Genomic DNA, 72,089 nt, shown 5'->3' on the forward strand with positions numbered 1-72,089 from the left:
ATACACAAAACAAGCTATCAAATCAGCTCCATGTTTTAATTATATGGGAGAAATTCTTGATGGAGAGAATTTCCAATATCCAACTAGGATTCAACAAACTCTAAGATAATAATATATTCATATTTATGTAGGTAATTTGAAAAACCCATCTAACGCTCTAATAACAAGCCATTGAAAGTAGTAAATCCTCTAGATGGCACGAAAATCATACTTTCTAACACTTCCTCTTAAGGATAGTGTTAAGGACATTAAAGCCAAAACTAGCCATACATCATTTAAATTTTTACTTACATAAGGCTCTCATGAGTATGTTGACATCATTATATTTAGTAGGGAAATGTCCTATGCAATTCCCCTTCTTATTAATGAAGTCTCTAATGAAATTGTGTGTAGTCTCAATGTGTTTTGACATGTCATGAAATACAATATTATTTGATGGCTTGACACATGATTGATTATCACAACAAATACTACTAGGAGTCCTCTCCATTATTCCAATCTCAAGAAGAAATTTATTAACCCATATTTCTTTACAAATCCTATCCCACTAACTATAATGTTAATAACTAGTCTGAGCATGATAGAACCTCCAATAATCATATCTTTCAAACAATAATAATGGTTTTGTTCTGTAATCTCATACAAAAGGAGATACAATAAATTTGTTTGTAATAGCTCTCTCATTCTTACAAAAACTTTAGGATCTAGCATTTTTCACTTATTGATGGGCATGAAATTGCTTCCTTACTGTCAAAAGACAAAATTAGAATTTATATTCCATGGAATCATAATCTCACATAGATTTCAAACAATTCTTCTATATGATTAGATGAAAAGATTTTATCTTTCCTCCAATCCAATATGGTATTTTTTTATTGGGGTGCAAGGGGGCAGGGAAGGGGCATGGGGGGTTTCAATCTTCTAGATGGCATATGCATAGCCTATTCATCGTCAAAGTAGAAAACTAGCCAGTTCTTCTATGACAACTTGTGTGTTGTCTTCTGTAGACTTATTTCAAGTATTTGAACACCTACATCTCAAGCAAATTCAATTACAATAAGAAATGACAACTAGGAACCACTAGTACATACACATTACACAAAAGTTATATACAACAAATAATCCACTTTCTTTCCCTAATCCTAGATCTACATAGGATTTACAATGTGGAATTTTCATGATCACAACCCCTTCTCATGAGAATATACATGGTTTCTACACAGATTAAAATTATATTGAGTAATTCATTAACATCAAATATTGTTACATATTTATCAATCAATCCCTACATTACGATAGGAACTTTATTGGGGTGAGTGGTGATGTACAACCCAATATAAGGGAACGTTGTAGGGGCGTAAACTTGTGTAAACAGTTACATGCCATTTCAGTTAAAAACAATAAATGGTTAAAAGTAATATAGAGTGCAATATGGGGGAGATGTTGTAGTCTCCATAAATGAGTGTGAACATTTTAATGTTGACTCAATTAATAATATTGATAGGCCTCTAAATTAGACAAAAATTAAGGCCCATGTAACCATTCTTAGGCACTTGAAGGCTATATTAAACCTCTCCTTCTACACTTAAGAATGTTCTTCTTACTTTAATATGTTCTTAGGAAGGTTTAGAGATCATTCCATATTATGCGACTAATATTATTTATTTTTGAAGAATATTGTGAGAATATTGGGAAGATTATGAAGATTTAGAGGAGGAGATAATCTAGGCACTTAATCCCTACAAAACGAGGATCAAGATTGGATAGTAAATTAATAGGATATTATGAAATTATTGCACAAATTCTATAGCTCCAGTGATTGAGAAAATCTAAGAATGTGTTATGTGCTATTTAATGCAGATACCTAGTGTTGGGAACCATATCCACAATTTGAGGGATTTTGGATAAGTACCAATTTAAATTTTCCTCTAGAAGCATGTATTTTCTTAGTCTTCTTGTGGAGAAAACTTGTTGTTTACCAGCTCCACTTTCATTTCTAACAAGGCTTGTTGGGTTGTGTTATATTCTTTCCACGACTAGCCCACATAGTTAACCGGGGGTTTAGAAAGGGGGTAGAGCCCCCCCTTCATTGTGCCAATTACGTAGCGGGGGGAGTCACAGAGGGTTTCACGGGTGCAGGTAACCCCACTCTATGGGGTCTGGGGCAGCGCCCCAAAAAATTTTGGTTTTGGACCCTATGTTAGGTTGGGTGGACCTACCTATGGTTTTGTGCATGATTTTCACACATGGTTTTGGATGCGATGGTTTTTAGTCCATGGTTTTGGACACGATGGTTTTTCGGTCCATGGTATTGGATGCTTCGGCATGTATAAATATGTATTGTAACATTGAAAAGAACATAATGAAAAATCAAGTTGGTAGTCCTGGTCTTGGGATCTTGGCGAAAATCTCTATGTATATGTGTTTTATCTCTTATGCTCTCGCATTGTTTATTTTCTGTGTTTTAGAATTTGTATGCAGGTAATTTCTGTACGGGGTTAAAACCTACAAGGATGTACTTAGATTGATTAAAATAATGAAGTTTGGTTCCATTTTTAGATTTTAAATTTTGGTCTCCTTCATAGGACTCTAAGTATCGTTGGGATTTCCCATCCCTAGAGCCTCAGATCCCTTTTGTAAAATTTGATTTGATTTTTTTCACCCCTTATTCACATGCATCTCTTATTTTCATTTTTCCCATCTTCTTCATTTATTATTGATGCTCCTTTTGTTGTAGAATTGGGTTAAATGATTGAAGCAAGTTATTTTCCAAGTTATTTATAGATTCAAAATCATGATTCATCCTTAGATCAACTTCCAAGGGTCGTAACTTTGGCTTACGATCCTTGTTTGATGCCCACGATACCTTGTTAGAAATATATATCTGAGGACTATAAATTTTGACTCTACAGGAAATTTAAAGTCTCTCATTTTCCCGTTTTCTTAAAAAACTTTGTTTAAGGCCTCAAAACTACTCCACAAGCTTACGACCCAAAAAACTGCCGAAAATATTAAATTGTGCTACAATTAAGGAAACTCGAAAACTGAAAGAAACAATGGTGGGGGTCCAAGTGGAATAGGCGGGTAGCCACCGATATCCACATGCATCAAGGGGGAACCCAAAAATCTAAAAGGAAGGGAAGCTTGTTAAAAACCTAGGATACAAGTGACATTCCTTTCAAAGACTACATGAACATTAAAAGATAAAATATAGGATTTAGATTTATTGAAAATCACTCCACATGCTAAAATAAAGGTATTTAGTGTTTCTTTGAAGGATTTAGCTTTTCCATAGATGGCATCCTCAATAGGAGGTTTTCATCGACAAATCAAAGGCGGGAGAGAGGGTCCATGATAGGAGTAAGAGAGAGACATTGAATGGAGATAGTAGAAATTTCTCATTTGATAAAATGACCCAACCCTTTAGCAATAATGACATACATAAAGGGAGATGCAAGGTCCCCTTTTATGAATTCCTTGAGAAGGATTGAAGGGCTTAGATGGATATCCATTAACCAAGATGTAATAGAAGGGAGAAGAAATCAAAGAATCCATGATATCCATTCCTTATGGAAAGGCTTGAATAATTTCAGAAAGAAAATTCTAGGTCAAATAATCATAATACTTACAAATATTTAACTTCATTAGCATCCTAGTTCATTTATACATTTTTAAAGAGTGAATAAAATCATGGGAAAGGATACATCCATCGAGGATTTGTGAATTTTCCTCAAATCCTCCCTAATCTAATGATATAATGGAATTGAGACATGGTTTGAGATGTTTATCTCTGACCTTAGTAATGATCTTATAGAAAAAAATACATAGAGGTATGGGGTAGAACTTATCTAGGATTGGCCTCTTTATTTCTTGAAATTTGAGCAAGGAATGTTGAGTCAAATATTTCAAGAATTGATCTTGACTCCTTAGACTCCTCCATTATTTCCCATATATCCTTTACAGATATGTACTAGAAAGCTCATAAGAAATTTATGATGGAGACATTAGGGCCTGGAACATTTTCTACAACCATATATTTTATTACCTTCTCAACCTCTTCAAAACATATTGGATACATTGGATTACTAGTATATTCTATTGTGACCATAGGGGAATATATTTTATAATATTTTAAGTGGTGAGGGGGTGATCGACATCAGGTTCATGAAGTAGAGAATAAAAGTGTTTTGAGTAAGTCTCTTTCTATCTCCTTATCCTTCTCAAATGTGATCCCTTGATATATTCTTCGAGAAGAAATGTGGTTGGAACTTCTTCTTTGAAGGAGAGAATTATGGAAGAAGCTCATATTCTAGTTTCCTTCTTTAACTAGCTAATTCTTGATTTCTACCTCCATAGGGATTCTTCTTTAAGTTTACATTTATGTAGTTCTTGTGTGAAATATTATTATTATTTGAGAATGGCATCATTTGTTCCTTTCTGGGTTGGAACGAATTGAATAACATCCATCTCTTGTTTCAACTACATTTTTTCTTCAAAAGTATTTTCAAAGCATTCTTTATTCCATTTTTTATGCTCCCCTTAAAATACATTAAGCACTACCAAATTTGATATAGTTTAGTATCGAAAGTCCTTTTATTTCTTTCCACCATTAGTCTACACTTGGAATGCAGTATAGGTGCTCTAACCAAACCTTCTAAGTTTTTTGAAAGCGTGGGGCCTTTATTGGACTCCATATTCCCACATTTACATGACAATGGTATGATCTAGAGAAGAGGAGGATCTCATCTACCTTCACTTGGCTTGATTGAAACTAGGATTTAGAGACTAAGAATTTATCCAACCTAATAAAAATTTGATGTGCCCCTCCTATATAGTGGTTCTAGGTGAATAAACCATTATTGGTTGGAAAATTTATCATATGTAGTTTATTAATACTAGATTTAATGAATTGGTTGTCCATATCTAATTTTTGAATGCCACCACATTTTACTTGTAGGGTGGAAATAATATTAAAGTCCCTTACAACTATCCATGCGTTATATGATAGATCTATGATAATGTATTGAATTGATTCAAGAAACTATGCCCCTCCAAACTGGTCAAGGGGCCATAGATATTGGCAAGATAGGCTTTTTTTGCAAAATTTGTAACTTTGTGCTTAATAGTTATCATGTATTGTGAGAAGGCTAAGGTTTAGACACAAATATGATGAGGGTTCCACATGAATGATAGTCCTTCTATTCCTGGAGTCCTTCTAATTGCTAATAACTTTGACCCTTTCCAAACTTTAGCCACTATTCTAGCCATGGAAGAGGAGTCAGATTTCATTTCTTGAAAAAAATCAACACATTTTCCTTTTCAACACCCTTTGTTTCAACGGAAATTAAGACATTTTATATTTTATCTTATGATATTTTTTGATCAATCTGTGGTTGAGGGGAGGATAAATTTTCTTGAAGTCCAAGTATCTATCTCAAATCAATGAGGAAAGAAATTTCTTGAGTTCAATTTCTATTTATTTGATTGGCATCACTTCTTCTTTTCTTTACCCTCCTTTCTTAACTAGTATAAGAGGTTTGGTTCTAATACCAAGTCTACCCATGGATGATTGAGAGGCCACTTTTATGAGGAATTTTATTTTTCCTTTAACTATCTCTTGTTCAAGTTGATGGAGATGATCTTGTATGAGATGTTGGGGTTGGATCTCTCTTTTCTCCTCTATCAAAGCTTGGATGTCTAATTCAGTGTTATCCAAGGTGAACATCTCGTCTTCTCTTTTCATTGTGAGGTTAATAAGAACTGACACATCTGCAATTCTCATCTCTCCCTCATCTTGAAAATGCAATTACCTTAATTTGGATCATTTTTTCATTTCTTCTGATTTTTAGCTTCCTTGTGAGTTTGTTGTAGAATCTTAAACTAGTTGTCTTAAGAATATTCACTTGGCATCACTTCCCCTCTTACTTTAGAAAGGGCTGCAAAGTTATTGTTAGATATCATTGTGTCCTGGTTGTGTTACTTGTTTTTATTTCGATTGGTCATGGCATTTTTACTAGAGGAATTAGATATTTTCATAGTAAGTGGTTTGAACCTAGTCCATTCTCCCTATCCCTTGCATAGTGAAAAATGACTATAAATAAATATTTTGAGCCTAATTTTAGGTCCATTTGACCTTTAACCTTCCACCTAGATGTTATCCATTGGAAAAGAGACTTCCTAGAAGGATGAAGACCTAGAAACTTGTCTATAAGGGAATGGTGTCTGATGTATTGGATATTCTCTCCCACTTTAATCAAGGTTACTTCATACTTGGGGTTTTGGTGAGTCTTAGCTAGGCATCCATTTGTTAGGCTCCTCAGGTTGGATGATTTGGTTGGGGCCTCAATTTCAATGATTACCATGCTAGTGCTGGGAACGAGAGCCCCCAAAGGATATTTTTGGGGCCAAAAGCCCATGTTTTGGTCAAACTTTATAATAAACTTGTAAAGACTCTGCATTTTGTGGTCGCAAAGAGTGAAAGTGTCATAAGTCATAAAGGGTTGTCTACACTTAGTTTTGTAAAGTAAAGTCAGCTATAAGAGATCTACCCATGGTCCGCGGTCCATGGGATTTTATAAAAAGAGCTAAGCTCTAAGTAGTTTGAAGGGACATCAATAGAAAGATCATGTAAGAGATTCATAGCTCTAAAGTAGGAAGTCTATGTTTTGGGTTGTAGCGTAGGTAGAGGCTCTGCAGCTGAGTGCGTAGAGGCCTAGGGTAGAAGTTCACAGCTAAGTGCGCAAACCTCCACAACTGTGTGTGCAGGGTGGATAGAGTTTGCAATCACTTGGAAGATATCAGTAAAGAGAAGTATTCTTCAATTTCCATGTCTTTGTTTGGATTGATGCATATTGTCATTTATGTATGAATATCCTTTATAATACTTATGTTATGCACGAATCTGTACAATTATGCTGGATAACTGAATGCCCCCTCAAGCCAATAAATGGTTCTATTGCCAGGACCAGAATCTGCATAAGATATGTGTGATGTCCTATCATCGAAATCCAACTAATAAAGAGATCAGAGACTAGTTGGATAGGAAGATCGACAAATTCGCGGCGCAGGAGAACAAAAGTCCGCAACTAACAAAGGAATAGTGGCTAGACAAGTACCTATATACAAAAATACACGAAACCTTTTTCTGCTCCTTTCTGATTGAGCTATATGAGTGGATACTGAAGCTAGCATATAACCAGTGAAGGTGGAAGCTTAATGGTACTATTGTGTGAACCCCGGAGCTAGTACAAAGGTTGGAAGCATCTGAGGATAAGATCACCCGTGCTATCGATGATTGGCACGATCACGTCATAGGATGATTTGTAACTGAATTTGCGGTCGAAAACTTAGTGAGCTAGAGCGAGGCGAAGCGACGCTTTATCAAAGGACCACGAGGTAAGTACATGAAATCTTTGAATACCTAGATTAAAATGTTATTGTGCAAACAAAAGGTTATATAGCTACCTTGATGTTTGGGGCTACACGAAGTGGAAAAATTTACAAGAACGAAGGAAAAAAGGGTCCTGAATAAAGTCTGTTGATTTCACCTCCGCGAGGTGACGAAGAGAGAATAACGCAGGTTTCTCCGTGAAGTGCTATTCAGTTAATAAGACAAGGATTCCCGCAGATACCACCTCCACCCACACCACCTCCACCTCCACAGTAGCTCAGTATGGCAAATTGAGTGAAGCTGCCTCTGTTCAAAGGCTTGGGGAATGAGGACCCAAACCAATTCTGGTTCATTTTAAAAGCTGAATGGGAAGCTCAGGGCCTTATAGATGATAACATGAAGAAGGCGACCTTGGTTAGTACTTTGCAGGATCGTGCATTAACTTGGTACATGAAGTACTCTAATGATAACCCGGATGTTAGAGTGGCATACATCCAAAGCGCACTGAACAAGGAATTCAGAAGGCCTAAATCTCAAGGACAACCATTGTGGGGTGCAAGGAAATCATGATGCAACCAGGTGAGACACCTTAGGAATTAGATCAAAGATTGAAGTGTAAAATCCGCAAAACTAATATAAAATTGACGAACATGTAGCATTGCGAGTGGTTTGTGGCTTCGCTCCCGCCACACTTAAAGGTTGCGTTGTCACAGCAAAAGATAACAACTTAGGCGAAGGCCTTGGATATCGAAATGAGACTGCATGAAACCCCAATGCAAGATCCAAATCTAGGGGTTCAACAGATCCATGCGCAGTTGAAAAATATTTGCCTTGAGATGCAAAGTTTGAAGCAGGATAGAATAGTTTGACTAGAGGTGCGCAAAGAGGTATGGTGTCTGAAATGCGAGAGTCAGGGGCATGAAAAAGACCATTTTCTGGTCTTTTCAAACTATACTGAGGGACGAGGATTAATGCCTTTGAGGCCGAAATCTCAAGCAGGACCGAGCGCGGAACCTGCATTGTGGTGCGCCATTTGTCAGGTAGCAGGAAAGCATGCCACTGATAATTGTCACTTGTTGCAAAAGTTTGTATAGACAATGCAACAGTTGTTCTACAACTTCTATAGGTTGGTAAGGCATGATGAGCATAATTGTAGAAGTTACAAATTGATGATGGATATAACTCCCGCCTATAGGGTTCACGAAGAAACGCGGCCCCCTGACCAGATCGCGGGGATGTCAAAGATCGGATTTTATGGCCACAGATGAGGCTGAGGTGGAGGAGGACCTAGTAGAGGTTGGGTGTTGTTGGGAAAAGTATCCAATACGGAATGACCCTATCCCACTCTAAGGGTGATAGTACCTCAGCAACAAGCGAATGCAAAGCTATTCAAGATTACTTCTTTATGAGATGTAAGAGAGAGGAGAAAGAGATCCACTAACCGTTATCTTCCGCTAATGATTGATCCAATCTTCCCTCTTTGCTGCTTGCTCCCAGCTCCTTGCTCTTTCACTAGCCCAGCTACACAAAGATCCTGCAAAAGCACAAGAAAGGGAAACTACAAGAAGCATACATCCATAATTGATTCAAGGATTAGAATAAATCAAATATACAAGCATCAATACTCCATTGAGACAAATGCATATAGAAGAACCTCAAATACTTTATTAATGGAAGAAGTAAAGTTCTGAGAGTGTTACAACCATAAGAGGCCCAATCCAGCAACACCTCGCAGCAGAAAGAAATCTCCTCTTCACCTCCTTCAAGCAAATCACCCAATAGTTCTTTACTCAAACCAAGAGCACTTCCTTACATTCACAAGATTCCAGCCTCCATAGACCTCATGAGAGAGCTCTATATATAGGAGTTTTGGAGAAAGGATTAGTCAGCTTGTAGCTGGCATGCAGATGACTAGTGTCCTCTCCCACTTCAGTTATTCTTCAGTTCTTGAGTCCACTTGGAGGTTCTTGCTTCCACTTGGAGATCTAGACCCTCTTACTCATCACCAGTCGAATTCCCTTGATCCAAGTGTCATTTTGGAAGCTTCCTGGGCTCTGACACCTTGAGGAATGAGTCTGCCACATGTACAAACTCGTTCAGCGCAGGTAGCTAGTGTTGGAGTTGACATTCAGCGCAGGTAGCGAGTGTAGCAGTTGACATTCAGTGCACGTAGCGAGTGTAGCAGTTGACATGATCCAGAATTAACTTGTTTTTGAGTGTTTTCAAGTGGAGAACTGATATTTAGTGCTGTGGTTTGTTGACCTTGTTCCTCTAGGGGCAGGAACAACATGTTTAGGGACTTTGGATCCCTTAGATTATTGACATTTCATGCTTCATGTTGTAAGGAACAAAAATGTCTATAACAGTTGCCCCCTAAAGTATGAGGTCGTTTATCGGGTGAAATGCTTTATCAGGAGGATCTGAAGTTCGTTCAATCGCGGAGAGGTGACATGTAATAAATGCAATACAATACATTATTTTTCATTCTGCTTTCATGATCTGGCTCAGGCGGGCATTCCCATGCTCAGCTTTATAAATTCATTTTGGTACATAGAACAGACGATCGTCTGATGGTAGACTGATAATTCTCTGCTGAAATTATCATCCTTTGAGCAGGATGATCATCTGCTGTAATAATGTACATATCAAATGTCTTTATATTTCCTGAATATATATCGTAGCACGGATGGATGAAACTTGATCCAGGGTCTTCAAACTCGTTCGATCTTCACTCTAAGTACAAGTCGATCCATGTGAGAATTGCGCTGAAGTCGAACATGGAAAGACATTGCTTGATTACCGGTCAATAATGTAAACCGTTAACAAGCGCAAGAGGAATCACCGATAATGATAATGACCTTCAAGGTACTGCAGTACAATTCACGTGGTGTGAATAAAGGACTTGGCGTCGAACACCACGCAAAATCTTCTGGTCGAAGGTCATTGATGTATACCTGTCGCCGGAAGTGAGAAACTTGCCATTGAGGCATGCAAGCTTCAAAGTACTGAGGGGGGTGTTCCTAGATCAACTTCATGGATAATGAGCTGAAGTTGACAAGAAGCGATCCATCAAAGGAGGGCCTTAATGAATCCCACATCAGTGACACGGAACAGAGCTAATGATTTTAGTGGAGGTGAAAACAATCTGTGAGATATGATTCAGGGTGGCGGTCATGAAAGGATGAAAGATGATGTATGGTAGTGGATGGGACACAGTTGACTCTTTCTGAACAACATCTCTTGAACATATAACGACACTGATGCGATGGATCAATAGCATTACCCCAAATGTGGATGGTTTGGTGAGACCATGGTGATGAGACCGGTGAATGAAACAACCCAACCCGATGTTGTACGGAGGAAAAGTGTCATGTTCAAGAGCGACTTGCTACCATTAAAGCTTTGAGGTTCTCCCAATTTTTCCCCAGTCATTTCTGAACAGTACCTCTTTATTTTTTTTCAAGCTTGAGGAGGATAACATATGCTTGTTCTATAACCTGCCCTTCGGGCAAGCCCATCGCTATTCTTTAACGAGCCTAGCGATAGGGAAACTCGTTCTCGTCTAAAGACAAGTTTGTCGCTATTTAATCATTTTATCGAGTCTAACGACAAGGAAAACTCGTTCCTTTTCATTTTTAGAGAGTCTGAAAAGGTACAGAAAGTTAACTCCAAAATTCCTTTTTCGTCATCTAATCCCTTAAGTCCGAAAAAGTATAAAACAATACAAAAGGGATGAATTTTCGATAACTTTAACGAGCCGAATAAAACAAGCGCTCGACCTTTTTGTGCAATAATCCCTTAGGTCCAAAAAGATTAAAATCTAGTGGAGGGATAGCTCTTCCGGTCACTTTAACGAGCTGGAAGGCCAAAACTCGGCAAACTTTCATATTTTACGAGTCAGGTGAAAAGAGCTCAAAGAAGACTCGTCTTTTGAGGAACGAGTGATAAACAGGGATAGCAGCAGATTCCAGGTACAGGTTGGAATTTTCCAATCACGGCAGTGTCACAAGGATGGCTAGGTGAAATCACTCTTCGCAGTTGTTCCTCAAAATAGGTAAACAATCATATGGAGGTGAACGATCGGCCAAATGGAATGGAGGTGGCAGGTGCAAACACGACCAAGGCTTTTATGGCTGATAAATTTACGATCACAGAGGTTATTTACCGGAATAGGTTCATTTTTTATTTTAAAATGAGCTTAAATTCTAGGGGAAACATTGCTCACTACTTTTATTTATTTTTTAACGAGCATGAAGACTGCGTTAAAACTGCTCGGATCTTGCGTTTATTTTTTAACGAGCATGAACTTTATGCTAAAACTGCTCGATAATACCAGTCATAAGATAAGAATGTCTCCTGTGAGATCTCTATTTTTTATAGAGCTTCATCTTCACTAAGCTTTGCTCCCTCTCATCCTTTCTTTATGCAAGTTTGGAAATGGCTAATCCTACGAGTTTAAAGGGTTAGACCTACAAGTTTAAAGGGAGGACCTGAAAATTTAAAAAATAAATAGTCGCCCCTTGCTTACACTCCGAAAGTTTGCATGCCCCCAGGTATAAAGTACAATTTCAAGGCTGCCCCTACTTATCCGATAAAACATTTGTTTTAAAGGGTGAGGCTTACCTCTTTCAGGTTACCCAAAGATTGTTCTGTTAATCTTTCAAATTGAACACTTCCTCAGCAATGTCTACCGAAATAGACAAGGGTGAATGACTGTTGTCAAACACGTAACTTTGACAAAAGAATCCTATTCTAGAACAACCCCTCTTCCAACCACGGACGGGGTACGGACTAGTCATATTATCCCGCGGAAATTCTATCTTATACCCAAGTTTTCCTCTGCCTGAAGCAGACCAGGATGCATACCCCCTGGGTTCCAGTCCCATCTTTCCGAATCACTCGCACTCATCGGGAAGGAGGACTAGGGGTGGAGACATTTCTTGATTGAATAGACCATTCAGGGTTGGTATGTGACTATTTGCGATGCGTGATCCCGGAAATGAAAGTTGGTCTATGAGCTTGACCATCCTTCCTTCGTGTGGAAAACACATTACTCTAAAGAGTGAGGAGACTATAGCTCCCATGCAATATATATAGTCTCGTCCAAGGAGTAGGTTATAATACAAGGGTACTTGAATGACCATCACATTCATTTGAACGGTCTTCCCTTTCAATGTAACAAGCACATTGGGGAGGATCCCTAATGGTCGACTGGTTCCTTTATCAAAACCTGAGAGATTTCTTATGTCAGGCAAAAGCGTCGGGGAACCCAGTGCTTTCCAAGCAATAGAGGAAAGGATACTCACAGATGCCCCTTCATCAACGATAGTGCCGGTCATTACCATTCTATAAATTTGGACTATGATTCTGAATGGTATACTGGCTGGTAACCGGGGTCTGCCTAGTTGGTTCCAATCAAAGGACACAACCAGGTTGCTTGGTGGTGGGACCGAATATACGGCCGGATATGACCTTGACGATGTTCCTTCCTGCGATAAAGGAATGGGCGCATTGCCCTGATGCTCATCAGAGTCGGTGTTGATGAAAATAATCTGGATGGTGTCCTCCTTATTCCCTTCAGTGAGGGTGTCATTTGAAGATGAATCTTCAGTGACGGTGTCATTTGAGGATGAAACCTCTGAAGGAAGAACCGGGTCAACTGCCGTATCGACCTTTAGGCTTTCGTCTGGTCTGGATTCAGTAGGTTCATTTTCAATGACTGACGCTTCAGCCGACCACTTGAGCGGGCCAGCTGTATTTTCAACCAACGAAGGACTTGGCACGAGTTTCTTGTATCCAGGAGGAAGTCTCAACGGGGAAACCGGGCGATCTTCCAAAACTCTCTTCGCTTCGTCTAAGAAGGGACAATGGTGGATGGCGTGATCGCCTTTACACAGTTTGCAGGGGGATCTTGCTCCCCCTCTTTGTCTTGAACCTTCACTTTCGTTGGTTGACGGTAAGCAATCAACATGGCTATCAGAGGTTGATGCTCCCGAATTGTGCAACCGAGGGGACCAGTCCCTTAGTATCCGGGGAATACAGGGACAATCTCTATGGAAGTGGTCTCCTTTACATATGACACATGGCGATTTAGGCCCGGTCTGTGCTGTGTGTGGATTTCTGTCAGATGTCTTTTGCTTGCCCCCAGTCGCCTTAGGCTCCTTCTTCTTCTTCTCTCTCTCCTTCTTCTCCTTCTTCTTCATGGGAGCTTGGCTTTTGCCGGCTCTACCTTGCGAAGACGAAGGATTGGAGGAAGAGTTATAGGAAGTAGAAGGCTGGTGGGCAGCTCTAGACTAATCTAACTGTTGACTCGACTGTTCAAGAACCATGGTGGTCTGAACTACATTGGTTGAGAATAGCCAAATTGGCAGGCCAATTGTCTATCCTGGAAGCGGCAATGTGGCCATGTGGGGCGCACCAACTTCTCCCCAAGAGGAGAAAGGACTAGGATTTCCATCATGTGGAATTCCTTGGTTGGGGCGTTCCATGTTCTCAACCTAAAGATCAACGTAGGAATAGTCAGTGATTATGTTTCGTTTAAAATAAATTTTATAACGACGCTTTAGACACAACTTGCTTTTTCACTTTTTAAGAGTCGAGAAAAAGCTAAAGATGACTCTAGTCTCCTTCGATGTTTTAACGAGCCTGAAGTGACAAATGCTCGGATGGACTTTTTCAGTTATAGAGTTTGAAAAAGGCCAAAAGAAACTGCTCTGGAGTTCTAGGCAGAGGGTGTGCCAAACTTTTCGCAAAACCACAGAATACGTTTTACGGTACGAGTGGTCGATCTTCGCGAATGTTGTGTTCACTGCATTGCGATCAGTAGGGCGGCCGACACGGTTTCCTATGGATAAAGGCTTTATTCCTATAGGGGACTCCCAATATATACGCGACGGTACGTGGGAGCACAAGTCCGTATTGATACTTATCGCTTCACCGTGCAGGAATCACCCAACCACTCAACGCTAAGATATCACGTTTAACGACGCCGGAACACGTCTATAGCTTAGACCTCTATGTGTTTGCGTTATGTTTCAATGCGTTGTTATGTAAATTCAATTTATTTTAAGTTTGATCTTGTTTAGCAGTTTGCCTTTATGGATCACCACGAGATGTATAGTAACACTCCTAAATGCAGTCTAAGATGATAAGCAAGGTTTTCAATCTTTCAACTTTGAAAATCTTAACTACTGAGGGAAAAGAAAGATAACATCTTTTCACACAGATCGTAGAGCACACACTAATGCATTTTCCCTAAATCAACATGCAAACTGTCGTAATGCACATGCACAATGCAAGTATTTCTTTTGTCTTTCTTAATGTTTGTGCGACACAAAAAAGAAAGTTGTTGTATAATTTCGAATTCAATTTCAAGTGAAAGAAAACAAGCTTGTCCAAAATCAAAAGACACCTTAAGATTTACTTGTTTTGACACTAGAAATATATAAACTCAAACCATATGACGAAAGCAAAAGCTCAATCAGCTATGAACAACAAACAAACTAACTCTTAAGATCAAAACGACACTTTATCACAGGTCTAGATCTCAGAGGCCACAGCAAGACTAGTTCACTTTCGTTATGGGAAACTGTAAATGGCATAAGAAATACACAAAGAAAAAATACAGTTTCTTTATACAACCAAGGCGGAATAGTGGCAAGGAAAGTTGGTTTCAGATAGGTACATTGACTGGTAACAGGCTGCAAAAACAAGAGTGAAAACAGGGCAAGAAACAGCAGGAAACCCCAGTAGCACAAGGCAAGACTGGTCCAGCGCAGGTGGTACACTGGCAGTTTGACCTTCAACGCAGGTAGCCCCTTCGGGAACTGCGCTGAAATGCAGACTGCCTTCACAACACCTGCACTGAAGAACGAAACTTTCGTTTCTCTTCGTTTCCGGGTCACAGATTGCTCAAAAATTCACAGTTTTTGGCCAAATCAGAAGCTATCAGTCAAGTACACACTAAGGGATGAAAAGGAGGATGAAAAGCTATCACTAAGAGCTTATTAGAGCCCTTGTGGATCAGCTCTTCAAATCATAAACTTGCCCAGAAACTGAGCTAGAGTAGCTGCCCTCTACTTTGCATTTGAAAGATCCAAATGCAGTTCGATTCGGTACTCTCTGTGTTTATGAAATGAATAGAAAAAACACAAACAACCAACAAGATACGATCCCCAGTGGAGTCGCCATTTTGTTGTTGGGAAAAGTATCCAATACGGAATGACCCTATCCCACTCTAAGGGTGATAGTACCTCAGCAACAACCGAATGCAAAGCTATTCAAGATTACTTCCTTATGAGATGTAAGAGAGAGAAGAAAGAGATCCACTAACCGTTATCTTCCGCTAATGATTGATCCAATCTTCCCTCTTTGCTGCTTGCTCCCAGCTCCTTGCTCTTTCACTGGCCCAGCTACACAAAGATCCTGCAAAATCACAAGAAAGGGAAACTACAAGAAGCATACATCCATAATTGATTCAAGGATTAGAATAAATCCAATATACGAGCATCAATACGCCATTGAGACACATGCATATAGGAGAACCTCAAATGCTTTATTAATGGAAGAAATAAAGTTCTGAGAGTGTTACAACCATAAGAGGCCCAATCCAGCAACACCTCCCAGCAGAAAGAAATCTCCTCTTCACCTCCTTCAAGCAAATCACCCAATAGTTCTATACTCAAACCAATAGCACTTCCTTACATTCACAAGATTCCAGCCTCCATAGACCTCATGAGAGAGCTCTATATATAGGAGTTTTGGAGAAAGGATGAGTCAGCTTGTAGCTGGCATGAAGCTGACTAGTGTCCTCTCCCACTTCAGTTATTCTTCAGTTCTTGAGTCCACTTGGATGTTCTTGCTTCCACTTGGAGATCTAGACTCTCTTACTCATCACCAGTCGAATTCCCTTGATCCAAGTGTCATTTTGGAAGCTTCGTGGGCTCTGACACCTTGAGGAATGAGTCTGCCACATGTCCAAACTCGTTCAGCGCAGGTAGCTAGTGTTGGAGTTGACATTCAGCACAGGTAGCCAGTGTAGCAGTTGACATTCAGTGCAGGTAGCCAATGTAGCAGTTGACATGATCCAGAATTAGCTTGTTTTTGAGACTTTTCAAGTGGAGAATTGATATTTAGTGCTGTGGTTTGCTGACCTTGTTCCTCTAGGGGCAGGAACAACATGTTTAGGGACTTTGGATCCCTTAGATTATTGACATTTCATGGTTCATGTTGTAAGACACAAAAATGTCTATAACATTGGGGACAGTTTATATCCTACAATTGCGGAGGACCAGGACACTACGCCCACAATTGCACTAACTATATGCGTCTATCATGCACGTATTGCACTCTGTTTGATCATGAAATGGAAGACTATACTAGCTGATAGCTAGGATACGTGACAAAGGGGCGCTACCACCTCCACCAACTCAAAACCTACAGATGATGAGGTCTGAGCCGCACGAAGAGGATCTAAACGTGAATATAGTGCTCCAAAGTGGAATCACAACTAGAGATGACAAGGGGAAATAACAAGAAGATAGTACATGGGTTCGAAAAGCTCCAGAGAAGGAGGTTGACTTTGATTTGGAGCACACACGTGAAACCTTCATGGAAGCAAAGAAGAGCTTCGCTGAGGCCTCCACCTTAGCGAGCAATGATAAGCCTGATTTGGAGATGGATCCCTCTATGCTCACAACCTTCTTGGAGACTTGCATGAAGCTATTACACGATATTAAGGCTATGAAGGGGTTGTAGGAGCTCATAAATAGATGCACTAGAAACACTCTAGTTGAGCCATGCATAGTACGAAAGATTGGTAAACACAAAACGAGAACATGACGGGAGATGAGACTGACCACACAGATAGGAGTGTATGAGATGGATCAGGTTGTCTTGTATCTGGGGTCCGATGCAAACGTCCTACTGATATAGACTTGGGAATGGATGGGGAGACTCGCACTACAATGGTCTCTGATTCAGCTAAGGATGGTGAATTAGCAAAAGATTATCCCCATGGGGTGGCTGCAGGGGGTGACTCTAGATATTGAAAGTGCCAGTGCGCTGGCTGACTTTGAAGTAATAGAGATTGTGGATGACAGAAACCCCTATCCTGTGCTCCTTGGAATTGATTGGGCTACTGATATGAACAAGGTGAAACTGAAAGAAGCGAAAGATGATATTTGAGAAGAAATTGCTACGTGTAATTGTACCCCTAGATCCTGTCCACGATTATGAGAGCAATGACGATCTAGACTATATCCATAAGATAATAGCTTGGGACCAAGATTGGGAGAATCCAACCATGGATGGACGAATTACATGGGATTGTGAAAGTTCTTGCACCTCGGTCTCCAATGAAGAGTTACAATGCTGGCATAATCGGTTACATGAAGTGACTACACTGAACTGAAACATGATGACCCGGTCGTTGCGCTGTGTGTCATCAAAGGTAAGAAATATTACTACTTATGATGGCCTGAATGATGTAGATAGTATTCTGGACACATTTGAGAGGGAGGTACCAGAAAAGTAGTGCTTCTAGGCGTTAGACTAGGCACTCTGCGCTACACCCATAAGGTTGCGGGGTACACATAAGGGAAGCTTTAATGATTGGCGCGAATGTAGGAGAATGATGAGAGATTGCTTTGGGAAGCTAAAGGTACAAATGACAGATATGGATGATGGGTAGGATGATCTACGCACGCACTTGTCTTAATGGGCTCAGGCTTATGGAGAAAAACCCCAACCTGAATAGGTGCACTTGTTCTGTCAAGCACTCAATATCGTCCCAATTAACTGGTATGTAGAAATAGAGCTCTGCCATGGGATAGGTGAATGAGATATTTTGTGTGAAGGATTCATAATGGCATTCAGTTTTGAAGATGGGTTTGACAGTATTGATGAGGTGCTACAAGAGGTGAAAGCAACAATCTTTAGATTACGCAGGATCGTTTAGACCTAATTCAGCGTGAGTGGGATACTTAGCTGAGTCACGTGCTAGAATGTTATAATTTAACCAATGAAGAAGAGGATGAGAACCCACAAAAGATTAACATCCCGAAAATAGAGGGTCACGACAGGGTTGAAGGGCCACAGGTTGAGAATCCTGATATAACTGCGCTATTGAAAACAAAGCAAGTAAACATTGGTATGCAGGCAGAGCCCAAATTCATGAAGATTGCATATTACTGGGATGATGTGACAGTGGATAAGGTCGCTAAATTTCTCCGTGAATACTAAGATTTATTTCCAGCCAAGTTTATGGATCTAAAAGGGATAATTGGGGACCTAGGTGTTATGAAGATCACATAAAATCCAAACGCAAAGCCAGTTAATCAAAGACCTTACCATCTTAATCTGAAGTATAAGGAAAAGTTCTGCTTAGAGCTAGACAAGATGCTCACATAAGACATTATTGATCATGTGGAAGAATCTGTCTGGGTAAGCCCAATGGTGGTATAGGAGAAGAAGCAAAAGGTTAAAATAAGGATATGCATGGATCTCAAAAAGTTGAGTGATGCTTGTGTACATGATCCTTCCTGGACTCCATTCACTAATGAAGTGTTGGAAAATGTCTATGGCCAGGAAGCATATTCCTTCAATGATGGGTTCTCGGCATACACTTAGATCAAAATCACGCCGGAGGATAGGAGTAAGAGAACCTTCACGATTGAGTGGAGTTGTTTCTAGTACACTGTAATGCTGTTTGGGTTGAAGAATGTGCCTACAATTTTCTCATGTGTAGTCATTGGTGTAGTTAAGGAGTTTATTCATAAGTTCTTGGAAGTATACTTTGATGATTGGACAATGTTTGGGCTGTTGAAACACCATGTAGAAAGCTTGCGCCTAATGCTAGATACCTGTCGAAGATACCAGATCGTGCTCAATCTAAAGAAGTGTTTGTTTTGTGTTCCTTTTGGGATCATGCTGGGTCATGTGGTTTGAAAACAGGGACTGATGGTAGATCCCGCAAAGATAAAGGTGATACTAAACTTGCAAGCGCCAAAGAGTGTGAAACAACTGCGTGCTCCCTTGGAACACATGAGATATTACATAAAGTTTATCAAAGGCTATGCCCAGATCATCGCACTGATGGAATTTTTTTTGAAGAAGGATGTCACATTCTACTGGAATGAGGATTGTAAAAAGAGCTTGGATGTATTGAAAGAAAATATGGTCACTGTGCTAATCTTAGTCTTCCTAGATTGGAAGAATGGGTTTCATGTACATGTCAATGTGTCATGTATAGCGCTGGGAGCAGTACTGACACAAGCTGGTGGAGAAGAATTGCACTATCCTATCACATTTGCAAGTAGAATTTTATCCAAGGCAGAGAAGAATTATTCTACTATCGAGCGCGAGGGGTTAGCTATGGTATATGTGCTCCAGAAGTTTAAACACTGCTTGTTGGGAGGCCATTTTAAGATGTATACAAATCACTCTGCACTGAAGTATCTAGTCAATAAGCCTGTGTTGGGGGGGAGAATCTGCATGTGGCTCTTATTGTTCTAGGAGTATGACTTTGAAGTTATTGTGAAGCATGGACGACTGAGCACGGAACCAAACCATATATCACTCATCGAAACAGGGGAAGAACCCACTAATTTGGAGAAGGGATTGCGTGATGTGTAGCTATTTGTAGTGCATGTCATGGATGGTAATTTCGAGGATAGAATACACTTCCTAATGACAAGAACTGCCTTGGAAGGATACATTGTCCAGTAGAAGAAGGAATTAGTGGTGTGCACAGTAGATTTCTCTGTCATTGCTGGCCATGTATACAAAATGGGGTATGATGAGATATTGCGACGATATGTACCTGAGTTTGAAAGAAGAAGAATCCTTGCGGATGCTCATGGGGACACTGCAGGAGGAAATTATGTGGGGAGGGTGACCACGTAGAAGATTCTACGCACAGGGTTGTGGTGTGCAACCCTTCATCAAGACTCAAAAGCATATTGCAAGGTGTGTAAGGTGTGTCAAACAAAAAGCAGGCCATCGTCGAGGGATGACATGCCTCTGAATCCACAGATGATGTTACAACCCTTTGAGAAATGGGCAATAGATTTTGTGGGACCCATCCAGCCCTAAGGAAAAATAGGAGCAAGGTACATTATCACCGTGACAAAGTATTTGACTCACTAGGCAGAAGCACAAGCTGTGAAGGATTTCACAGACGCGACTACTTCAAAGTGCCTCTTTGAGCATGTACTAACATGATCTAGTTTTCCAAAGATCTTGATGGGTGATCACTGTATGCACTTTTTGAATGAGACGAACAATGCGCTAATGGAGGAATTTCAAGTATATCACCAAAGAGCATGCCTTATCACCTGCAGGCTAACAGGACAATGGATCATTCAATAAAGTGCTGGAGAACATGCTCACCAAGGTTTGCAATGCTCAATGAAGTGATTGGGAACGACGCATACCTTTGGTACTATGGGCTTATCAAATGACATGTAAGAATTTGACTAGACGAACCCCCTTTAGGCTTGTCTATGGTGTTGAAGCGGTAATTCCTATGTAATATATTGTGCCTAGTCTGTAGATAGTAGCACTCATAGGCATGACAGATCGCGGAGCCCTGGATGAAAGGCTTTCACAGCCAGATGAGCTTGAGGAAGAGAGGTTTCTAGCTAGATTTCACCAACTGGTCCAAAAGTAGCCTGAAAAAGCATAGCATGATCGACACATTAAGCTACGCACCTTTAACGTAAATGACTTGGTTTTTTTATATGCTAGTAAGTTTGATAAATTTCCAAGGAAGTTCAGGACGCACTGGTTAGGGCCCTATGTCATTAAGGAGATTACCGACGGAGGAGTAGCGTAGCTGATCAAATTGAATGGAGATCCCTTCCCAGGAAAGGTGAATGGCAGTTGATTGAAGCCATAAATCAGTTGTATGACCATGTGACTAGATGAAGGTAGCACAGTCTTAGCACTCTAGGTAGCTAAAGGGAGGCGTAGGGCTATAAACTACACTTGCCGAGTTGGAGAGCTGCATGATTGGAAGAGTGCACGAATCAAGGAGGTGTTACAGGGTTTTTGGTAGTGCAAAGGGAGCTATGCTACACAGGGAGAAATCATGCAAGTCAACTGGAAGGTGACCGTTAAGGTCACTGTTCATGATTTGATGGTTGAAATGCGACCATATCCGGCATTAATGAACTAAATTTTTTGGGATCTGTCAAATTTGAATTCAAAATGCCCTATAAATTACAAGTGGTTGTCCAGCGAAAAACACTTGGAATTTTGACAATTGGGTTGTTGAGCTCTTAGGCACCCATGAAACGAGAATTCTTCGAGGCTTTCAAAGAGATTCTTGCATTTGCAAACTTGCCAAAGACATCACAAGCACTATTAGAAAGAGTTATGTCAGCACTCATAGAAATTATAAATGTAGAAGAATTAGTAGAGGATTCGGCATTGGAAATGGAAATAGAGGCAGAAGTAGTTGCTCCAAAGCTCACTGAGGTGCTTGCCGAAGTCCTTAAATCACCAAGAAAACGAAGACCGAAGCCGACCCCAACTAAAGAGATCGTGAAGGATAAAAACGATAAGCAACCTACCATACCAGTGCATGCATCGATAAGGAGAATCCCACTAAAGCCCACCGCATAGAAGAAAGGCAAGGCCATAAACTTAGAACTAGAGGAGGAATACATTGAAGACATCCTAATGGATGATGAGGATGTGGGAGTTGAAGTGGAGGAGGTGGAAGCCCATGGTGTGGACCCAATTACTCGGTTTCTAGAGTATGTCCATCCACGCAAGCCTAAGACCAAGATACCAAAGGACATCGATGAGAGAAAGACTCCCCTACAAACCCCTCTACTGCCAAATGAAATTTTTTTCGATACTCTGCACTTGGCATGAGTGTCACTACTGAAACTTGAAGACTGGGACTTGGTGGACCACGATAAGTTCCCACACTTGGCAACCAAGCAACTGATGTGCCGTATCATTGATACGAATACGTGAATGGCCACACTGGAGTCGTAGAGGTGGCTCAAGGGAGTAGAAAAGGCAGTGTTTCTCAACCTGCTCTGGGTTCCACACTAAAACCACACATGGTAATAGTTTTGGTCATCAAGTAGCTATTTTGCTTGGTGCATGATGGGTTTCGATGGCTGGAGGAGCTAATACCCATCACAGATCGGCTGACTCGAAGGATAATGTGATTGCCATATACAAGTGAGAATCCATCCATGATATCTGGTGGAAAAGGTGGCGAACAAGATCTCATGGAAAAAACGGGGCTCTGACAAAGGCGCGAGGTCACCTTCACCTGCGACAGAAGAGGAAACATAATAGTACAGCGTGGACACCTAGGAGACATCTGCCTGCAACAAGCACCCAAGGTAGATTGAGAAGGGAGGGCCTAGAAAGAAATCAAAGGAAACCAAGACCTCACTTAACCCCATCACATTAATAGAGGGCGACTTGCATGATATCGGTGACACAGTGAGGGATGTCACCGAGGAGACCCTACAACAATTTGGGTAGCAGTAGTAGATCATCCTAAGGGTTATCTAGACAAGGTTGCAGGAGCTACAGACCCGCGCATCATAGTTTGGCATAGCGTCTACCAGCCTAGCTATTGGCACTTAAGAGGATGCCGATATGTTGTACGTGAAGGCCTCCAGTGCAATAGTGCTACCTGATGGAGCACTAACCATACAGAATGAGGCTCACAGGCCCACTATTAGTGACCTAAAAGGAGTATGGTTGAACTTGGAAGCACTCCTGTGAGAAGCACTCCACGTCTTCGAGGATGGAGTGATTTTAGAGCTGAGGGCCCATGAGCACCATGCCTTCTAGGTGATCAGTGAAAATCAGATCAATAACAAGCATATGGTCCTACCGAGAAATGTTTCCATCGCCGGTGAGACCAAGGCAACCAACCAAAGAAAGCAATTTTTCAAGTCGTTGAGGAGGCATGCAGAATGGTCCCAGAGTTGGCCATTCTGGAGGAGGAGCCAATTGAGGTACACATCCACAAGTTGCCCATAGGGATGTGCAACACTCATACTGAGATGGTGCGGGTTCAGTTGGATTTGAACCTACAAATTACAGAGTTATAGTTGAGGGCCCAAACTTCAACTTCGCCAGAAGTGAAGGAACATTGGTAACCGTTGTCACAAAAGTAGTAGCGGCGGTGGATAGTGTAATAGTAGATTGTACACAATTGTTCGAGCAATTATTTGAGGTGTTGGCAAGCTTGCAAGAGGAACATAATGTACAGATGCTAGAGATGGAAGCATAAGAACTACATCAATGCTATGATGAGGTTAAGAGCATAGTGCGAACCATCGTGCTAACACAAAGACTAGCCAAGTTAGAGGATGCCAAGCAGCTGAAGGCATAGGCAGACGCAATGCTGCATAACGAAGCAGTGTTGAAGGAATGACTAAAGCCTTAGCCAAATGAGGCTTACCTAGTGAAAATATCTATCAAAGGCGAGGTTGTGACTCTGCAAGCAACACAGCAAGAGCTTTAGGTTGATAACGCAGGAGCAGTGACCGAACAAGTATTGGAAGATGCAATGCAGGCGGCTGCAGAGTGCATGGCTGAGGTTGCAGTCATACAAGTCGAGCTGGAAGGGATTCACGCAAAGATATTCATGCCTACCAAGTGACTCAAGGGCAAGTCATGATGTTTGTGTTGGGCGCTTGTCGGAAAATAAAATATCAAAATATAAGTCCGTCTATGGTAGCTCAAGTGACAATGACGTGGAATGAAGTCTCCCCGAACAGGACATCTTGGGTCCGAATCTTGTACTACCCTACCTAATAGCGGAGTGAATAAAGGACATGTAAACTTGGAAATTGGAGAGTTCTACCAAACCTACAAGAAAAATTCCAAATATAAAATAATTAGATAATTCTGTTAAAACAACAAAGTACTCTCTCTGTGTAATCACGATATTTATGGATAAATAAATAAAATATTTAGCCTATAAAACAACGAATTATTTGAATTTTTAGTTGATTTGTTATTTGCTGTGAGTTTGCGAATATTTTGAAGAATTTACGATAAAAAAATAAAATATAAAATAATTAGAAAATTCCATTAAAACAACAAAGTACTTTGTCTGTGGATAACAATGTTGTCGTGTTTAAATACATTTTTGGATGTTTTGTTATATTTTTGTGTTCCAGTATTCACCTTCTCTCTCTTCCAGATCTAGTACTAGTTGCCCACCTGGAACTTGTGTGGCACCCAATGTTGATCATGTCATTGCTTGTACTTAGCATTGGCTCTGTCCAATTTGCCATGGATTTTTTGGTAGATGTGTTGAATGTGCTCAATGATGTTTTTATCCCTGTTAGCTTCAGCTTGGATAAGAGCCAAATCTGCCTAAGTAGCTCCAAATGGTATGGCCACACCAATGGTACATAGTGGTTAGAATCCTAATCCTACATAAAAGGGACCATGGCCAGTTGAACTATGGAGAGATTTGTTGTAGCTGTGCTAGACATAAGGGAGGCTTTCATCCCATGTGCATGGATTCTTCAAGTTTTACATGCATAGAATATGTATCATCATCCTCTTGACAACCTCTATTTGGCCATCGGTTTGGGTGTTGAAAGCCATGGACTAAGTGAGCTTGGTACCCAATGTTGACTAAAGAGTCAACAAAAATGTGCTTAGGAACCTGTTGTCTTGATACGAGATAATGGACTGTGGGATCCCAAAGTCTACCCACACTTGCTCAAAGAAGAGCTTAGCAGTGGCTTCTTCTATCATACTCTTGTTGCAGGCCGATAGAATAGTCATCTTAGAGAATTTGTCGATGACCATGAAAACACAGTCATTTCCACGCTTAGTAGAAGGAAGGCTCGACATGTAATCGATGGAGATAAATTCCCAAGGTCGACTAGGAGTAGGTCGAGGAGTATATAGGTCTTGCTTCTTGATGGTTGGTATGGAAATGTCATAGGAAATGCAGGATCTAATTTACTTCCCAACATCTCGTCGAGGATTTGACCAATATAAAAACTTCTGCAGCAGTGCTACTATTTTCTCTACCCAAAAATGTCCAATGAACTGACTGTAGTGTGCCTCCCAAATCATCTTGGTACATGCTATTGAAGGAACATAAAGGTGTCCCAAGTGACATAATAGTGCACCCTAAAGGTGAAAATTTGGAATTTTCTTGCCTTCCAGGAGTGTCTGGTATGTGTTGCAAATTCTGGATCACTCTTGTAAATATGCGGCCACCCCGTAGTCTCGTGCCCACAACAGTCGAGCACATTTGTCAGCGACATGACTAATGGTCGAATGAGGAAGTCTAAAACATTTTTTGTGTTGCCCTTCTTGTACTTAATGTTCAAATGGAACTGTTGCAGGTATGTGGACCATTTTTTATGGCAATCGGTTCACAGCTTCCCCTATGACTACATGAATTGCAAGGGTTGGCGGTCTGTCTGGATGATCGTTTCCTTCCCCAGAATATAATTGCTTCCATTGTCAGTAGACCTACACAAGCGTATACATCTCTTCATCATTGGTGGGATACTTTCAAACTAGATTTGGAAGTGTCTCACTAAGATATGCCACTCGATGCTCTTGCGAAGTAAGAACTAGACCAATCGCATGGTCGAAGGCATCTGTCTTGATATCAAATGGTTATTGTAGGTCTGGTAATGTGAGTAATAGTGCAAAGGAGAGTTGATGCTTCAAATCAAAAAATGCCTTCTTTTGGGATTCAGACCAAAATAACTTTTCTTTCGCTCCTCCCTTGGTGACTTGACTCAAAGGCCAAGTGATATGAGAGGACCCCAACACAAACTTGTAGTAGATGTTCCCAAGACATAGAAAGCCGGGGAGCTCTTATAGAGTGGTTGGGGTTGGCCAATCCCGAGTGACTTGTATCCTGGTTGGGTCCACATGCACACCCTCCTAATCAATGGTGTACCCCAGATATTGAACTTGGGTCATACCAAAAGTGCATTTCTCGAAATTGGAAAACACCTTACGTTGTTGTAGGGCTTCGAGGACCTGTCGAATATGGTGGAGGTGCTCTTCTCAACTCTAGTTGAAGATCAAAATTTCATCCAAATACACCACCACGAATGAGTTGGTGAAGAGTCCTAAGATGTCGTCCATCATCCTCATGAAGGTTGTAGGGGCATTCATCAACCCAAAAGGCATGAAAAAGCATTCGAAAAGGCCCTCCTTAGATTTGAAGGTAGTCTGCCACACATTGGAGGGTTCGATCGACACCTAGCGATAACTGAAATTTAAGCACATCATGCTAAAATACTTTCCCCCAATGAGCCGGTCTAGAAGGTCATCAATCTACGAGATTGGATACCTATTCCAAATAGTGATCTTGTTTAGTGCCCGATAGTCAATACAAAGTCTCCAGGTCCCATCCTTCTTCTGTACCAACACAATTGGGCTCCCACACGATGATGAACTTAGCATGATGTGCCCTTTTTGCAACAACTCGTGAATCTGCCTCTTGATTTCATCATTCAATAGAACAGAGCATTGATAGATCAATCCATTAGGTAGTGATGCGCCTGGGGTCAAATCGATGCAGTGCTTGACTTCAGAATGTTGAGGTACCCTTATGGGTGAGGTGAAGATGTCCCTGTAATCCTCCACAACCTTGTCGATTTGCTGCTGTTGTGTCGAGGAGCCTTGTTTGGAGCTCTCAGCCACAATCTTCTTCTTACCGTGAGGGCGAATAATAAGGAAAAAACAAATTCCTGGTCTGTGAAATGATCGTCTGCATTTCTTCGCAGTGATCATAGAAATGGTAGTAGGCCATGCTACCATCGGTATCATGTACAACTTATAGCCTAAAGTACTAATAATAGTGTGAGGCCTAGATGCATACACAACATGCCTCTTGCACAAGTATGGGTGGCCTAATAATACATCAAAAAATTCAATAGGAGAAACATCAGATAGCACCTCATCTGTGAAGGGCTTGATGTTGTAGGGAAGGCGACACTATTTGTTGATGTTGAGATCTCGCCCTTGGTGAATCCACTTGATGGCGTATAGTTTTTGGTGTGGTGTGGTCAATATGCCCAACTACTTCAAGAAATATACTGGAATGATGTTATTTTGGCTCTTTCTCATGACAATGAACTGTAGCGAAGAACCCTTCACCACATCTATGAGTGGAAGAGCTACTCTCCCTCCTCTAAATCTTCAGCTCATCCTTCTAGATCTTCATCATGACAATGATGGCGCTAGGATCTGCATCAATAATATGATTCCCTTTGTCATTTCCCTTGTTGGTTTCTGGCTCAGAGTCAGAACATGCATCTGATTTGCAAGCCTCCATCTCAGTCCCCAATGACTGCTTGGCTTGACACTCACTTGTCTTGTGAGTGGGCCTCTTATGGAACTCACACCATTTCCCTATATCCTTCTTTATCCTTGTGGTGTTGTTATTTTCTTGTAGCTTCAGTGGGTTGTCCTAGGTCACCCTGCCTTGGCTTTGTCCTTTGTTCTATGGTTTGGGAGCGCCTTTCCTTTACTTCAAATTAACAGATCCAAAGTCTCACTTCTTATATTTAAATTTCTGCTCGATCTTAACAACATATCGATAGGCAGTTCCAAGTGAGGAGATGCCTAGGAGCTCTATCTCATCCTGGATCTACTTGTGTAGATAGTCATGGTACTTGAGTACCAAATTTTTCTTAGAATCATTGATACCCAGATTCATGCGAAGGGTATGGAAAAAATTTTGAACTTCGACACATCTTGGTCCCTTCCTTGCCACTGCATGGTCCGCTTTATGTATTTATCTTCATATCTCCTGATAGGGTGATATTATTTCCTGATGGCATGTTGGAAATAATTCCAAGTGGGTACAATTGAAAATAGTGAGGATTCCCTCTCATCCTTTTGTTCACAGTAAGTTTCCCACTAATCCTTCACATGTGGGGCAACCTTGAGGAGTGCAAATGTAATCTTTTCCAGATTGGAAAAGTCATGAATTGAAAATTTTCCTTCCAACAAATTTAACAATCTATCTATGTTGTCTACATCTATCTTCCCTTGAAATATGTGAATGTCAAATTTAACTTGTACCTTAAAAGGAGTGGTGCCTCCAGAATAGTTGCTGGATGAAGAGATGTTGCTTGTGGCTAGCCTCTGAAGGATCTAGGCAAAGTTATCCATCATCACATTCCTTTGTTGCTGGAGGGCTTCCTTGAGAAATATTTTAAAAGGATCTCCCGTCCCCCGGCCTTTGTTTTCTTCCTCCATGGGAGGCTGTCAGAGTTTGTGAGGATGGCCTTGCAAAGGTTCAACCAGTTCGAGCACTAACTCCTTATACCTTGATGTCATTAGGGACATGTAAAGAAAAATAGAGAAAGAGCAGACCCCTATGATACTATTGATCCAAACTTCTGTAGGAACGCAACAAAATATAGATATACACATAAACACAGAGGTACAACAAAAATAAAAATTCATTTCATTAATATCAAAGAAGTGAAATATGTTTACTTACAGAAATGGAAATAAACTAGCTCGAACGATGGTAGCTTATCTATGAGAAGCGATGTGGAAGATACACGCCATTGAACTATGTTACAATGAGGCTCTAAGGCCTATTTATTATTGAGAAACAAAGGAAAACCCTAAATATCCAAAAAATTAAAGGAGATGAAGTGCCAAAACCATGGGCCCCATTGGGGTAAATTGGTACATCAACTTCCAGAAGTTGTAACTTTTGTATATGATATTTGTTTGACGCCCACAATACCTCATTAGAAATATATATATATATATATATATATATATATATATATATATATATATATATATATATATATAAGGACTATAAATTTCAATTGCACAGGCAATTTAGATGCTCTTGTTTTCTTATTTTTCAAAAAAACATTCATTTAAGGCTTCAAAACCGCTCCACAAGTTCAGGACCCAAAAAACCACCAAAAATAGTAAATTGTGCTACAATTAAGAAAACTGAAAAATTGAAAGAAACAATGGTGGCAGTCCAAGTGGAATAGGAAGGTGGCCGCCAATAACCACCTAGATCAAGGGGGTATCCCCAATATCTAAAAGGAAGGGAAGCTTGTTAAAAACCTAAGATACAATTAACATTCCTTTGAATGACTACATGAACATTAAAAAATAAGATATGGGCTTTAGATTTATTGAAAATTACTCTGCATGCTAACATAAAGGTACTCAGTGTTTCTTTGAAGGCTTTAGCTTTTCCATAGATGGGGTCCTCAATAGGAGGGTTACATCCCCAAATCAAAGATGGGAGAGAGGGTCCATGTTAGAAGCAAGAGAGAGGCCTTGAATGGAGATAGTAGAAAATTCTCGTTTGATAAAATGACCCAACCCTTTAGAAATAAAGACATACATCAAGGGAGACACAAGGTACCCTTTTATGAATTCCTTGAGAACGATTGAAGGGCTTAGATGGATATCCATTAACCAAGATGTAATAGAAGGGAGAACAAATCAAAGAATCCATGATGTCCACTCCTTATGGAAAGGCTCGAATAATTTTAAAAAGAAAATTCGACATCAAATAATCATAAACCTTACAAATATTTAACTTCATTAGCATCCTAGAGCATTTATACATTTTTAAAGAGTGAATAAATTCACGAGAATGGATACATCCATCTAGGATTTATCTATAACTTTGTGCTTAAAAATTATCATGTATTTGGAGAAGGTTATGATTTAGACAAAAATATGATGAGGGTTGCACATGATTGAGAGTCCTTCTATTCCTCAAGTCCCTTTAATTTCTAATACCTTTGACCCTTTCCAAACATTAGCTACTATTCTAACCATGGGATAGGACTGAGATTTCATTTCTTGGAAAAACAAAGACATTTGGCTTTTCAACATCCTTTGCTTCACAGGAAATTAAGAGATTTATATTTTATTTTGTGATCTTTTTCGATCAATTCTTGCATGTGGGGAGGATTGATTTTCTTGAAGGCCTTGGATATATCTTGAATCAATGAGGAAAGAAATTTCTTGAGTTCAAATTCTATTTAGTTGATTGACATCGCTTCTTCTTTTCTTTCCCCCCCTTTCTTAACTTGTATACGAGGGTTGGTTCTAATACCAAGGCTACCTGTGGATGCTTGAGAGGCCACTTTTATGAGGAATTTTATTTTTCCTTTAACTATCTCTTATTGAAGTTGATTGAGATGGTCTTCTATGATATGTTGGAGTTGGATCTCTCTTTTCTCCTCTATCAAAGATTGGATGTATAATTTAGTGTTATCCAAGGTGAAAGTCTTGTCTTATCTTTTCATTGTGAGGTTAATAAGAACTAACACATCCACCATTCTCATCTCTCCCTCCTCTTAAGAATGGGATTGTCTTAATTTGGATAATTTTTTCATTTCCTTTGATTTTTTTGTTTCCTTGTGAGTTTCTTGTAGATTCTTAAACTAGTTGCATTAAGAATATTCACTTGGCATCACTTCCCCTGTTAGTTAAGAAAGGGCTAGAATTCTATTATTAGGTATCTTTGTGTCTTTCTTACGTTAGTTGTTTTTCTTTCAATTGGTCATGGCATTTTTACCAGAAGAATAAGATATTTTCATAGTTAGTGGTTTGAACCTAGTGCATTCTCCCTATCCTTTGCATAGTGAAACTTGACTATAAAGAAATATTTTGAGCCTAGTTTCAGGTCCATTTGACCTTTAACCTTCGACCGAGATGTTATCCATTGAAAAAGAGTCTTCTTAGAAGGATACAAACCTAGAAACTTGCCTATAAGTGAACTGTGTCTCATGTATTGGATATTCTCTCCCACTTTAATCAAGGTTACTTCGTACTTGGGGTTTTTGTGAGACTTAGCTAGGAATCTATTTGTTAGGCTCCTTGGGTTGGATGATTTGGGTGGGGCCTCAACTTCAATGATTGCCATGCTAGTTTGAATCTTTTGTGTAACACCACAATCATTATATTACTTGGACTAGGTAACGCTCCCATCGCCACATCCTTGAATGATCTTGTCACCATCTCCTCCATCAATTGCCCTAGGGTTCCCCACCATGTGCATTGTCACCACTTCAACTTTTAGTGTCCACAAGTCGTAGGAAAAACGCAGCTTGGTTTCAACTAAAATTTGGTTTGACTTCTAAGTTGAAATAGTTGCAAAGGCACTACCGTAATCCACATGTCTCCATCCTATCAACCCAAATATATGAAAACACATTAGTTTATATCTATATTTGAAGATATATAATTTTTGTATTAATTAATACATGTATTTAGAAATATATTGATTTTTTAATATATATTTTAAATTAAATTTCATTTAATTTACCATTTTTATTTTCTAATAAAAATAAATATGTAATTAAATTAGTAAATGTGTTATATGTATATTAGTTTGTTGGGTTTAATTATGTTATGTTTTGGAGGGTTTTCGGGCATATTTTTTTGGCACTACCCTAATCCACGTACCTCCATCCTCTCAACCCAAAAATATGAAAACCCATTAGTTTATCTCTATATTTGAAAATATATAATCTTTGTATTAATTAATAGATGTATTTAGAAATATATTGATTTTTTAATATATATTTTAAATTAATTTTCATTTAATTTACCATTGTTATTTTCTAGTAAAAATGAATATCTAATTAAATCGGTGTTTTATATATATATATATATATATATATCATCGCGAGGACAAGTTGAAAAACAAATCCAACTTAGCATGTTAAATAGTGTGAGTAGAGACTCCAAAGGCTATCGTGACTAAAGGCTAATTTTGACTTTAGGACCAGAGTCAAGATTTAATGGAAATTAGTTAAATTATGTGAATATATAATAATATAAAATAATTTAAAAAATGTTAAAGGTTAGTTAGAAAGTTATTAAAAATTATAATTTGTTATTTAAATGGGACTTCAAGTATAAATTATAAGTGTGTGTATATATATATATATATATATATATATATATATATATATATATATATATAAAGAAATATATACAAAGGTTAGTTAGAAAATTATTGGAATAATAAAATTGAAATATACATAATTTAAACTTTATATATTATTATTTTTATGTATATTTCAATTTTATTATTCCAATAATTTTCTAACTAACCTTTCTATATATTAAGTTAGAGAAAGATTTTGGAGAAAATCACATAGAATGTCATTTGTGGACGCTAAGAAACAGATCTAGCTTAGCATGTTAAATAGACCGAGCAGAGCCTCCAACGGCTAGTTTGACCAACCGCTAATAATGACCAAAGGACCAGGATCAAAATAATAGTTTATCAGTAAATAATCAAAAAATAAAGGTCGATTATTAGTTGGACCGCTTCTAACTGAATAAAAATAATAAAAATAACAAATTACATAAATAAATAAATAAATAAACCCTAAATAAAAATAAGAAAATTAAATAAAATAAAAACACAAACAAATAAAATTAAAAATGAAAACAGATAATAATAATTAGAATAATAAAAATAAACAACTAGATATGAATAAGAGTTAAAACTTTAATAAACATGAATAAAAATAAAATTAAAAATAAATAAATAGTAGTAAAATTAAAATAAAAATAATAAAATAAGTAATAATAAATTAATTAATTAATTAATTAATAAAAATTAAAAATTAGTAATAATAATAATAATAGTCCAAAGAGAATAAAAATAATAACTAACTAAATAAAGATAATAATAAAACACAAAAAATAATAAAAACGAAAAATGAAATAAAATAATTAAATAATAAATAAATAAAATTGGGTAACTAAATGGGAATAAAACATAACTAAATAAATAAAAATAATAGTAAAAATAACTAAATAAATAAATGAAAAATAATAAAATAAATTAAACTTAAATAAATAAATTAATAATAATAATAATAATAATAATAATAATAATAATAAAATAATTAAAAATAAAAATTAATAATAATAGTAATAATCGTTAGAAGTGAATAAGAAATATAATAAAAATAATAAAAATAAAAATGAAATAAGATAATAATAAAAGATAAAATTGAAAAACTAAATAGGAATAAAACATAACTGAATGAATAAAAATAAAAAATAATAGTTGAAATAAATAAATAAATAAATAAAAATAACTTAAAATTAATATAACTAAATAAATTAATAAAAATTAATAATAATAATAATAATAATAGTAATAATAATAAATAAAATAACTGAATAAGTATAAAAGGGAAAAAATTTAGATGTATAGAGTAATGTATACAGCTAAATAATATAAAAATTGTGTATTAAATAGTAATAAAGAAAAACAGTGAAAGCAGAAAGGAAATAAGATACCCCGAGGCCCTTAAATAAAAAAATAAAATAACATAAATACATAAGCGAAAAAAAACAGTACAAAAACCAAAAAGGACGGAGGACACGACTGGGAGGCAAGGGCAGGGATCCAACACCTACTGACTTTCCAACCATCATCTCTATTGAGGTTGCTAGGTCTCTTTTCAATCTACAGCACTTCGCTGAATTTTCGATATATATTCCTTTATATATATATATATATACTCAAAGTCCCATTTAAATAACAAATTAATAACTTTCTAACTAACCTTTAACATTTTTTAAATTATTTTATATTGTTATATATTCATATAATTTAACTAATTTCCATTAAATCTTGACTCTGGTCTTAAAGTCAAAATTAGCTGTTAGTATAGCCTTTGGAGTCTCTGCTCACACTATTTAACATGGTAAGCTGGATCTGTTTCTTCAACTTGTTGAGAATGGATTTATCTGGTGATTTACACCAAAGAATTTCTCTTAAACCTGTTGGGTTTAATTATATTTTTTGGTTAAATTTTTCCAAATCTAAATTCAAGTTATAAATCGGCCACCATTTGAGTGTCACATAAGTTTTCCACGAAGTAAATCCATTTCTACATTTAAAAAAATTAATTTAAATAACAAAATATTAAAATTTCACCAAAATAATATTTTAAGGAATTTCAAATAAAAATTCAAAATATAATTCCGTGTGGGGTAGCTCAAGTGGCCATGCGTGGAATGAAGTCTCACCCAACTGGAGATATTGGGTCTGAATCTTGTGATACCCTACACCCAATCGGAGATCTTGGGTCCGAATCTTGTGCTACCCTATCCCATAGCGAGGTGAATAATGGACATGTAAACTCGAAAATTGAAAAATCTTACCAAACATCAAAAAATCTTACCAAACTTAAAAAAAAAATCAAAATATAAAATAATTAGACAATTCTGTTAAAAATCAAGTACTTTCTCCCTAACCTATAAAACAAAGAATTATTTGAATTTTTAATTCATTCGTTATTTTCTGTTAATTTGCAAATATTTTGAAAGATTTCACATAAAAAATTTAAATATAAAATAATTAGAAAATTCAGTTAAAACAGCAAAGTACTTTGTCCGTGCAAATATGAACTTTATGGATAAATAAATCGAATATCTAGCCTATAAAACAACGACGTGTTTGAACTTTTAATTCATTCATTGTTTGCGCTGAGTTTGCGAATATTTCGAAGTCTGTATCATTGGGTGACCTGGGATTGCGATATTTCTTGTTTCAAGCAAGAACTTAGCGGTATGGAGAACAATAATATGGTTGACGCGGCAAATACATTGGTGGGTATAAGCCAGAGTAGCGATTTTATGTTATTATTTGAGAAACAATTAACAGAGTCGGATGTCAATCAACAACAGTGTAGGCTTGTGCTTCCCAAGTTATGCGTGGAGAGATATATGATACAACACTTCAGAAACGAGCAGAAAGTAATGCTGAGGCGTGAATCAAGGTTGGAGCTGCGCATACATAACATTGAGGATGGAGTGGATCACACTTTCATCTTCACGTGGAGAAGGAAGGGTGAACTTTATGCACTCACCAGTGGCTGGATCGATTTTTTGAGGCGGAGACAACTTCGATACAATGACGTTGTCAGATTTTGGTGGGACCAGAGCCATGGCCGATTCTGTATCACTACCAGGCACCACGCAGATATTGTGAATCGGTCTTTAAATTCGTGAATTCTCTTTACTGATTTTTGTCTGTGGATAACAATGCTGTGGTGTTGAAAATACATTTTTTAGATGGGTTGTTATTTTTTCGGATGGTTTGTTATATTTTTGGGTTCCAGTATTCACTTTCTGTTGAAAATACATTTTTTTAGATGGGTTGTTATTTTTTGGATGGTTTGTTATATTTTTGGGTTCCAGTATTCACTTTCTCTCTGTTCCACATCTGGTGCTAGTTGACTGGTTCGATTGGATTTGAGTGTCTACTTTTGGAATGTCTACTTTTGGAAGGGTTTCTTGCTTCATTTTGGCTTTTTATCGTTCACTTTCGCTCTGAACTACTCTGCTATTTTGATATTTTATTACTATTAATATCAACTGCTCTGAACCTCTGATTTGAAGCCACTTTAGTTGTGTTACTTTATCTTTATTTATAATGATTTAGTAAGTTGTGTATTAATTTATCTTTATCTAGAAGTCTATGGATTCTTATTAACTTCGCCGTTTTAGTCGCTTATATTATAGTTTTTTCATATAATTTAATGAAACACGTCAAACTATTGTTTTTATTAGTTTGTTATATTTTATTGTCTTATTGGTGTGTTATCTCTCACCATGATTTAGTAAACTGTGTATTAATTTATCTTTATTTAGAAGCATATGGATTCTTATTAACTTAGTTTGCCATTTTAGTCCTTTATATTATAGTTTTTTGAATTTTCTTTTAATTTAATGAGACACGTCAAACTATTGTTTTTATTGTTTTTATTAGTGTCTTGTATTTTATTGTTTTATTGTTGTATTATCTCTCATCACATTATTTTGTTTCTTATTCTATATTTAAAGCTATATCCATTTAAATTTTATTTTACAGATTAATTTGCTTCTTATTCTATATTTAGAGTTTGATTGAATTTACACTTAATAACATGTTTTTAGTGTCTTCCTCTAAATTTTATTTTACAAATTAATTTGCTTCTTATTTTATATTTACAGTCAGATTGAATTTATATTAAATAACATGTGCTTAGTGTCTTCCTCTTCATAAACAGGGTCACATCTGTGAGATTTGAATTTTGGGTCATGCTCCTCTAGATATAGAAGACACTCTTCTTGTATACATGAATAATTTTTATGTCTATATAAAGGAACTACCATCCACCATAATACATGGGTACCCAACCATTGCAATTATTGCTCTAGTAGGATGTCCATTAGGTGCATGGGTCATTCAATTTCTCAATGAACACCTCTTAAACATGCAAATAACTCCATGAATGATTGCAAGATATAACAAGTGTAACAAATGTATCCACTCTTTGTTAATACCTATCCCTTTCATAAAAATAACTTGTATAAAGTGTTCTAGTTCCACAACATTAACATGAGTCCACAAACCAACATATTATCCACTCATAAAGCGTTCAACAGACATAACCCACTTGTCCATGTGTTAACAACTCCTTATATGGGTCCAACAATTCTCTCCATTAGGGAATTGTTAAACCCATTTGATATCATCGTGCTTAAGAAGGATAGGATGGTTAGTTTAGGTTATGCACCCAAGCACAAGAATGCAGATCAAAATTTCCTAGTTAAGTTGAGCTTACTTATTCATCACAGGCACTGAACTTTATAGCTCAAGCACAACATAAAGGGAGGCACTTGGTTATTGTCTTGGACACACTAGGAAATCCTCTATTTAACTTAGACACACCAATAAATCTATCAATTTGGATGTGCACCAAGAAAGATATTCATCTCAACTCGGATATGCTATGCGATCAAATGCTTGGCTCAGATACACAAAAGAAGCCATCAAATCAGCTCCATGTTTTAATTATATAGGAGAAATTCTTGATGGAGAGAATTTCCAGTATCCAACTAGTATTCAACAAACTCTAAAATAATAATATATTCATATTCGTGTAGATAATTTGAAAAACCCATCTAACACTCTAATAACAAACCACTAAAAGTAGTAAATCATCTAGATGGCACCAAAATCATACTTTCTAACACTTCCTCTTAAGGATAATGTTAAGGACATAAGAACCAACACTAGACACACATCATTTAAATTTTTACTTACATAAGGCTCTCATGGGTATGTTGATTGCATTATATTTAGTAGAGAAATACCCTTATGCAATTCCCCTTCTTATTAATCAAGTCACTAATGAAATTGTGTGTAGTCTCAATGTGTTTTGACATGTCATGAAATACAATATTATTTGATGGCTTGGCACATGATTCATTACCACAATAAATACTACGAGTCCTCTCCATTATTCCAATCTCAAGAAGAAATTTACTAAGCCATATTTCTTTACAAGTCCTACCCCACTAGCTCTAATGTTAATAACTAGTTTGAGCATGATAGTACTTCCAATAATCATATCTTTCAAACAATAATAATGGATGTGTTTCATAATCTCATACAAAAGGAGATACAATAAATTTGTTTGTAATAGCTCTCTCATTCTTACAAAAAATTTAGGATCTCGCATTTTTCACTTATTGATAGTCATGCAATTGCTTCCTTACTCTCAAAAGACAAAATTAGAGTTTATATTCCATGGAATCCTAATCCCACATAGATTTCAAACAATTCTTCTATATGACTAGATGAAAATATTTTATCTTTCCTCCAATCCAATATGGTATTTTTTATTGGGGGGCTGGTAGGTAGGGAAGGGGCATGGGGGGCCTCAATCTTCTAGATGGCATATGCATAACCTATTCATTGTCAAAGTAGAAAACTAGTAACTTCTTCTTCGACAACTTGTCTGCTATCTTCTATAGACTTCTTTCAAGTCTTTGAACAACTCCCTCTCAAGAAAATTCAATTACAATAAAAAAATGATAACTAGGAACCACAAGTACAAACACATTACACAAAAGTTACTTACAACAAATAATCCACTTTCTTTCCCTAATCCTAGACCTACATTAAATTTACAATGTGGAATTTTCATGATCACAACCCCTTCTCATGAGAATATACATGGTTTCTACACAAATTAAAATTATAGAGTAATTCATTAACATCAAATAATGTTACATATTTATAAATTAATCTCTACATTAGGGTAGGATCTTTATTGGGGCGAGAGGTGATGTACAACCCAATGTAAGGGAAATGTTGTAGTGGCATAAAATTTTGTAGACATTTACATGCCATTTTAGTTAAAAACAACAAAAGGTTAAAAGTAATATAGAGCGCAATATGTGGGAGATGTTGTAGTCTCCATAAATGAGTTTGAACATTTGAATGTTGACTCAAATAATAATATCCTTGGGCCTCTAAATTAGACAAAAATTAAGGTCCATATAACCATTCTTAGGCACTCGAAGGCTTATATAATATTGATGGGCCTCTAAATTTAGAAGTATAAGATTATGTATTAAATTAGTTTTCTGTTTTGGATATTCTGTACTAAATTATATCTATTTCATTTAATTTAATGAGGCACGTCAAATGAGACACGTCAAACTATTGTTTTTATGAGTCTTATATTTTGTTGTTTTATTCGTCTATTATCTCTCACCACATTACTTTGACTTTTATTCTCTATTTAAGTTACATTGACTTAAATTTTATTTTATATATTAATTTGTTTCTTATTTTATATTTAGAGTTAGATTGAATTTATATTTAATAACATGTTTTTATTCTTTTTTTCTTTATAAACCGGGTCACAACTAGGGGATTTTCTTTGGAGGTAAAACAAACAATTAGTTATAGAAGATCCCACAATTGAGGAAGAATGTGGTAGCAGCTGAAGCAACAAAGTAAATTGTGTGGCTCATGAAAATTTTAGAAGATTTGTAGGAGAAACAAGTACATTCAACTCCTCTTTTTATTGGCAACACTTTTGCAATAAATTTGGCCAAGAACCTAAATTTCCATTATTGAACCACACACATCAACACAAAGTATTATCTGATTTGACATCATGTTGAGGATAAAACTACCCATCTATGAAATTGCTCCACAAATGAGTATATTGTAGACATATTCACTAAAATCGTTCGAAGAGAAAAGTTTGAAATATTCAAAGTGATGCTTGGACTCAACAACATACCTTCAGATTTAGGAAGGAATGTTGAAACCTAATCCTAAGGGATTGGTCAAATTCATGTAAATATTCTAAATAGAAAAATAAGGAAGAATTAGAAGATTAAGAGACATTGTAAGATGAATCCCAATAGTCTCCCTCTCCTTATATATTGATTTATCTTAATGAAATACACATTCGTCGAGTTACCTAATGCGCAATGTGATAACACCTTTTGTGGAATTAATTACCTCTTTAGTGGTACCATGAGTGCCTAATGAAATTGGTAAAAATATCAATACCAATATGGTATCATCATGATCATTTTCCCACATGTCATCACTCTATCACTTTCACCTGATTACCTTGATATTGATTTTCCTTTGGGTATGGGTGTCTTGGAGGTCAAGGCTTCACAAGAACTCCAAGGGAGACTATGCTTCATGTCTCTTGTACTCTCCCACAATCGAAAACTATGGAGATTGACATTCAAAATCTTGAATTGGGCCAGGGGAATCTCTTGATTCACCTTTTGGCCAAATTAAGTCAAGTCTTTCTGGCATTGACTTTGCCATTAGATTATCCACTCTAACTTCTCCAGTCAATGAATTTTTCATATCTTCTTCATGTATTGATCATCGATATCAAGGAACTACCTTAGCTCGTGAGACCATTCACCCTTTATGTCCTTTGGTTTTCCCTAACAACGTTATGTTTTTATGCTATACTTGGAATCATCAACCTTTACGAGATTGGAATTTTCAATTGATGTGGCATGGCCCCATGATGGTTTAACATATATTTCTAGAAAGTGAACATGAGTTTATACATTATAATCCTTGACTTGTGCCCAACAATGGGAACTACATTGCGTAACCTATCAGACTATGCCATGCTTTTTATATTTGTATATATTTCACAATAAAAACTTTTCATGTTTTCCACTATTGCTCTAAGGTATATCTCTAAAATTGGCATATGATATTAGGATTCTCTGACCTTTCTATTGCATTTTTGGCCTTCTTCATCTCCATTTCAGCTTTCCTTAAGGCCCACCACATTATGTTTTGAATTTAACCATTCCTTTTTGCACATCACAACGTGTGTGATATAGCCTACCCTCGATCGACACCCTAAAATATCACCTGATTTTTTCTTGGTGCCCATGGTTCATCAATTTATAGGTTCGAGGATCCTGTTTAACACCTTCCATGACATCAAATTTTATCCCCATGTCTCTCTTTGACTATAATTTTTTGCTATCACCCTACAGGGGGTCCTCACACTTTTTATTATGTTACTTTATGATCACCTATGCTTACGGTCTTCAATGTCCTGATAGATGTCGTCATACCAATTATTTCCTTTATTTCGCTCATTATATTTACAACCATACTTGACCTATTGCCTTTGCATTAGCCTTGCTTCAATATTGCAACCCTCCATCACCTTTTAGAGAGATCGTTGTCATGAGTGAATTTTCATTGCTAGACACTTTGGCGATGCTTTCTACATTGTTTAGTTTGGTTCCATCACTACCCCTCAGAACAAGATGCATATTGTTATACTACTTGTCTATATGAAATGAAATTTCTTTTTTCCTTCTTTTAATTCTCATTAAATAATGAAAGTATTGAGCTCATTTTTCTATATTTTGATGCTCGCTAAATTTATACAAAAGTATTGATTTCATTTTGTTCTTCTTTTTGTGACTTGTTAAACCCATGAAAATCCCAAGATTCTATTACTATCCTATTTTCATGCTCATAAAACCTATATGAAAATGTTGAATTGTTTCTATCTTTTCATGTCCATTAGTTAAATTGAAAGTTGACGAGTGATCTCCTGTCCATTATCAATCTCATTAATCCATAAGAATGTCATGATTTTTATTTTATATATTTTTTTCCTCAGTATAAACTTCACGAAAAAGGAATATATTGAGCTTACTTGTCTTATCTTTTGTTCTCATTAAACTATGAAGGGGATACACTAGGGGCAGGGGGCTTCTTTTCTGTCGCATTTCTATTATGGTAGTTGTATGTCAACCGTGAACGTAGAACTTGTTCGAGTCACATTATTATAGTTGGTTTTTGCTAGAATTCTTATTCACGCCTTCATCGTGAGTCACATCACTCTATTCCATGAGTCGATATCTCATGCGATTGGTTACCCTTCCAATCCATGGGCTTTAGTGATGCCTCTTGTGTCACCATCATGTTTGTTGATATTCTTCATTATCTGCTACACACTCCACTATTGTGTCATGCCATTATATGTTCAAGGGAAGTCTTAGTCAAACATTGACCATATGAATGTATCATTATACTTTTGTGTTGGCCATCCCTATGTCATTTTTACAACACTTCTTCATTTTCTATCATCAAAAACCTTATCTTCATGTCAGTTTCATGTTGATGATGGGAGATACATTAAGGACCTCCTTTGACGAATATCTTACCATTGAATTTGGAACCTTACCTGGGATGTGGATCTACAAATAATATAGTACCTTGGAGCTTACAGTCATCAGTGGCAGGTTTCCTCTTGTTTTCATTAGGATTTCATCACTGGCCCATGTTGACTGATTCTACACAGTGCTCAACTTCAACTCATTAATTTTCACTTTGTATATTTTTCTAGGTAACTTTGGATACATTTTCATTATCAATTGTATCCATCACATCTATTAATGATATACATCAATTCCTAGTAATTAGACAGTCTCCCTACATTCTTAAGATCATCTCATTCATTAGCATGTAGTAGAGTCATACCATCGGGGTGTTTATCGAAGATCTTGGGGAATTGAGGCCACTTAAGTCATGATCATTTCCTCCCCATGTTGTGATTGGAGACTATATTATGTACTTTGAGGGCCATCATTAGGGTCCTTCACATTAATTTCCTTCCCTACTGATAGCTATTCTGGCTGAGATCTACATTACATCACGACTAGTTCTCGATTACATTAGTCCACATTATGTTATGTGGGAATTTATGATATATTATTTTAGTACTAAATGTGGGTATGCCTACCTCAGGGATGTACTTATTTATGTATATCACCATCCTTTTGAGTTTCTGTAGGTCTCTTATCTCTGATCTCTACTTGCCTCTTTCACTAATCTACATTTTGTAATTTGATTCAACTATCATAATCTCTTACGAAATCGTACATTTGGAGGAGTTTTCTAAATCTCTTAAAGTCACCCCTAGGGTCAAGAAGAAAGCCACAACCATTTCCAAGCTAGAGGATCAAGTTGTGATTGGTGAAATGTAAAAAAACAAGTGTTTTGAGGGCTCAACGCTCCTTCTCAGTTGTAGTAGTTTAACAAGTGGACCTATCAACACTCCCTCCTAGTGTTTCAGACTGAAATAGAAGGCCATCAATGCCCTCTCTAAACTACAACACCAAAACAGTGCCGAAATTTGATTGGATAAGAATATATTCAGATCAACTTGACAACTTTAATTAAAATAAGCATTACTGATTAAAATAATGATTTTATTCATATATCTTAATCATCACCTTAATACAATCAAAGAATGTAGGTGAATTGTATTCCAATCTTGATGGAAATCTATATAATTGGAGCTCCTCACTGGTGACACAAAGACAAAAGGAGCTTATGCCAAAATTGTCAGTGTCGCACCCATGATAAACTTGTGCAGTGGGCATAGAAGTTAGGGATTAGGTCAAGGACAGAGGCTTAGAGGACTCATCAATGTACTCTAGTTCAATTCAAAGACAATAGTAACAATCATTTTCCCCATTCATATCTTTTGTTTCTTTAATTATGTTACACCATTGATTTATTATGTTGTACTAATTTCGTTTTGTATGAAGATTATTTTGGTCTCTTTTCGGATGTGTAGGTGATATAGGAGATCCAGAAACAAATATATCATTAGGAGATCTTCCTAGAATTGGCATCTTCAAAAAAAGTCAAGGAGCTAACATTAAAAGGTATGTCTACTACCTCCTTGTAAATTTGAATCTGCTTGGGATTTTCTAGTTTCTTTGTCTCATTTCTCCATTCACACACACCTTCTAGGCAAGAACTTGGTCAAGGCTTACTGGGAATAAATTAACCTACTACTATAGGTGAAATTATCTCTTAAACAATCCTTCACTACTTCACTAAAGGAATTATTTATGTTTCCTTCTTTCTAGTTCGTAAAATTTTGAAACAATTATTCTTGATCTTATCTAATATGCGCTTAGGGAGATGTTTCCTTATTTCTAATTCATAAAAAATTGAAGCACTTTTCAATGATCTTATCCAATATTCCCTTTGAGAGATAGGCTGAGTATGTCCTATATATCGAGTTACCCTCCAAGAGAATTGGAAAAAAATAATCTCTCCCCCACTAGAAAGAATCATCTATGAGATTGAACTCAAGTTGTTGTTTTTGGAACAACCATAACTAATGATTGTTTTCATCTATTTTTTACAATAAAAGAGCATTAATTTGACAAAAATATACATTAATGTGAAATATACATTCACATTCAATGTTACCCTTTAGTTTGTTAATTTTCCTCTATTTATAAATATATTAAGTTCTTAATATTTTACATCTTTTCCTTATATTACATGTATATTATTTTATTAAATATTTTAAGTAATTTCCATCAATTTTTAATAACAAAAATTAAATAAAATCACCTTTTTTTTTATTAAAAATTAAAACCTTGCCTTCTATTTCACATTCATAGCACAAAATATATAAAAAGTCATAGATTTTGGGAGGGTTTCACAGGGAAGCCAATCCCTCTTGATAGTAAAATAAACCTTGCGACATGACAAACTATGATATTTTAAGAATCCAAGAAAATGTAACTGATAGAAATAGTAGCAAAACTTGGTAGTTTATGTTATTACGAAAAAAATATTGTTACTTTCCAAGGCACCACCTTAAAATGGGCCACACCTATGACCCCGAATAGAATTAATAAAACATATAAAGATATAAATGCGATAAATATTAAAATAAATATATTAAGGGATGTACTCCAAGGGGAGGATTGGTGGCTCTAAAGTTACCCCCTTCTTGCACTGACCAATAATTTATGAGCTCGGAGTATTGGATAAAATGGTTGAATGTAGTAGTAGGTACTTTGGAATCAAGATTGGATTTTTCTAGGACCTCTTTGAGCCCCTAGAGCCTTCATGATCATGTACATATTCAACTCCCTCTACTACCTATTTAATAGAGATTTGGATATTGAGGACCCCCTTAAAAAAGACATCAAATTTACCTTCAAAAAATGAGAGTTGTTTTGGAAGCTCCATAATCTCATATTGTTCATAGCCCAATTCTTTTTTACTACTCTAAAGTAAATTTTATCCCTAGTATTGGAATTTTTGGGGTCCTTGGCTTGACCTTGAGTTTCCATTAGAATACAAGTTGTATTTGTGCTCTTCCATAGCCATTGATCCTCCATATGGACCTCATCTATGGCATTCTTACCAACCACTAATCATCAATATAGGAATTGGTTATGTGTTCACACAATCTCCTCTTTTGCATGAGTCACATACCACTGCAAACAACCTCGATTTCAAGCTATGCCTCAAAAGCAAAACATAGGATTTTCCCATTTTCCATTCCTTTTATGTGTAGATGTTATTAAAAATAAACCACAATCAATAAAATAGTTCAATTTATAGTCCATATATGAAGATGATAACATATTCATCATTGTTTTTTTCTAATCGAGCTAAATCCATGATGATAACCAGTTGGGGATCATTTCCACATGTGACCAACCATGATGGAAATTAGGTTCCATTTGCGCCTTTCTTATGCCATCAAAGGCCATAATATAGGAGCTCACATCTAGATACAAGGGTGTAATACAATTATAATGAAGGCAACAATCAAAATGAGCCCATACTAGAAAATCTGCTCAACCTCCAGGTGACCCTTAAAATTTTCATCCACACTTTTGACGTGTTCTGCCACCTTTCCTTCCTTTCTATGCACCTTGACATTCCCTAATCCTAACACCCCATTTTGGGAGTTGAATGAATATTTAGATAGAATCAAAAGTTAGTCATATTTGTGTGGGTGTGGGATGTCTTTTAGTAAGTCCCAAATTTGTAGGGTGGGGTTCTAGCTACCTTTGTTAGCCAATTGTTTTATGGAATATTCCTTATGTGTTTAATATGTTGGGGGATGACTATTAGGAGTTCATTAAATAATTGATCAACTTTATGAAAGATCATTGTAAGTTTCTAATTGCTTAAAATATTAAGTGTGTTGGATCCACCCATGAGCTTGAAAACTACTTGTATTAATGAGTATTAATCTCCTTTAATGATGAGATAAGTGAATCCTTGATCCATGGCCAATTGAAAGCCCCTAATGGGACTTTCTAATTCATGATAATTATTATAATTATATCCTATCCATTTATAAAATGTGCATATAACTTGACTATTATGATTTTGAAATATTCCTTGCACACTTGTGAACCCTTTGTTCCTATTGGAGGCCCCATCAAAGTTCAACTTCATCTGGAGGATAGGAGGGGTATCCATTTATCTAGTGAGTGGACTCCTTTTGGGATTGATTGTTGAGTAGATCAATGTATGGAACCAAAAATATTGAGTTCTTAAAGGATGGTAATCTCTAACCTTGATGTCTTTTTGGTTTTAGGATCCCACATTCTCACACCAATCATTCCTATAATAATTTTGAGAATAATATCACATATTGTGACCTTATAAAGGCCTTGCACTTAGATATTCTCCTATTTATTTCCTTCCACACATTCCATTACATAAATCCCTATAAGGAATTCCAACGTAGGTTAAGAATCCCATTGTATAAGGATCAGTCCTCCATTGATCTAGGGTTTCTAAGTCATATACATATCATTGATCTTATTAGAAAAAGAAAATCACACCTTTGTCCCATAACTGACTATATTCCATACAAGATATAAAGCTATGTTTTTGTTTTCCTTATTTCCACAACACAAAGGACACCTTCCTAGACTCGAAAAACACCATTCAATAAATTTATCCAAATTTAATATTTTCTTTAGCTTGAGTATAAATAGAAAGGTTTACATTTCTCTCCACAATTCTAGATTATGCACTTTGTCCCATTACTGATATTGACTTGCTAGAGTCCAACAAACTATCATTCCCCATGTTATCTTGGTATTATGAAATCATCATCCATACTTATTGTAATGAGTCAATAATGGATAGTCCCATCCATTGCATTTTGGTCTCCCTCGCCCCATTGAATATGTCATTTCTCAAAAGAATCCAATTACGCATTCCAACATGAGATTCATACATGGTCTATTCTTATTATTGATTAATCTTTACCCACCTATAAATTTGTATCACCTGTGTACTTGGGGTTAGGTGCTACTTCTTAGATAGGATAGGTTAATGTTGCATTATGTCTGCCTAGAAGAAGAATGAATGTATGTTAGATACCTCCTAAAAATAATGGTTCTGAGTTCTTACTATTTTTCTAGGCATTATTCCATATGAGTGATACGACGCACTCCCCATTCATGCAGACCATAGATGTTTTTGATATGCGAGGTGTGTACTAAAATCTCTATATATTCATCAAAAGTTCAGATTTACTCTTTAGCCATGCCACCAAAGTTTTGTAGCAAACACATTTTCCATTGGGATAGGGTCTCTTATATTTAGACTCATAACTTCTCCCTTTGGATGACATACCTTCTCATAAGATATCAATGCCCATTTCCTTTCTTTTTGGGTGCCTCCCCATAGAAAATTTTGTCGTATGTTCCTAATTCTTTTGATCACATTAATGGGAGCTGTCAACATAGAGAATATATACAAAGGAATAGAGTCAGAAACTGTTTTAATTAGAAATATCCAAAGAAGAAGAGAGAGGGTGTTATGCAAACAACTCACAAAATAGAAGAAAAGATAGATCAATGATGTCAAAATCATCATCTTCGAGGGGAAAACTCTTGTACATTACACAAATGAACAATTCTTGGATGATACAAACGATAAGACCTCCTTGCTATATATAGGAGTCTATGGGGTCTCGATACAATCGGAGTGTAGACAAAAATAATATTGTAGGGGCACAACAATAACAATAGTGAGATTCTTTGGGGCACAATAATAACAACATGGGGACTATATGGGAACAAAAATATAATAAGGTGGTTGCACTAATAACAATAAGGGCTTAAACTAGTAGTATAGGCCCTAACATGCCCCTCTCCTTCAAAAAGTGTTGTCCTCAATGCTTGAGTAGTTTTGGATGCTTATGTATAAATTTTCATCCTCTCATGTGGAATCTTCAACGGGTAAGTTCTTCCACTTGATGAGATACTCTGAAATTAATCGATTTCATAGCTGTCGATTTCTTGTTTATGTGACTTATTCAGGTTCCAATATTATTTCCCTTCATCGTCAAGGTTTGCCAACATTGTTCGAATTGGGATCTTGTCACCTATAAACTTAGTTAAGCATGAAACATGGAAAACAGAGTGCGCTGGGAAAGATGCAGGAAGATCAAATTTGTATTCCATAGTACCAATCTTTTGTAACACCTAGTATGGACCATAATACTTTGGTGATAATTTATTATCCTTCTTATCTTTCTTGAGGGACATTTTTTTATATGGTCGTATTCATAGAAACACCCAGTCACCTACATCAAAACTTCTTTCGCTGCGATGTTGATCTGCATGTTGTTTCATTCTATTATGCACCAAGGTGAGGTTATCCTTTAAGAGTTTGAGAACTTCTTGATGATGCTCGATGTGATCTTCCACTACTTGAAACTTAAAATTTTCTTTTAAATATGATGTGATGGACGGTGGATGATATCCATAACGTTCCATAAATGGGCTCATTTTTGTGGTAGTATGGAAGGAACTATTATACCACCATTTAGCCAGAGGCAACCACTTGACCCATTGTGTCTATTTATTAGATACCAAACAATGAAGATAACCTTCCAAACATTTGTTCACTATCTCATTTTTTCCCATCAGATTGCGGATCATAAGATAAGTTATGAGCTAACTAAGTACCCAGAAAAGAAAATACTTATGTCCAAAAATTTCTAGTGAAAATTGGATCTCTATCACTTACAATAATCTTTTTGTTCCCATGTACCTTTTCTATTGTTTCCATAATGCAGTAGCAAATGGCTTTAAATGAGTGAGATAATGCACAAAAGTGTGCATACTTGGTATGTCTATCAAATACCACCATGATGATACTCTTTCCTTCACACTTGGCTAAACTTGTGATAAAATCCATTGAAACCTCCTCCCAACATTGACTTGGAATGGATAAAGGTTTTAATAGACCTGGGGTCTTAATTGTCTCAACTTTATTTTGTTGGCAAGCCAAACATTTTGCCACAAAGTTTTGAATATCAGATTTGAGGCCATCCCAAAAAATTCTTTCTTAACCCTGTGGTAAGCTTTTAAAAATCCTGAGTGCCCTCCTAAGGGAGAGGTGTGCAATTCTAGAAGAATCTTTTGTTTGAAATGGGAATTATTACAGAGGTATAAGTGATCTTTGTACCATAACGAATCATTTTCCCATCTAAATGTATCATATGTACTGGGATCTTGCTACAACGTTTGAATGAGTTTCCACACTTCTTCTTCATTCTTCGCTTCAACCCTTGCCTCATTTATCCAATCTGGTTGGATAATAGAAATGACACAAAACAATGCTTCCACATCCTCATCCTTTCTTGAGTGTGCATCTGCAACAAAATTTTTCTTCCCCTTTCTGTAGATGATGACAAAGTCATAATCCAACATATCTGTGACTCATTTTTGTTGTTCGTCTGAAGATAATATTTGTTCTAAAAAATATTTAAGACTATCATGATCCGTTTTTACCTAGAAGTATCTTCCCATTAGTTAAGGTCACCATTTCTTAGGTGCATGTAGTAATGCCAACATTCCCTTCTCATAAATAGCTTTGTGATGTCTAGTGTAGCTAAGACCGATGCTTGACACATTGCCTCTTTAATATGTTCAAAGGCCTTTGTTGCTTCAGGTGTCCAAGAAAATGCATCTTTATTTAGTAACGTTGTTAGAGGTGTTTTTATTCTGCCATAATTCTTGAAAAACTTGCGATAATACCCTGTCAACCTGATAAATCCTGACAGATGCTTTATGGATGTGGGAATTTTCCATTCCTTAATGGATTTAATTTTTCTAGGGTCTACCTCAGCACCTTCATGAGATAAAAAAAAAACATTTAGATCTTTTTGCATATAATTATTTCTCCTCCAATAGCTTGAGCACCCTCCAAACAGGTTGAAAATGGAATTCATTAAACCTTGAAAATTTTCTAAGGAAGGGTTTGAAAATGGAATTCATCAAACCTTGAAATGTAGAAGGTGCATTGGTAAGGCCAAAAGGCATGACCAAAAATTCATAATGACCCTTTGAGTTCTAAACGTTTTTTATGGAATGTCTTCAGTCTTCATTCTTATTTGATGATATCCTAAACAAAGATCCAACTTGGTAAAGTAAATTTCTCCATGTAATTCATCCAATAATTCATCAATGACAAGAATCATAAATTTATCTTTAATATTAATGTTGTTGAGCTCCCTATAATCCAGACACATGTTCCATGATACATGTTTCTTGTGTATGAATACCACTAGAGTAGAGAAATAACATTGACTATGTTGAATTATACCAACCTCTAGCATCTTTGCAACCATACGATTAATTTCAAACTTTTTGGGCATATGGATATCTGTAAGGCTTGATGTTTGAGGGAACACTTCCTGGAATAAAATGAATAACATGATCATGATCACGAATAGGTGGGAGGCCTTTGGGAGTCTCAAATACCTTGGACTGATTATCCAAAACATTTTGGAGATGTCGAGAAATAGATGATTTCAATGTGGTACCTCTTGTGAACATAGTTGTGCAATTATGCCCCACTGTTCTTTCCTTAGAAGCTTTGTCATGCTGTTAGAGTTGATTATCTTTCCTAGTTTCCCTGGGATACCCCTTAATTAAACTTCCTTTCCTTACCAAAATAACTCCAAGAAAAGTTCTTGAAAATTAAAAGCAATCACACCCAAAGATTGTAGCCATTGGACTCCTATTACAACATCAGCACCACCCATTGGAATGGAAAGCATTGAACTATTAATTACATATTCTCCCATGGATATCTTTATATTATGGCACTTCCAGAACAATTTATGGTTCCTCCATTTGCAACCATCACTTGACACTCTAGTGCTAGATATAGGAACAAATTTAATTCCTTCGCTATCTTACAATGAGTAAAATTATGGGTACTACCCAAATCAATAAAACTATTACCTTTTTCTTCTTGATATGTCCTTCTATCTTGAGAGTTCAAGGAGTGTTAATTCCTGCCTATGTATTACAAGATATGGTTGGATTCATTTCTTCTTTCTGTAGGGTTGGTTCCTGATGTATATCCTCTTCTTTTGATGTTTCTAGTTCATTTTCTTCCTCCTCTTCACAACCTATGTAAAACAATTTCTTCTCAACACACTTATGACCTGTAGTGTATTTTCTATCACAACTGTAATAAAGCCGTATTGCTATTTTTTCTTTCAATTGTTATGTTGTCAACCTAGTACATTGTGGAAGGCTAGGGGAACAAAACTTCCATATTTAGAGTTCTGAGTGGTAGGATTCCTTGTTCCCATAATTTTTCTTTCAATTATTCTTGCCAACTTGAATGCCTTCTCTAGTGAATCAAGTTCCCAAAGGCAAACCTCATGTTGGATGTTATCCTTTAAATTCCATATGAACACATCAATTCTATGCTCCTCTAGAATATCTTTTACCCTTATATTCAAATTTTGGAATTCCTTGATGTGCTCCACCATTGAACCCTTTTGTTTCAGATTTATCGATTGGATAAAGAAGGGGTTTTTTTTTGTATCCTCATAATGTGCTATAATTTCCTCCATAAAAATTGACCAAGTGAAAACTTGTTACGAGAGCAAAGCCATCGATACCATATAAATTGATTGGGTTCTAAATAGAAAGTTGCAATGCGTACCTTTTGTGTGTTTTGCACATTATGGAGATCAAAATATTGCTCCATTTGTACTATCCATGTTATGGCATCCTTGTCATCAAAATTCCTCATATAGATATTTAGAACATGCTGGGTGTTCAATCTAAAATTAGATTCTATGGAATCATGATCAACGTTTTTTTTGTTCTCATCATGAATTTCCTCTACTACCTTTTATTCATTAGGAAGAATTTCTTGAAGCAATTTTGTCAAACCTCCTTTCAAACCTTCCATGTCTTTCTCCAAATCTTCAATGTTTACTTCTAAACCGTCCATATTAGATTCCAAGCCATCAATATTATCTTCCACACCATTCATCCTAGCTTCCACGCCTTGCCTTAAACCATCCATCTTAGCTTCTGTTACCTTCTGTGAGAGTGAAATTTGTTGCACTTGGTCTTCTAAGTTTGATATATCATGTTGCATTTCTTCCTCTTCTTCATGATTCATGGTAGAAATTTCAGATTTTTTACTAGGTGTTTCCATTTTATTTCTTAGGGGAATCAATTAATGATAGTTATTCTTCACTATTCCCTTTGAATTACTTCAAAGTAATTTTTCAAATCAAACTGATGCAAAATTTGAAAAATACTACACACCTTTTTCTTTGTTGGAGCTTAATATGGAATCTGTTGTTTCCTTGTAGTTTCAGATCTCTAAGGTCTGAAATTTAGTTTTGCGGTAGCCCTCTGAGACCTATTTCCAAGCACATAATTTTGTTCAATATTGGATTCTCCAAGAAAGAGTTATTCCAAATATCGCACAATGGCATGATTATAGACTAGTTCAGTAGAGGGAAGTTGTACGAAGTGCCACGTGCCACTGTTTCGACCTTCAGGCCTAGAAATGATACACAAAAAACTACAATCCATCATATTTCTATAAATTTTTACGAAATTTCAATATGATGCTCAGATAGAAAGTTATGACAAGTTTCCCCAGCTCATCTGTTTGAGATATAATTCGAGAGCCTACAAAAACCCTAACTTCCTTGGATCATATCTCCGTACATATAGCGATACAAGATCTGAAATCTCAACCTGAGGTTCATCAATATTTTGGCTCAAAAAGGTTTTAATTTAAGCATCTGAAACTTCTTAGAAAAAACATTATAGTGAACATTCCACAATGACCTGTTTGAAGCAACGAAACCCTAGAATCCAAAAATTTGATACCAAATGTTATGCAACTAGCTTACAAAATAGAAGAAAAGATAGATCAACAACTTCAAAATAAACCTCTTTGAGGGGGAAACCTCCTATATATTACACAAATGAACAATTCTTGTATGATACAAATGACAAGACTTTCTTTTTTATATATAGGAGTCTAAGGAGTCCCAATATAATCAGAGCCTACATAAAAATAATATTGTAGGGGCACAACAATAACAATAATGGGCTTCTATGGGGAACAATAATGACAACATTGGGACTATATGGGCACAATAATGCAATAAGGCCATTGTACTAATAATAATAAGGGGTTATACTAGCAGTATAGGTACCTAACAGAGGAATTGGAAGGGCCAACTCAAAAGTATAGTTTTAAGTTTAAGGAGAAGATATATGCAAGATGTATTCCTCAGGGATTTATCTAGTAGCGGTGATCCATAATTATATAGGAATGCAAAAAAATATAGATATACGGATAAACATAGAGGTTCAACATAATTAAAATTTCATTTCACTAATATCAAAGAACTGAAATATGCTTACATATAGAAATGGAAATAAACTAGCTTGAGTGATGGAAACTTATCTCTCAGAAGAGATGTGGCAACTACATGCCTTTGATCTATGTTACAATGAGGTTCTAAGGCCTATTTACTATTTATAAATAAAGGAAACTCCTAAACATCCAAAAGCCTAACCCTAGGAGATGAAGTGCCAAAACTATGTGCCCTGTTGAGGTAAATTGGTACATCAACTTCCCGAGGTAGTAACTTCTGCATATGATCTTCGTTTGATGCACACAATACCTTTTTAGAAATATCTATTTAAGGAATATAAATTTTGAATACAAACATTAGTTGAAGACCCATGTTCTCCCACTTTCCAATAAAACATTGTTTAGGGCCTCAAACTGCTCTAGAAGTTCATGACTCGAAAAACTGCCAAAAATAGTAAATTGTGCTACAATGAAACTAAAAAATTGAAAGAAACAATGGTGCAGTCCAAGTGGAATAGGTTGGTGGCCACCAATATCCACCTGGATCTATCCTCCCCCCTTAGGAAGCAATGGTCCCCATTTTGTTGAGCGTCCCCATGAGATCGAGTAACTTCTACTAAACCTTGTTCCTATTGAACCACTTGCCTTGGTGAAAGAGATGGCCATGGTTGGAAAATTATATATACAAAGAAATGGAACACATAAAATATTGCAGAACAAAAACATAGAAAATTCATAAAAAAAGAGAGACACAAATATACGTGGTTCACGAAATTTGGGCTATATCCACAGAGAAACAACTAGTCCTTCCATTATCTAGTAAAATGATATGATTCAACCTCCAAAATATTCGTTGTAATTTCCTCTTCACTCTAACACAATCTCCTCTTTCTTCCTCGCTTAGAATACACATATACATAACTGGAATACAATTCCCTCATATATAGCGAGGGATTTCCATCTAGGGAAAATACCCTAAACTAAACATAACTTCTACCATCAGATCATTCACCTAATGAATGGCTCAGATTGACTACAAAATTAAAATATTTTACAAGGCAAATTTACATCTATTTTTAGCTTCGGGGGCATTTCCCCCAAACCCTTGCCAGGAAGGGGGCTCATAAAATCGTCATCGCCATTGCCTGGACACCCTAGATAGTAATAAAATAGGCAACGTGGTTTTCCATCATGAACTGGGGTCCAATGTTGTGATAGCTCTAAATAAAGAAGATAACCAGGCTCCACACCCAATAATCTCCCACTTGGATACTGATTATAACAACTCCACCACTGCTTCATTTGCCGGGCAATCCTTCCAGTTTGCACCTGGTTGTTTCTCGCCTTCGTCATCATACTTGAAGACCAATTGAGACTGAGAAAAATATCATTTTCTCCCTGGTTACAACTTTTGTTAACATATTTGCAGGATTCTGGCTAGTATGTATATTTTCCAGCTTCAACTGTCGATCTTCCAACACTGACAGTATGAAATGGTACTTGAGTTGTATATGTTTAGTCTTAGAATCAAATGTTGATTTATATTCAAGATGAATGACAATCACTGTATAACATGCATACCTCTTGGTTCTTACCCAATTCGTCCATAAACATTTGCAACCAAATAATTTCTTTACTAGCCTCTATATGAACAACATACTTTGCTTCTGTCATTCAAATAGCAACAACAATTTTCATTTTTTAAATTCAACTGATACTTGTTCGACCTACAGTAAACACATACCCTGTGGAGCTCCTCTTATTATCTATATCACCTGCCATATCTACATCAACATATCCCTGTATAGAAATGTTTGAACCACCAAAGTATAATGCTTGATTTTTGGTACCTCTCAAATCCCTGAGAATCCACTTCATTGCCATCCAATGTTGTTTTCCTGGATTTTTCATGTACCTGCTTACAACTCCCACTGCATGTGCAATATAAGCCATCTGTAGACCATTGCATACATTAATCTTCCAGCTACTAATGCATATGGAACTTTAGACATATAATCCATCTCTTCCCCAGCCTTGGGACACATCTCCTTACTTAGATGGAAATGGCTAGCCAAAGGTGTACCAACTGGTTTTGCATTCTGCATATTAAATCTTTCTAATACCTATTGTATATACTCACTTTGAGACAATGTTAATTTGTGATTTTTCCTATCTCTAGTTATTCTCATACCAAGGATTTGTTTTGTAACATCGAAATCCTTATTGCAAATGAACTTGCCAATTTTCCTTTGAGTGAATTTATTTCCTACATGTTAGACCTGCAACAAGAATGTCATCTACATAAAATAACAATATAATATAGTTTCCATCATTTTTCCTTTTGATATAAACACAATGGTAAGAGTGATATCTAGTATAACCTTGTTCAAACATAAACCTATCAAATTTTAGATATCATTTCCTTGGATCTTATTTTAAGCGATAAAAGTTATTCTTCAACCTACACACTGGTTTCTCCTCCCCTTTGACCTCATATCCTTGTGGCTGTTACAAAGATCTAATCCTCCAAATCTCCATGGCGAAAGGTTGTATTTACATCTAACTGCTGAAGATGCAAATCTTCTGTTGGTATTAGACTTAAAATAACTCTAATTGAAGTCATTTTAACAAGAGAAAATATTTCATCAAAGGCTATACCTTTCTTATGTGAAAACCCCTTCACCACAAGTCTAGCTTTACCTTTTTCTACCCCCATCTTCTTTCTTTAACTCGTAAGCCCATTTATTTTGGAATATTTTTTTCATGAATAGAACCTAACTAAGTCCCAAGTTTGGTTATGTACATTCTTGTTCACCAGAATTAGTCAACAATACACAATATAATGAAGGAGAGTATCTACCACGAATATCTACTTATCCTGGTAGATATTCCAACACCACTTTCAGGTGTTTGAGGTGCTTGTTGATGTAATTGTGTTTGTTTTTGTTATGACTATTGATCATTATGATTTTCAGACACATTTACATTTTATATGATTTCATCAAGCACTCTGTATTCTCTATTTTATTTTTCCTATTTCTTTTTCTACATTTGATCCTTATACAAGATACTTTCATTGAATATGACATATCTACTCCTAATGATTTTGTGCTTTTCATAATCATAAAATCCATAACCAGAAGCATTAAGTCCATATCCAATAAAGGTACATTTCTTTGAGTTTTCCTCAAGATTTGTTCTATTTTCCTTATTAATGTGGACAAAGGCTTCACAACCAAAATTATTTAAAAATCAGTAGTTTACCTTTTTACCTGTCAATGCTTCCTCTGTAAGACCACCATCCAAGGAAATTGAAGGCCCTCTATTTATTAGATAAAAAAATAGTATGTACAACATATTCCCAAAATTTTAAAGGCAATCCTGTATGCATTCTCATGCACCATGCATGCTCCATGATTGTCCTGCTCATCATTTTTGACACACCATTTTCTTGTGGTGTTACTGGAACTATCTTCTCTTTGTGAATTCCACGCTCTGAACAATAGTTATCAAACCCTTTGCTATAATATTCACCTCCATTTTATGATATTAGACACTTCAACTTCTTTCCTATCTCATTCTCAACTAAAGCTTTCCATTTCTTGAAAGTGTCAAATACATCATATTTATTTCGAATACAATAAATCCAGGTTTTTCAGGTTGTATCATTAATAAAAGTAACATAATAATGAGAGCCATCGAGAGCTGATACCTGAGAATGTCCCCATACGTCTATATGCACAAGCTATAATTTTTCTCTCTTCGTTTCTTTCCCAACTCTGAGGAATCTGACTCACTTCTATTTTCCATAAACACAATTCTCACAGAAATCTAAAACAACATGCTTCAAACCTAGAAACAAATTTCTTGAGTGAATAATTTGCATTGCCTTCTCAGTCATGTGCCAGAGCCTATGATAACACAATGTTTTATTTTCTCTTATGGGGGTTAAGGAATTAATAGAATTAGAAATACCATTGCATAAATACAATGTACCAACCTTTTATGCTTTTTATTTTACCAAGGCTCCTTTAGTGATCTTCTAGGTTTTATTTGTAAAAGTAGTTACGCAACCTTCACCTCCCCACTTCCCTCTTGAAATTATATTTTTCTTCAAATCTGTAACATCCCTTACCTCCTTCAATATCCATTGGTTTATATTCTAATGTTATATGAAAAATCTACCCATTCCAATGATTTTACACGGTTTATCATCACCCAAACGAACCTGTCCAAAATATACTTGAACATAATCATGAAATGTTTCCTATTATGTGTGGCATCGAATGAGGCCCCTGAATCTACCATCCAGACATCAATAATATTTTCTAATGAAATAATCAAAGAATCTTGCAACACATCACCTATCACATTTTTTTCATGATTATTTCCTTGTTGTGTGTCTCCTTCTTTTCCCTTCCGAGACTTACAAAATTTCTTTAGGTTTCCTTTCTTCCCGCATTTCCAACACACTATCCTAGATCTCAACTTGGATATGCCTTTCCTTGACTTACTGTTATACCTTGGGCTCTTTCCTCTTTCCATATTTCTTCCTCTAGTATTTGAGTTCGAAGAATTACCTAATGTCTGACCGGATCTTTTCCATTGCATTTCCTCGCTAAGGATTGCACCAACAACATCATCAAAATTTAAAGTACTAGATCCAGAGACATAGTTACTAATGGCCATAACTAAACCATTACAACTTTCTGGAAATGAGCATAGAAATAACAGACCCCTAATTTCATCATCAAAAAATCCCCTACATAGCTTAATTGATTGGTAACCGTATTAAATTCATTTAAATGATCAACAACAGATCCACCTTCTAAGATCTTCATAATAAATAAATGCTTCATAAGAAATACCTTATTTGAGGATGAGGGTTTTTCATATAGTTTTTCCAATGGCAACACTAAACCCTCAGTTCTCATTTCCTTTGAAATATAAAAGGCACCTGATGCTGCTAGGCATAGCCATATTGTTCCAAGTGCCTTTCAGTCGAGAATCTCCCATTCTATGTCTGTCATACTCATCTTCTTTGTTTTTCTGCTCGATCGTAGGTACAGATCTTTCTAATACAAATAATCTTCCATCTCCATCTTCTACAATTGGTATTTTTTTTGTTAAATTTCTCGACCCTAAACCTACCATCTTTTGCCATTTCTCCCACTCAAACTAGGAACCCTTCTCTCCTATGACTTGATTGGCCAAATAGACATTCATCTCTGGTAACAATTATTAGAAAATTATATATTACCGAGCAGTTGAATAGATAAAATATTCTAGAAACACAAACATAGAAAACACATAAAACAAGGGAGACACAGATATACGTGGTTTACCCAATTCGGGCTATGTCCATGGAGAAATAACCAGTCCTTCCTTTGTATTATCCAGCAAAATGAAGAGATCTAACCAACAACAAATCCTTTGTAATTTACTCTTCACTCTAAGAAAATCTACTCTCTCTTCAACGCTCAGAATACACATATACAAAGCTGCAATACAATTTCTTCATATATAGTGAGGGGTTTCCTTCTAGGGAAAAAAATCTAAATTAAACATAACTTCTACAATCAAATCATCTCCCTAATGAACGACTCATATTGACTACGAGATTATAATATTTCACAAGGTAATTTTACATCTATTTTTAGCTTTAGGGATGCTTCCTCCGAACCCCCACCACGGGGGTCTCATAAAATCGTTATCAACCTCAATGGACCCCCTTGAATGCAATCAAATAGGCAGTGTTGTCGCCTTTTTATGATCTAGGAGTGAATGTGACGATACATTTTCATAAAGAAGATAATCAAGCTCCACACCCGACAACTTGCTTTCACAACTTGATATAGGTGGATCCTCTATTGGTAAGTGTTCTTTATGTGTGTGTCCATGATCTGTTCAGTTGTGGATTGTTCCATGCAGTTTGGGTTTAACTTTTCTATTGTGAGCTTTTCCACAATGTTGGATGTGCCCATCAATGGTGGAAAGTATGGCCAAAGGTGGTCTGGATTGAATACTAGGTGCAAGCGAAGGAACGGTGGAATGCTAAGCTCCTAGGGATTGTCCCCTACAACCTTGGTAAGTGTATGACCCATATCGAGGTGGGTAAAGCTTATGGCAGAGCCTAGCAAGGCATTCCTTCTACAGATGTAGCCGAACATTATCGCCCACTTGGAACTTGTGTGGCACCCGATGTTGATCGTGTCATTGCTTGTACTTAGAATTGCCTCTATCCAATATGTCATGGACCTGGTGGTAGATGTGTTGAATGTGCTCAATGAAGTTTTTATCCCTCTAAGCTTCAAATTGGATAGGAGGCGAATCTACCTGAGTAGCTGCAAATGCTATGGCCACATCAATGGGACATAGTGGTTGGAATCCTAATCACACCTAAAAGGGGCCACGGTCAGTTAAGCTATGGAGAGCTTTGTTGTAGTTGTGCTAGACATAAGGGAGGCTTCCATCCCATGTGCATTGATGTTTCGAGTTGTACATGCGTAGAATATGTATAATCATGCCCTTGATGACCTCTGTTTGGCCATCGGTTCGGGGGTTGAAAGCCATGGACTAAGTGAGCTTGGTACCCAACATGGACTAAAGACTCAAAAAAAATGTGCTTAGGGACCTATTGTCTTGATACAAGATAATGGACCGTGGGATCCCAAAGTGTATCCACACTTGTCCAAAGAAGAGATTAGCAATGGATTCTTCTATGATACTCTTCTTTCAGTCAGCTAGAATAGCCATCATAGAGAATCTGTCGATGACCATGAAATCCCAGTAGTTGCCATGCTTAGTAGAAGGAAGGCCTGATATCTAATCCATGGAGATAAATTCCCAAGGTTGAGTAGGAGTAGGTAGAGTAGTATATAGGCCTTGCTTCTTTATGATAATTTTGGAAATTGCGTAGGCTCCATTGAGCTGGTCTAGAAGGTCATCAATCTATGAGATTGGATACCTATTCGAGAGAGTGATCTTGTCTAGTGCCTGATATTCAATACAAAGTCTCTAGGTCCCATCCTTCTTCTGTACCAACACAATTGGCCTCCCACATAGCAATGAACTTGGTCTGATGTGCCCTTTTTGCAACATCTCCTGAATGCCTCTTGATTTCATCATTCTCCATAACAGAGCATCAATAGAACGGTCCATTGGGTAGGGACACGTCTGTGGTCAAATCGATGGAGTGCCTGACCTGACAATGTAGAGGTACCATTGTGGGTGAGGTGAATATGTCCTTATACTCCTCCACAACCATGTCCATTTGATGCTATCATGTAGAGGAGCCTTGTTTGGAGGTCGCGGCCACAATCTTCTTCTTTCCATGAGGGTGAATCATAAGGAAAAAACAAAATCTGAGCCTGGGAAATGATCTTACTGCATTTCTTTGCAGTGGTCAAAGAAATGTTATTAGGCGATGCTACCTCTAGTATCACGTATAACTTATTGCCTAAAGTAATAATAACAGTGCGAGGCCTAGACACATACGCAACATGCCTCTTCCACAAGTATGGGCGGCATAATAATACATCGAAAACTTCAAGAGGAGAAACATCAGATAGTACCTCATCTGTGAAGGGCTTGATGTTGTAGGGAAGGCGACACTATTGGTTGACGCGGAGATCTCGCCCTTGGTGAAGCCACACAATGGCATATAGTTGCGGGTGTGATGTGGTTAGTATACCTAAATGATTCATGAACTCTGCTAAAATGAGGTTATTTTCACTCCTCTTGACAATGAATTATGGTGGATAACCCTTCATCCACATTTGTGAGTGGGAGAGTTGCTTCCCCTCCTCTGGATCTCCTGCTCATCCTTCTGGATCTTGGTCATGGCAATGATGGCGCTAGGTTTCGCATCAATAATCTGATTCCCTTTGTCATTCCCCTTGTTGGTTTCTGGCTCATAGTCGAATCATGTATTTGATTTGGAAGCCTTCAGCTGAACACCAAGTAACTGCTTGGCTCGACACTAACCTATGTTGTGAGTGGGGCTCTTATGGAACTCACACCATTTCCCTATATCATTCTTTATCCTCGTGGTGTTGTTCTTTATTGCAGCTTCAGTAGGTTTTCCTAGGTCACCCCGCCTTTGCTTTTTCCTTTATTCTACGGTTTAGGGGCGCCTTTCCTTTGATTTAGATTCATAGATCCAAAGTCTCGCTTCTTATGTTTAAATTTATGCTCGGTCTTGACAACTTATCGATAGGCGGGTCCAAGTGAGGACATGTCTAGGAACTCTATCTCATAATGGATGTACTTGTGTAGATAGTCATGGTACTTGAGTACCGAATTTTTCTTAGAATCCTTGATACCCAGATTCGTGTGAAGGGTATGGAAAACATTTGTTAACTTCGGCACATCTTGGTCACTTCCCTGCTGTAGCATGGTCCACTTTATGTCTTTATCTTCATATCTCCTAATAGGGTAGTATTATTTGTTGATGGCATGCTAGAAATAATTCCAATTGGGTACAACTAAAAACAGTGAGTATTCCCTCTCATCCTTTTGTTCACAGTAGGTTTCCCACTAATCCTTGACATGTGGGGTGAATTTGACGAGTGAAAAAGTAATCTTTTCCAGATTGGAAAAGTCATGAACTGAAAAATATCCTTCCAAAAAATTTAACAATCTATCTATCATGTCTACATCTATCTTCCCTTGAAATATGGGAATGTCAAATTTAACTTGTACCTTAAAAGGAGTGGTCCCTGCAGAGTGGTTGTTGGATGAAGATGTGTCGCCTATGGATGGCCTCTGAAGGATCTAGGCAAGGTTATCCATCACTACATTCCTTTGTTGGTCAACGGCTTCCTTGAGCAATATTTTGAAGGGATCTCCTGCCCCCCAGTCTTTCTTTTCTTCCTCCATGGTAGGTTGTCCAGGTTTGTGAGGCTGGTCTTGCAAAGGTTCAACCAGTTCAAGCCCTAACTCCTTATACCCTGACTTTTTTGGGGGCATGTAAAGAGAAATAAAGAAAGAGCAGAGCCCTCTGATACCATCGATTTAGACTTATGCAGGATCACAAAAAAATATAGATATACACATAAACACAAAGGTGCAAAAGAAATAAAACTTCATTTCATTAATATCGAAGAAATGAAATATGCTTACATACAGAAATGGAAATAAATTAGCTAGGGTGATGGTAGCTTATCTATGGGAAGCGATGTGGAAGATACATGCCACTGAATTGTGTTACAATGAGGCTACAAGACCTATTTATTATTGAGAAACAAAGGAAAACCCTAAAGATCCAAAAAATTAAAGGATATGAAGCACCAAAACTATTGGCCCCGTTTAGGTAAATTGGTACATCAACTTTCGAGGGTCATAATTTTGGTATATGATCTCCGCTTGATGCCCAAAATACCTTGTTAGAAGTATATATATGATGACTATAAATTTCAACTACACAAGGAATTTAGAGACTCTTGTTTTCCCATTTTCCAGAAAATGTCATTTAAGGCCTCAAAATTGCTCTACAAGTTTAGGACCCAAAAATCCACCAAAAATAGTAAATTGTGCTACAATTAAGGAAACTGAAAAATTGAAAGAAACAATGGTGGAGGTCCAAGTGGAGTAGGAAGGTAGCCACCAATAACCACCTATATCAACGGGGAACCCCAACATCTAAAAGGAAGGGAAGCTTGTTAAAAGCCTAGGATACAATTGACATTCCTTTAAATGACTACATGAACATTAAAGAATAAGATATGGGCCTTAGATTTATTGAAAATCATTCCACATGCTAACTGGTGAGCTCCAGTATTGTAGCAATAATGCTACAACTCCTGGGGCTTCCTGTCTCTCATTTTATCAACCCGGTAGTTCGTACAAACTTGGAAGCGACGGTGCTATATGCACAAGTACTAGCTCTTGTCGCAGCTGTCACTTGGTCAGCTGGCACAAGTCCGCTAGGGCTCAAGCCAACTTCTATAGGCTCTCAGAAGAAGCTTGCTAATTGATGGACGAAAGCTAATCTCAAAGGAAAGCTACTTTACTTGACAAAAATGAACTGAAAGCAAATAAAAGCATGTAAACCTAGGAAACCCTAATTTAACTAGTCTGACCTCTACAATGCAAGGAATGTAAATGCAACTTCTACCAATGCTGTCATTACCTCTAATAAATAAGAATGCATGGATCTAAACTACTTGCATCATGAAAGTTATGTTTTTGTATTTTTCCTTTAAGTATGTGGAATGATTGTGATCTTGTGCTAACTAGGGTTTGGTTGTGCAGATGGGATGGAGAAGGAAGGAAAGCGTGGGACAGGTTGGGGAGGCTAGGAGAGGTCCCTAGGGATCCTTAGCATCCGTCCACAGAGGTTCCTCGCATTCGTATGCTCAGCAACCGAGAGAGTGGCCTCCTACAGGATGCCTGTAGAGGATCCTACATGATACTCTGTTTTCTACAGGATGTCTACAAATGGCTATAGGATGACCTACCGTGAGTGTTTGGAGTGATGGAGGAGTAATGGAATGGTAGGGGGAGATGTGTGAGGTAGGAATAAGGCTGGTGATGGCTTTAGAAGTGAAAGAATAGGATGGGAAGTGAGTGTAGGGAGTAGGTTGGAAGGTAAAGGGCTATGTCAACGAAAGGGCTAGAGAATGGAAGTACGTGAGGAGTGAAAGACTTTGGGAGATAACAGAGCGGAGCAGGGGTCAAAGATATGTCTGCATGCGTGATCAAGATGGAGGACGAAGTGATGGAACGAGAGAGAGCAGTGTAAGTGAAACAAATGCTTATGACTGTCACTCAACCAAAAATGCATTAACCTAAACTACCTGTGCTTGTAAATTCAATGAGCAGCAATCTAAACGCGAAGGAGAATGTGCATGAAGCTGTGGTAAGTGAGTGTGGTGCAGGTGTGAATCATGTGGAAGCATCTAACATAACGTGACTGTGGTTGCAGCAATCATGGAATAAAGAAATGCGTATTTTTGGTGGTTAGTCATGGGATTCACTCCAATCCCAGATGAGACGGCAATGAGCCTTAACAACCTTTTTGTTGGAGCTCCAATCGATTATATCTATCCTCTGCTACACTAAGCAAGTGGAAACAAATTCACCATAAGCAACTCCTATCTAACTCATGAAAAAGACCAACTCAACAACCTGTAATTCGAATTGCATGTGCAAATGAAAAGCTCAAAGTGCTGAAATGAAATGGAAACAACACTACAACAGAGGGGATCTATGGCTCTCAGGTTGGGCCCTAACCTGAGAGCTATAGTCTCCTTAAGAAAAACTCAGAACTAGATCAGAATCTTCCTTCTTTATTCATAATCTGATATCATGCCAAATTGGCTTACAAAAAGGAACAAAAACTGAGCTGTGCTCCAAAATTACAATAGCAATACGAGAGTTTCAACAACCTATCTAAGGCTAAGGCCTCTATACTTATACAAAAACGATGATCCAACAAGTGTCCTTGATTTTAGGAGCTCGCTGTCCAACTAGAGTTCAACTGCTGATCCTGTAGGATGGTCATAACTGTTGTTCCTGTAGAGCAGTTTATAACTGCTGTTCCTGTAGAACAGCTGGCTGCTTTTAAGCTCGGAGGGGAGAAGGATTAGAGCTCGGAGTTCTTGGTGGGAATCACGAGGGATGTCCCTAGAACCGTGGACATCCTCTCCTAAAAACCCGCAGTGCCACCTCATTGTCTCCTTATCTCCTTTTTTTGTTGTCTTTTGCTCCCTTTTAATGCCAAAACTTGGAATCATAATGCATTAGTCACATAGAGAGAGTGCCTACCCTTCTTCCTACAAACAACATGAATAAACTAAGAAATGCATGCATAAGCAATAAAAAATGAATGGTTTGAGCAAGTAGAATAGGCCAAAATGAGCCCAAATTGTACCAAAATTGGGGCTCATCATCACCCCCCAGCTGAACCATTTGCTCATCCTCGAGCGACCTTGCTCCTGCTCCTTGTCCTTGGCCGAGGACTCGGGACCGGAACAGGCTCTTTCTTTTCTTCTTTTGATGGCCCTGCCTTCTCTGCCCCTGGTCGTGATGAGGGTGATGCTTCCTTCCCCTTTTCTATTTCCTTGAGTCGGGCTTCGGAAGGCGACTGGCCTATCTTTTGTGTCCAGGAAGTTATTTTTGGGCTCCCCTTTTCGGGGGTGGCTGATGTTTTAGAGGGGGTCCTTGCACTGGGTGAAGTAGGGACATCCCCTGAAGTGGTTTGGCTGCTGGGTGGAGGCTGTGGCTTGCCCGTGGTCATCCTCTTGCTTCTCCTGGCTTCAGGTAGTAGAGAGGTCTCCCTCTCCCTTTTCTCTTTCGGTTTTGGAGGTGTGCTGAGGGCAGCCAGTGCCACCGCTGCCTCCTTTTCGAGAATGCCAGCCTTCTCTTTCTTGCGTTTTGCTCTCTCGGAGCTCCTTGTATAGGGCCCCTCCTTTTTAGATTTCGGGCTTCCAATGGAAGACCCTGCTTTGCCCGCTTCCGGGCCTCCTGTAGAAGATTCTTTCTTTGTCTTCGGACTCTCTATAGGAGGTTGTTTCTCAATGACCTTCGGGCCTCTTGTAGAAGCCCCTCTTTCCAATCTCGGGCTTCTTGTAGAAGCCCCTGTCTCTGTCTTCGGGCTTCCTGTAGAAGCCTGTGGTTGCACTTTCGGGCTTCCTGTAGAAGCCTCTTTCTCCGTTTTTGGGCCTCCTGTAGAAGCCTATTCTCCAATGATTTTCTGGCTTCCTGTAGAAGCCTTGGTCGTTGCTCTTGGGCTTCCTGTAGAAGTCCACCCCTTACTGATCTTCGGGCTTCCTGTAGAAGCCTTTGTCTTTGTTTTCGGGCTTCCTGTAGAAGCCTGTTTTTGTGTTTTCAGGCTTCCTGTAGAAGCCTGTGTTTGTGTTTCCGGGCTTCCTGTAGAAGCCAGTTTTTGTGTTCCTGCAGACGCAACTCTCACCACCTTTTCTTGCTTGGCTGCATGGATTTTGCTTTTGGCTTTGACTGCGGGAGCTGACGAGGTGCTTGGGCTGGCAGGGACCACCTCAGTTTTGACTGCCCTACTTTTCAACCTCTTTTCCCTTGCTGACAGGATGGGGGTGTCCTCTCTTGCTCTGTCATCATTTCCCTCCTCCTTCTCCTTTAGTTCTTTCTTCTGTGTTGGAGTCGGGACCTTTTGGCTTTTCCCTTTCTTACTCTTGGCTACGGGCTCTTCTCCTTCACCGCTAGAGGACCCCGTTTCTTCAATCAACATTTTTATGTCCCCTTCTGTTGTTAAGTTCCTAAATGATTCCCATGCAAGGGGGACTTTATATGAGTGGAGAGAATCCTCCACAAGAAATTTTATCAACCCATGATGGGCTATCTGATCAGGGATTCCGTCCTTGAGCTTTGTAGAGCACTCCATCAAGGACTGCAGTAAAAAGTAAGGAATGCTCAGCCTCTGTGCTGCAGGGAGGTCAATCTGGTGTCATAGTTCATTGAGCAGCCTGAAGTGATACTCATATACGATGTTGTAACGACCCTCACAGGTGATATATTTCATAATTTTCAAACTGACTTCGTTCCATGGTGGCAACAGACTTGTCCTTTTCACCCCATTTTTGTCCTCTGTGAATGCTTCTTTAGGTGGGAAGAACTCCTTCTTTGCTTGTTGGCTCTTCTTCCGCTCTTCTTTATCCCACGGCAGACCCATGGGCAGTTCTGTGATTCGACTTATATGCTCTGGGGTGAGTTGGAGGCTGAGACCTCTGAAGCTTACCGTGGCCAGTGTCTGGGATTTAGGCTTCAATGCCTGCAAGAATTCCTCAGCTACTTCATCATCGTAGCCCTGTAGCTTATCACAAAAAGGCATCCATTGTACCCTGGTAAAGAGATCTACCACTGCTGGATTTCTCCTTAATCTAGTGGAATCTGTGGGTTCTCGCCTGATAAATCCACCCGGCATGATGCACAATTTTCTTAACCGGAGGTGGTGATGGTGGAAGAGAGTTTAGTTTCGGTGACAGAGTGCAGAACAATGCGTATAACCCACAAAAATTTTACAACACAGTATAACCACGCAACAATCCTGTAGAATTGCAGTATGGGCACACAGACAGCAATTGGTCTACTTTCTCCTTTACCCTGACAGTAACTGACAATCCTACCACCTTAAATGAGCAATTGCATGAGAGGTCCAGTGTTACCTCGTTACTCGGCCACCTTTCTTCGTGAACACCCGCATTCCTGTAGAAGATTGCATCCTGTAGGACTGCGTTCCTGTAGAAACTGTTCCTGTAGGAACTGTTCCTGTAGGAGCAGTGTGCAAACTTCGGGGAGGACTGCAATTGGACTGCGGTTGAGGTGCGCTTCACTGGTGTTCAGTCGGCCGAAAGCTTGGCGTATCAACATGCAGAGGTATTCAGAAGAGTTACTCAAGTTCTGAAGTGGAGGTGGATGGATATACGCGCACGATCTAGCTGATTAGATTTTGAATCGGCGCAGCTCGTGGCGCGGAGGGTGAGCTGTCCCCGCCGGACCATTGGGTGACGTCGCCCATCATCCGCCTACACATTCACTTGCTGCCGCATTCATTCCCATAGATCTGCCGCCGCCCTTTTTGGTTAAACTCGTTTCTTGGTTGACGGGACTGATCTTCACGTGCGTGTTGCGTGTTTCCTTTGTCGTGGCTGCCACCCCATCATCTGACTATCCCTTCACTAGCCGACGTGGCTAGTCAACTGGCCTTACGGCCGCTCAACCATTCATTTCTATGCCATGAAAACAAATCAAAGTAATACTCATGCGATTTGATGGAAGGAAGGATTAGAACACTTACCTGCGTGCGTCTGCACATGATTTTCAGATTTTTGGACGACGGATCTACCTGCTGCATGTGGCTTACACAGTCCCGGAGGCTCGTGGTTACAGGATGCTAGCGCTGTAGTGGACGCTCTGGTTGCATGCACCTGCGTGTTGCTTGCAGATGGCTGGGCGATGAATGGCATCCACTCCTGCAGGTTTGACTGCTACAGGATTCCCGTGGGGGCCTTGCAACAGTCTCACCTCCGTGGGTGCATGCTACTTGATAATGGTGATGACCTGCTAATTGCGCTCCCGAAGCTTCTGATGCTCGTCATGGACATGGTATGAGCTCTCGGTGTTCATTTTTCTCTGACAACTGATTTTTCCACGAGAACTCATTGATCTGGTTTGCTGGTGCAGGGCTCTTAGGTGCATGGTGACGAGGATGGTGGAGCAAGGTATCAACGTCGTGCATGGGCCCAAAAGAGGCTTGCATGCATCCACACCAACCTGTAGTCATCAGATCTGCTCATGAAACGCATTCTGGCTCGCTCTGAGCTTCTACAGGAAGTTTCCTGTAGAAGTACAGAGCTTCCTGTAGACAAGCAGCTCTTCCTGTAGAAACTTGCACCTTCCTGTAGAAACTCGCACCTTCCTGTAGAAAATATGTGTCTTCCTGTAGAAGACTCAGTTTATAATAAAAGTGCTCATACCTTAAAGAACATAGGAATTCTTGGAGGAGGTGGTGGTGAGGTGTCCTGGCTGCATGATAAAGACTTCTGGCTTTGAGTTGAGAGGCTTCCTCTCCGCCTTAGAACACCTGCAATCTGCATGCAAATTTCACATAATGACTTATTGATTTTTTTTTTTTTGTTTTTTTTTTCTTTTTTTTTTTGAAAGATAGCAGGGATGCCTCAATGAGGTTTTCACCCCTACCACCTGCCTTAAGCGCCTCAGAGAGGTTTTCACTCAAGGATCTTCATCCCTTTTTCCTCTTTTTTTTTGTTTCTTTTTTGAAAGATAGCAGGGGCGCCTCAATGAGGTTTTCACCCCTACCACCTGCCTGGGGCGCCTCGGAGAGGTTTTCACCCAAGGATCTTTATTATTTATTTTCTCTCTCTTTTTTTTTTTTTTTTTTTTTTTAGATGCTTCAGGGTGTGCCCAAAGCAGGGGCAGGACCCTTCTCTATGACCAATACTGCTTTCTCCATTGTTTTGATGAACTCTTGTCTTGAGGGAGGCTTCCTGTAGATCTTCAATCGATGCCCATTAACAAGCATGGGAATGGCTTCCTCATCAATGGTTCGAATGAGGACAGATCCATTATCATGACACTTTTCCACTGAATATGGTCCTAGCCATCTGGTTCTCAACTTCCCCTTGAAATCTTTGTATCTGGAATCATACAACAAAGCCAAATCCCCTGGCTGAAATTGCTTGTCATGGAGATGTTGGTCATGCCACACCTTCCTCTGAAGTTGAACCAATTCTGAGTGAAGGAGGGCCTGCATGCGGTGCTCATCCAGTCCATTCAGCTGCAATAACCTTTCTTGCTGTGCATGGCTGAGATCTAGGTCCATCTGAGCTGCCATCCTCAAAGTGTTATACTCAAACTCAATGGACAACAAAGCTTTCTTCCCATAGACCAGCTCATAAGGTGTGAAGCCGGTGGTGGTCTTCCAAGTGGTGTTGTAAGCCCATGTGGCTTCAACCAGGCGATCTGCCCAGTCCTTTCTGCTGCTGCTCACCACTTTAGTCAAGATCCCTTATAATGCTCTATTGGTGACCTCCACCTGCCCATTTGCTTGAGGATGATAGGGAGTGGAGGTTCTATGCTTGATCTTGTGATGAGCTAGGAGATCTTCAACCAAGTGGGAGGTGAACTGGCTCCCTTGATCGATGACCAGCTCTCTTGGATAGCCAAACTTATAGAAGATGTTCTCTCTTAAGAACTCGGCCACTTTTTCTTCTGTTGCTGCTTTGATTGCTTTGGTCTATGCCGACTTCGTCAGGTAGTCAGTGCACACAATGATGTAGGATCTTTGCCTTGAAGAGGGATTGATTGGACCCACAAAGACCATGCCCCACTTCTCAAATGGCTCAAGAGTCACTTGAGGTTGGAGAGGTATCTCATCCCTTTGGGTCGGTTTCCCCATTCTTTGGCATTGGTCACACTGGCTGACATATCTTCTGACATCTTGATGCAGTGTGGGCCAATAGTAGCCTGCCTGCAGGATCTTGAAGGCAGTTCTCTTTGCTGCAAAATGTCCTCCACAAGGCCCATCATGACAGGTGAGGAGGACGTCAAAGACTTCCTCTTCCCTTACACAACGCCTTAAGATCTGATCGGGGCCAAGCTTGAACAGATTTCCCCCAATCCATGTAAATGAGGCACTCTTTCTGATGATTTTGCTCTTCTCTTTTGAAGAGAGGTGCGGAGGAAACTGAGCTGAAACAAGGTAGTTTGCTATATCAGCAAACCATGGAGAGAGTACTGAGATAGCAAACAGATGCTCATCAGGCATCTGGTCATCCACCGTCCCATCTTCATCTGCAGACAAATCCAATCTAGACAAGAAGTCAGCAACAACATTTTCTCTCCCTGGTTTATCAACAATGGTTAGATCAAACTGCTGCAATAAAAGTAACCATCTAATAATACGAGCATTCACATCTGGTTTATTCATCAAATATCTAATAGCAGCATGGTCAGTATGTACAAAAGTCTGGTAACCAGTAATATAATGTCGGAACTTGTTCAGTGCATGGACCACAACTAAGAATTCCTTCTCGGTTACAGTGTAATTCAGCTCTGCTTTGGACAAGTTTTTGCTAACGAAGTAAATGGCATATGGAAGTTTTTCCTCAACTTGTCCAAAGGCTGCACCTATGGCTTTGTTCGAGGCATCAGTGTGGATGTGGAAAGGTAGGGCGCAGTTTGGACCTCTCAAGATTGGTGCTGACACCAACTTGTCCTTTAACTCATTCAAACTCCTCTGACAATCGTCAGTCCACTTAAACTCCACATCTTTTGCCAACAGACCAAACAATGGTGAGGCTAACTTGCTAAAGTCCTTAATGAATCTCCGGTAGTATCCTGCTAATCCCAAGAAACTCCGGACATCCCTTACTTTTTGAGGAGGTGGAACCCTCTTGATGAGAGCAATTTTGTTAGGATCCACCTGCAATCCTTGGGAAGAAATAGTATGACCTAGCACGGTCCCCTCAGTCATTAGGAATTCACATTTTTCAGGACTAAGGGACAAGTTCATCTCGGTGCACTTGGTTAGGACCTTTCCCAAGTTTGACAATGCTTCCTGGAAGTTGGCCCCATAAGGAGTAAAGTCATCCATGTATATTTCCACTGCATCATGGACCAACTACGAGAAGATGCTCAAGACAGCTCTCTGAAAAGTAGCAGGAGCATTGCATAGCCCAAAGGGAAGGACTCGGTAGGCAAAGGTACCCCAAGGAAATGTGAAGGTGGTCTTATCTTGGTCTTCCGGGCTGATTTGGATTTGATTCTACCCGCTAAACCCATCCAGGAAAGAGAATAACTTCTTTCCTGCCAGTCCATCCAACACTTGATCTATGAAAGGTAGGGGGAAATGGTCTTTCTTGGTAGCTTTGTTCAGCTCACGATAATCTACACAGATCCTCCACTTCCCATTCTTCTTGGGAACCAACACTAGAGGGGACACCCATTCACTATCTGAGATGGGGTAGATGAATCCGGCATCCAACAGTTTTTGCAACTCTTCCTTGACAATGTCCTTAAGGGCTGGATTCATTCTCCTCTGGGGTTGCCTAACTGGTTTACAATCCTCTTTGATGTATATATGATGGGTACAGACCGAGGGATGGACTCCTTTCATCTCCTTATAGCTCCAAGCAAAAGCATCTATGTGGCTGGCCAATAGGCTACACAACTCCTTCTCCTGGGAAGGAGATAGGGAGGAGCTGATCTTTAATGCTCTCTCAGGGCTGAACTCCACACTTTTGACTCTGGGAGTGACAGGGCCGGTTGTACAAAGGTCCACTAAGGTGCTAGCTTGGGCATCTTCCACCAACTTCTCTAAAGATAGTGCACTGGAAGGTGGATTCTGGATCAGGGTCTCAATCAAATCATCCT

At 38.1% G+C, this 72,089-nt stretch overlaps 1 protein-coding gene across 1 annotated transcript; it reads left to right on the forward strand.

Moving 5' to 3' along the window:
- The first annotated feature begins 34,975 nt into the window (after positions 1 to 34,975).
- Positions 34,976 to 35,416, forward strand: LOC149169465 (B3 domain-containing protein At2g36080-like). Its single transcript, XM_089425205.1, has one exon. It carries the CDS (start codon positions 34,976 to 34,978, stop codon positions 35,414 to 35,416), a length of 441 nt encoding a protein of 146 aa, XP_089281331.1.
- The last annotated feature ends 36,673 nt before the right edge of the window (positions 35,417 to 72,089 follow it).

Source organism: Pinus tabuliformis, chromosome 4_2 (genome assembly GCF_031772625.1).
Source record: "Pinus tabuliformis cultivar Carrire ecotype Pingquan chromosome 4_2, CPIR1, whole genome shotgun sequence".
NCBI classification, from domain to species: Eukaryota; Viridiplantae; Streptophyta; class Pinopsida; order Pinales; family Pinaceae; genus Pinus; species Pinus tabuliformis.

Coding starts and splice junctions, on each gene's coding strand:
- LOC149169465 (XM_089425205.1), top strand. CDS start 34,976: ATGGAGAACAATAATATGGTTGACGCGGCAAATACATTGGTGGGTATA.